The following is a 72,089-nucleotide window of genomic DNA, read 5'->3' as shown; positions in this document are numbered from 1 at the left end:
ATCTTGTTGCACTCTCAACAAGCATTTCTTGTTGCACACTTTTCAACACAATTGAGCAGTATATATGCACAATCTTAGCATAAGGGTGCAAATAGACACAAACCAACCATTTGGGAATGGGAGAGGATGAATATATAGGTTGGGAAAGGGAGTTAGGATCTCTCCAAATATAGGAGTAGGCCCTCATCTCAAGGAGGTAGCTCACAGGGATAAGACAAGGTGCCAAGTTGGGAGTACTCGACCTCATCTACGCCGAACAACCTCCATCTCGCCACTTTGGAAGCTTCCAGATCACGAAGCTTCTCACCCTTTTTGGGAAAATTTCCTTTTTGGGATCATTATGGGTATACAAGCAAACAGAGTGATGCCATTGCAGGTCGAGTATAGCGCAACAGGAAATCATCGTTGTTTTTAGTCTCATAAGGGTGATGATTCTCAAATTAGGGTTTTAGAGATATTTCCTGCAAGGGAGGCTCAAGGTATTTTCTAATCAATATCTTAGGGAGGATTTGAGTTGTATATATGAATGAGTACACTGCATGATGGTCATGTTTCAGGCACTTCGGGGTATGTCACAGGGAAGTGCAGGAGGTTTGACAAAAGACTGTGTAACAGATGGCCCTTAAAGTATGAAGACAGAACAGGGATTGATGGCTGAGATTCTTTACAAGCTTTTGCAAGGATGAGGACAAACACTGTCAGGAGACCTGCAAATCAAGGACCCATATACATATACATATCTAATATCAAAACATGAATCGACAGTATGGACGTAGCCATCCAGATGATAAGGACTATACTAAAGGAACCATGGCATGGGCACAACCATCCAAGTGAGAAGGATCATCTGTAAATATAAGATCCAAAGTATGGACACAACCATCCAATATAGAAGGATCGCTATAAATGTAAAGTCCCACTGTATGGTCACAACCACCCGTATAACAGAAACATGTGTAAAATCATGAATAACACATAACTCCACGCATCTTGAGTCATATCAGACAAGACTCAGGGTCTTGCGCTCCATCTCAACCTGATCAAAGTATGAATTCTAACATGCAAATGAATGTGTCGAATTTGAACATGCTATAAAACTTCATGATTACCGGCCAATGATGTGGACCGTTAACAAGCACGAAAGAAACCACCAATAATGACAATGGCTCTCAAGGTATGACAATATAATCCATGAATGTGATAATGAAGTTGAAGTCAAACACTCGTGGAATCATCCAATCGAAGGCCAATGATGGAAACTTGTCGTCGGATGCGAAGAACTTTCCATTAAGGCATGCAAGCTCTAAGGTACTGAAAGGGAGTTTCTAAAACATCTTCCTAGATAATGAGTTGAAGTCGACAGGAAGTGACCCATCGAAGGAGGGCCATGATGAATCGACCACCATCGACACGAAACGAGGAATAAAGTGGAACGAAATGAATAAGATACAAGACTGTAACGAAGGGTTGGATAATGTATAGGTAATAGACTACGGATAGGACTTCTCTTGAACATATTGACAACACGACTCCGGAGTGTGGTAGAATTTGACTCAACATAGGACCAAGAGTCATAACTATGGAGTGGAATAGTCAGATGAGAGAAAAAATGGATAACCCAAACTGGGAAGGACAAGTGACTGAGTGAGGATATCCCAAACCTGACACAAGAAATAGATGAGTGTCATGTTCAAGAGCAACATGCTGCCTATACAAAGGATCTTTCACTTTCATTTTTCCCCACTATTTCTAGTGAGTACCTCTATTTTTGCAAAATATTGAAGAGGATACCATATGTTTGTCATATAAGTTCACCCTTCTAATGAATCCATCCTAGTAAGTTTTACGAGTCCTAGGAAGGATAAACTCGGCCTCATCATGGTGACGAGTCTTTCGTCGTAAAAAAATTTAACGAGTCTAATGGAAGAATAACTCGGTATCTTTTTCATATTTAGAGAGTTTGAAAAAGAGATGAAAAAGAAAACTCCATTAGGTCCCTTTTCATAATTTGTCTCTCGAATCTAAAAAGGTAGAAAACAATATTCGAGAGAACCTCTTGACCATGTCAACCAAGGTGTACCTTTTTCGTAAATATATACTAAAATTATGTCAATTCATTTAATTTAATGAGTTTGAAAAGACAAGTACTCGGGGATCTTTTCATGTTTTGAGAGTCAGAAAAGAGCTGAAAGATGACTCTTCCTAGAGGAACAAGTTGTATAAAAGGATAGCAACTGGTTCCGGTCATGATGGAACTACTCAAAACACGTAAGGGTCAAGAGGTTGGCTAATAAGACCACTCACCATAGAATTTCCTCGGGCAAGGGTTAAACAACCAAGTGAAAGCATATGATCGGCCAAAGAGATGGTGACGATGGAATGAAAAAACCAAGGCTCATCTAGCAAAAATCGACTGATAAAAATGGAAATCACAAGATGTAAGGTGGAAATGGTTTCATTTTTACACAAGCTTGAAACATGAAAAACTATTCTTGAGTATACTTGAGGATGGTTTCATTTTTCACAAGCTTGAAACGTGAGAAAAACTATGCTTGGATTTGGTTTCTTTTTTACACAAGCTTGAAACAAAGAGAAACTATGCTTGAATTTGGTTTCATTTTTACGCAAGCTTGAAACAAGATAAACTATGATTTAGATAATTTTGCATGCCCCCAACATAATGACTCAATTTGAGGTACATGCCCCCAAGCTTCATTTTGTGCACCTAAGTAGACGACTGGTTACTAACAGGTGAATGGAATGAAGGTTCACTTACGAGATCAAGTGAAAGACTCGACTAGGATTTTATAAGATCTAATCAAAGAATCAAATTGGATGGGGATTTGTTTCATTTTTCAAGAGCTTGACACAGGAGAAGAACCATGCTCATGACATCTTAGTTCATTTTTTTTAACGAGGTTGACGTAGTAAAAGAACTATCCTCATGGGAACCCATTTCATTTTTTAACGAGGTTGACATAGTAAGAGAAATAACTTCATGGACCTTGTTTCGTTTTTTAACGAGCTTGACACAAGACAAGGAACTCTGCTCCATGGTCCTTGTTTCATTTTTTAACGAGCTTGACACAAGACAAGGAACTCTACTCCATCCCTTGTTTCAATTTTTAAGGAGATTGACACAAGACAAGGAACTCTGCTCCAAAGACCTAGTCACAGACCAAAAGAGACCATGGCTTCCAAGAGGTTCTCATTAGATTGGAGAACAACACTCTCGAAGGGATACATGTCCAGGGATCCAAATGAAAAATCGGGCTCCAATGCCCCCAGTACATGGTGTACTACATCACCTACTAGATCATTAGTAGGTGTGGGCATGGAACAGGTGGCCACATAATTAACCTATGGCAGGGATGATATTGCTGACATATGAGAACCATTTATGGATGATGGTTGAGTGGGAGTTGATTCAGGACCAATGAATGTAAGTTGATTAATGATCATAATGTTTCCTTCATGCAGGAAACACAACACTCGACAGAGAGAAGAAACAAGAGCTCCCATGACATAAACATAGTCACGACCAAGGAATAGATTAAAATCCAACAGGCCTTGGACAACCATCATGTCTATATAGATAGTCTTTCCTCCCAATGTAATAGGTAACTTAGGAAGGATCCCTAATAGTTGATTGGTTCCTCTATTAAAAGCTAACAGATTCTGGGTGACGGGGACAAGCTAAGGAGAACCTAAACTTGCCAAGCAGTTGAGGATAGAATAATAATAGATGCGGCCTCATCTATGACTGTGCTAGGCACAACCATATGGTAAGCTTGCACTGTAATCTGGAAAGGCACATAAGACAGAAGGCAATATCCTGCCAGTCGACTCTAATCAAAAGAACTGACTAAACTACTCGGAGGGGGTGTCGTAAGAACGTGAGAGTTGCTCTCTTCCTCTATGGGAATATAAGAGAACTACTCTCATGCACCTCAGGGATGGGAGAATTTCCCTCCAATTCATTCAAAACTAAAGAAACCAGAAGAACTTGAGCAGTATGGGGTTCACTCTCTACCGGAAAGGTACTACTAACTGAAGATGGAGCCAAGTCTACTGTTTTCTCAACCAATGATTGGTCGAGAACAGACTCATGAGACTCACTTTCAGAGAGATTGGGATTGACCAAAGATTACTTTTGATCAATCACTAGATCAACTAGTGAAGGATCAGGGGAAAGCTTTCGATACCCAGTCGGAAGATGAGGTTGAGAAACTGTAAGGTTTTCCAACACTTTGCAAGATTCATCCATTAAATGACAAAGGTGAATGGGATGATTACCTCCACACAACTTACAGGGAAATTTGAATTTTCCCTTTTTCCCATGAGCTTTACTAGTTGAAGGTTTATTTCCAGCATGATCGCTAGAGGATGATGACAAAGGTTGATGTGAGCCTGTGGACCACACTTCTAAGACCTTGGGAATACCAGGACAATTCCGAAGAAGGTGGTCACCCTTACATAAAATGCAAGGGAATTTTACTTTCCGAGTCTCGTTAGAATATTTTTCTTCATTAGTTGCATCCATAACAATGGCTGCTTGGTTACCCCCTTACTTATTTTGCTTCTTCTTCTTCATCCTCTTCTTCTTCTTCTTAGCTTCCTCATCACTAGAATCCATAATTTCACCAGGTGAAGAGGAAGAACGAGGTGAAGAGGCGAATAAGGCAAGGGGTCAACTTTAGGATCAACATGATGTTGATGTTGTTTAGGTGGAGGAGAAATCAGTTGAAAAGAAGCTTGGACACTCGGAATCACCGAAGTAGAAATAACCAAACTAGAAGACCAATGGCTTCATGTTGTGCACGTGATCTTCTAGAACCAATATAGATTTCTCTTTCCTATTCCTATTGAGAATTAATAATTCCTTGAGATTGTTGTTGTTCAACAATGCGTCTTTACTCTTGTTCATTTGACATAGTTTGAGGCCAAATAAATGGAGTCTTCAAAAGTGTATATTCATTTCCTGGTATTGAAATGATATCACTTTGATCATTGAGAAAAGATTACCATCAAATTGAATCAGCAACATCAAAGTACTCATATGTATCTCTAATAATTCTTTTTATTTCTTCTGGGCATTCAGAATAATTTACCTCTCTTTTATGCCTCCGTGCATTATGGAGTTTAGCAACTAATTGTAATAATATTATCTTTGATGAAAATATTGGATCATATGGAATGAACTTCAAAAATGCTAAACCTGATGACGGCCCCCATTCTGCAACAGTTGAATACTTCTTGCCCCATATAAGTGTTTTGCCATCAATTATTTTTATACAAAATTGATGCTGGAAGCTAATGTCATTAAGTTGTTCAATGAATTTTTCCTCACCATGTGATCCCAGAATAAACCTTTGCATGTCAATAGTTTCTTCCAGCACATGAAAAGCAGGCTCTGGAATGTATGATTTCTTAATACATTCAATTAATGATGGTAGGATCCCAACATTTTTCCTCCTCAATGTTACTGAAAAACGACTAAATATTTGATCAATAAGGTCATGAGTGTGCCCAACAAGAAGAAAACCAACCTTTAACTTTTTTAAAATTCCCAATTGAACAAGCATGTTTAGATCTCCAAAAAGAACTTGTTTTTTGTTTTCACGACTTGTGTTGTCCAATTGCAGATAAAACTTCAAGAAGAGTACTAGACCAATGAGAAAGCACATCATGGATTATAGTTATGGTAATATTTTCATTATTTTGAATATTTGGAGCTGTGAAGTAAACCCTTGGCAACATCTTCCCATTAAAGACCTTACGGCCAAGCAAGTGAAACTGAATAAAATTTTCTTCATGCAAATTTTTTGGTGTGCAGACAAAATGTGGCAGAACTATTTTCTTTTGGTCCATACCATCAATTATCAAACCCAAATATTTATTTGGATTATCATAACACTTTTTTTGATGCTTATACAATTTTTTCCTTTCACTTGTTTGCTGATTGCAATGCTCTTGAAGTGCTTTGACAATGGAATCTGCACATAAAATAAAAGAAATCTATTAATAAATTTATTTTCATAATTGATAACTATCCAATTTTTAAAAACAATGTTATGAATGCATACCTCTTTCTACCCCTTGACATTTATCCCTCTTTTGTTAGCCTCTCTCATAAAACAATAATAAATCCAAAAATAAATTAATTAATTAAATATTCCAAGTTAGGAATTTGTGCCTAACTCTTGGGTTGTTCCTCTAAGATAGGAGTTAGTTTAGGTAACTCCTATATTGGTGTGTGTCTGGTGAGAAATTATCTCAACCAAAGGAGAAATTATCTCAACCAAAAGTGTCTAAGATAGCACGCACTATCTTGAGAACACTATCTCTCATCTATTTATTTGTAACACTATATTCAATTATTTTAATGAATGAGAATGAGAGAGAAGCATGAGGCTGAACCTTTTTCCGCCAATATTTTGTCTGATTTTTATGTTTGTTTTTCTGTAAATCTGTTTGAGTTAATTTATTTTTCAATATGTGGTATCAGAGCTCGGATTGGAAAGTACCCGCTGAGGTCGAAAATTGAAATCGCTGGGTTTTTCATTTTTTTCAGTGATATGATTTATAATCGACATGAATAAGAGCAAGAAAGTTGTGGCGGCTTTGGGAATTAGTGGTGCATGAAGATTTGTGATTGAGATTGCATCATCGTAAGCTCCAGGATTCCACGTGCTTAAGATGGAGTATTGATATCTCTTTCCTTGTCGAGACTTTCAGTCACTTTTTATTGAGGTTAAGTTTATAAGTTCTTCCATCCGTGTCAACGTGTGGGGTTGTTGTAGAAATCAGTTTTTTCTTAGAGCCACGCCTGAAGGATACATAAGACCAGAAGTAAACAGTTTTAGACTTCGATCGACCACCATACGAGGCTGGACTGTGACATCTTCTGCTCCAGATTACCAGGAAAAAGTTTGGATTTCGATCTTTGACGATTACCTGCACCAGCATTATGTGTATGAGCACAAGCTCTGCGCATAAATGCAATAATAGCTGGAGCAAGAGGAGGCTTTGATAACTTCCCACAGGAAGGAAATTAAAGACACGCGAAGAAATGAAGCTGGCATTGGCAGTCTGGAGATCTGCGCGTGGAGAACTGCGTTGAAGATCTAGTTGATGGTGTTGCATTGAGGAAGCAGTTTGCAGTGGATGCATGGTGCATACGTTGTTGTATCTCTGGAGAGAGCTAAAATAAATTCCAAATTCCGAGTTGTAGCATCCGTTATGTGAGGACCTGCATTGGAGCATCAGCTGTGTGAGGAACTGTATTTTATCTGTAGTCGATATTAGAAGAACTGTGTGTAGAGCGCAACGGTGGCCATGGTGAAGAGATTTTCGTGCATAAGGACGTTGAATTTGGAGACTGAATCATGGATCAAACATAAATGTATTTTTGTTGGAACTTGTGACACTTGTTGTTGGGTGAAAATAAATCGGAGCTAACGTGAAACTGATAAAGTGGACACACTCCCTTTTGATGTAAATGTAAGTGCCTTTCGATGCTGCAACGTATGAAAGATATTCCTTTCCAGTTCAAAAAAAATATTTGAATTCGGTTTGTGTTTGTTGCACATTCCATCCATGCAATTCTATGAGGACTGGATTATTCTTAAAGAGGAAAATTTTATCATCTACAAACCTGGATTATTCTCGCAAGTTTAAAGACAGAAATTGTTAATTCTGGACCAGCAATTGATTATTTTGGTGGTTGAATATTACACCTGTTGGTTAACGGTTGAGATCTTCATCTTTGGAGGACCGAATTCCTTTTCTGAAGAAGGAAAGTTTATCATTTATACGCCTGATTCTTCTCTTTATAACTGAAGGTTGAGCTTGACATATTTATGGGTAAGTTTCTTGGCCGAGTTCTGCTCTTGGTGTGGCTACTGTAGTGTCCTGAGCGTTTGTTTGTGCACTGAGCCAGCTTGGAATATGGTTAAGTGATATTTCAACATGTGATAAATTATTTTTTATGTTTGGGAGTAATAAGGTGATAAAGTGTGATTTTTAGGAGAGATAAGGAGTGAATAAAATCATTTATTTGTAATGGAGAGATAAGGTAAATTTTATTTTGTAATTTTGGAGCAATAAGTGTGCATTTTTTTTTTTAAGTGTGGAGTGACAAGTGAGATTCTTTTATAAAGTAAGGGATTATTTCCCTGTAATGGAGTGATAAGGATTGAGTTTTCTTTCTCTGTAAGTTTGAAGTGATCGGTTTTTCAAAAGAAAGCTCATTGTTGTAGGAGGTTGAGTCAGTTTTTTGAACGCATTTGCTTCCAAAATTTGCGAGCGTCAGATTCTCACTATTTGAGAAAGCTTCAATGGCAATGTTGTAAAAGATGAAAGATTGATGACCTTATTACTTAATAAAGACATATTTTTTTGTGGTGATTGTGTCCTAGATCCGCCCGAAATTTAATAAGGGGATCTTAGGTACACGAAGAGTGTGTTGATGATGGTGCATACTTCATGTTGTTGCTTTTTTATTTGTGTCTAGTTTTGACACATAAATGATCTCATTTAACACACATAAAGTTCAATGCAAGCAAGCACAACACCTGTAACAAAATAGCTGCAAGGAAGGATAATTAAGCTCAACACATGCATTTGCATCACTACAACAAATAATCAAAGTTTTCAACATCGACATTCTACCTCAACAAACAAATTCACTCAATACAATCAAGTTCATGAATCTGCAGACTCCAGCATTTCAAAGAAAATTCTACATCACTACATTCAAGTTAATGAATCTGTCAACTTCAACGTTTCAGCGCACATTCTACATCAACATTATTGAACTTGTAATCAAACTCAAATTACATTGAATTGTAAGGGTGCATTGAGTCAAATTGAATTCACTGTAGTGAATCATTGAAATCATTGTAAGCTTTTTTGGGTGCATTTTCAACAGTGTTCGACACCCTTCCTTTAAAGCACAATCAAGTGAGTCCATGAGTTTTAACTCCAAATGAAACAAACAACAAGTTCACATCTCCTGCAAGCGAGCATGAGTATTCATTCAAGCAATTTGTGTCAAAACTGTACAAATTTCAAACCTTCAAGCGAGCCAGAGTGAAGATCATTGCAACAACCATCAAAGCAACCAAACAAGTTCAACTCTAACACCAATCAAGCAAGTTGAGATCGACATCAAGCGAGCGTAGCTATTCCTTCAAGTGAGCGTGAAGTCATCAAGTAAGGCAAGTGAGCATTCACACAAACACAATCGTCATCAAGCGAGCATGAATTCCAGAGTTTAAGCAAGAAAGTTCTACAACTCTAGAAAGTGTTCTCAGCAAGTACAATAAGCAACAAATCAAGTGAGCGTGCCATTCAAGTCCCATAGCAAGCGAGCCTGTCATTCACGTAACAAAATCAAGTGAAACAGTTCAAAGCATGACATCTACGACAAGAGAGCCTGACTTCAAGTGAGCAAGTTCAGATGGCGCAACATATTCAGTGGTTAAACATTCTTCATAGTTTGATCATCTCCAGTGATGAAGACATGGTGCACATCAGCAAAGAAACTCTTGCTGATCTTTCACGGCATCTACAACAAACACATGAAACCATTGAATTTCTTCAACTAGAGTCGCAACTACAAAGAGATGAGCTGCAACAAAAGAGTGCTTCTTCCAGGTCATTCAACCATACAGATGAAGACAAAGATGTTGATTCCAAATCACTCATCCAAACAACTTCAAGTGTCGAAGTTGTTCATGATCAAATTCAAATTTCTTCCAAACCCATCATCAAGCCCTGGGAAGAAATTCAAAATAACAAGAATCGATGAGGCTTAGGATATGTCACTGATGAAATCAACTTACATATCCCATATTATTCCAAGCCAATTAAGTTTGTGAGTGCAGGATTTCTTGAACAACACACCTCAGTAGGTTCTGAGAAAGTTGCAGACAAACATAATTGCACGCAACCTGAAGTTAATGTCCAACCGAAATGTTCTCATTGTCAAAGAACTGGTCATATGGAAGATCAGTGTTTTGATCTCCATCCTTGTTGCCATTGTGGGAAGCCCAATCAGTCATCAGAAAAATGTCGCAACCAACAAAAATCAGCCATATTGAAGATACATTATGAATGGATCGATCCTTGGGAATGGTCATCCACAGTCAAACGCTTGTCTCAGTTCTACAACCGACTACAATCACACATAGTGCAGCCAACAATGAACAGATGATGGTACTCTCATGCAGTTGAATGAGGGAGTACAGCAGTGAAACTCTCCTACACCTGAAGGGGTGGAGTTCAAATATATTTTGGAGAAGATTGTCTCTCCTTTGAGCTGCCAAAGGGGGGAAAATGTCAATGAAATTGACAAGTGGTTGTCAGACTGAAAGTCTCGAAAATATCAGCGAAGCAGCCAGAGGGCATCTTCATCAGCTAGTGGGCATCTTCATCAGCAAGTGGGCATTTGTCATCAGCAGTGAGCATCAGCAAATTCGCCAGTGGGCGATCGACAGCCAAAGCAACAGTGAGCAGCTTTCATAATAGCAACAACAACATTGAGTTGTTTTTAGACATCTTCAGCCAGTGGGCAATCATCATCAGCAAACACGACAGCCAAAGCAGCAGTGAGCAGCTTTCATAATAGCAAAAACAACATTGAGTTGTTTTTCGACATCTTCAGCCAGTGGGAAATCATCATCAGCAAACACGCCAGTGGGCGTTCATCAAATTGTGTCAGTGGACACCGGATGCTGTTTTCAAACAAAGGACAGTTGGATCCTTTTGCGGCTTGGCACATGATGGAGTTTTCAAGCAACATTCAGAGATGAATCAGGCATGCAGCTGATTCATGTTCTCTTCAGATTTGAGTTTTTTCCAACATCCAGTTTTGGCAGTTTTTTCAGGCAATGTTTTTGAGGATCAACATGAGAACTTGGAAGATGGTTCCTCGTTCTTATTTTGGATTTATCATTGAAGGGGGGAATTTTAGCCTCTCTCATAAAATAATAATAAATCCAAAAATAAATTAATTAATTAAATATTCCAAGTTAGGAATTTGTGCCTAACTCTTGGGTTGTTCCTCTAAGATAGGAGTTAGTTTAGGTAAATCCTATATTGGTGTGTGTCTGGTGAGAAATTATCTCAACCAAAGGAGAAATTATCTCAACCAAAAGTGTCTAAGATAGCACACACTATCTTGAGAACACTATCTCTCATCTATTTATTTGTAACACTATATTCAATTATTTTAATGAATGAGAATGAGAGAGAAGCATGAGGCTGAACCTTTTTCCGCCAATATTTTGTCTGATTTTTATGTTTGTTTTTCTGTAAATCTGTTTGAGTTAATTTCTTTTTCAATATATTTTATTTAAGAGAAGCACATGTATTGCAAACCCCCAACCTTGTCTTCTTAGGAATACAAACATTGTTGAATTCGTTCTTCCATATCCTTGTAAAATATGAATATGTAATAAAATTACCATCTCCTTCAGAACCTTCTGCATATTCTCTGTATAAGATGTAGATTTATCATCTTGAGAAATTATCTGGAATATGTATTGCGTATTTATTTGGCATACACTCTCCATGCTTTGAAAAGAAGTGTTTCATCCATGACATTGTAGTAATTGTTGATGGTCCAATCTTTCTTTTATAACATACTTCTGAATAATTTGTAGGATCTTTTTCCAGTCATTCTTGAATTCTTGACAAACGAAAATTACCAATTGAATGCAACATTTTGAAAGCCTTTCTACAAATCAATACATTCCCAATATGATAATCATAACCTGCTAGTGTAGATTGCATGCAACCCACTAAAAATGAATTTTGCATGTTTTTATTCATTGACAAATATTTCTTCCTTTGCTCCAAAGAAAACTTGAAATCCATATGTTTCAAGCAATCCTTTCGACAACATTCACTTGAAATCAAATCACTGATAGAACTTCTACTTGTGAGATATTCTATCCTAACCCTTGTATAACTGGAATATTTTGGATTGATATGAAAAGGTCTACTCCTACTCCTAGATACAATATTTGCTTGCAACGTCTCCCTCATTTCATTATTCTCTGTAGAAGCATTTTCATCATCATTAGGAGGAATATTATACTAACTATGATCATTCTGAACATAGTTAGAAAATTCATCACCATCATTGCTTGGAAAATATTCATTATCGTCCTCGCTTGAAGGAAATTGTTCACTACCAACATCTGTGCTTTTGAAATCCTGACTCAGGCGAAATTCTTCACTATATCCATCCTTGCTTTTGAAAACATCCCTTGGAGGATTCAATTCGTCATCACCATGATTACCTTTGAAACACTCACTTAGAGAAAATGCATTATTCACATCTATGCCTCTAAAATTATCATTTGCAAGAAACTCTTCATCCTCCCCTTCATCACGGGTGCTCGCATAATCCTTAGGATTATGAATAAGTGGAAAATATGACTCTCTATTCATAATCAAATTATCATTTGCAGGAAATTCTTCATCCTCCCCTTCATCAGTGGTGCTTGTGATTAGGAGTAAGTGGAAACTTTGAATTTCTATTTAATGGAAATTCTTCATCCTCCCCTTCGTCAGTGGTGCTCTCATAATCCTTAGGATTAGGACTAAGTGGAAACTTTGAATCTCTATTTATTGGAAATTGTTCATCCTCACCCTCCCCTTCTTCAGTGGTGCTCTCATAATCCTTAGGATTAGGACTATTTTGAAAATTTGACTCTTGAATTCTTCATCCCCCCTTTCATCAGTGGTGCTCTCATAATCCTTAGGATTAAGACTATGTGGAAAATTTGACTCTGGAAATTCTTCATCCCCCCCTTCATTAGTGGTGCTCTCATAATCCTTAAGATTAGGAATATGTGGAAACTTTGACTCTACAAATTCTTCATCGCCCCCTTCATCAGTGGTTCTCTCATGATCCTTAGGATTAGGAATATGTGGAAACTTTTACTCTAAAAATTCTTCATACCCCCTTTCACCAGTGGTGTTCTCATAATCCTTAGGATTCAGATTATGTGGAAACTCTGACTCTGGAAATTCTTCATCCCCCCTTCATCGGTCGTTCTCTCATAATCCTTGTGATTATGACTATGTGGAAACTTTGACTCTAGAAATTCTTCATCCCCCCCTTCATGAGTGGTGCTCTCATAATCCTTAGGATTAGGAGGAAGTGGAAAAAATGACTCTCTATTCACAAGAAATTTTTTTTGCTACCCTTCATCAATGTTTCTCTCATCATAACTTAGAGCTGACTCTGGGAGAGATCGAGTGACCTGAGTGAGGATTTCGATCTACATTATGATTACTGTGACAAACTCTGGCAGAGGGCAGAGCCCTGTTTGCAGAGCTTCGGAGGCGTGGGCTTGCCCTGGCCCAATAGATGAGGCGAGCGGGGACCAATGGGGCCCCTTCATACAAGCAAGTAATGATGGATAAAGGAAAGGCCCCACTGGAAGGGGTGCAGATCTCTGGATCTGAAAATGCAGGAAAAGATGAGCTAAGCAAGAAGAAAAAGGCTGGTGGGCAAACCAAGGAAACCCAAAGTAAAAAATGGACCAATGAAATCAAGATTCTAGAAGGAAAAGACAACGGGAACCCCAGTCCCGAGCAGGAACCACAAGAAGCAGAAGGAAGAAACAAAAAAACTGTGGGAACCGAGGCCCTGCCCTAGCAAGGCACAAATCTAGAGGGATCTGCCACAGCGACAAGAAAACAGGAGGACCTGGGGTGCTGCAAGCCCAAAACGACAGAAAGTCTGTGGGTTGTTATCACCAACCCTGAAATGCAAGCTTACAGGGACCATATGTCAATACATGCGATGATCTGTAAGTTCATGGGCTTCTGGCCTACGGAAAAATCCCTCTGCTTCTGGATCAAGCAACAATGGAAGCCTAAGGGAGATGTCAGGTTACACCTGGGGGCCAAAGGGTTCTTCACTGTAGTCTTTGCGAACCTGGAAGACAGGGATCACATTTTTGATGGAGGACCGTATTTCTATGCCTCAGCAGGCCTCTATATGAGACCCTGGAAACCCAACTTTGCACCAGAACAAGAAACATTCATGCATGTACCGGTTTGGATTCACCTATTCTCTCTCCCCATTGATTACTAGAGACCTACAGCGCTAGAACAAATAGGCAACAAACTGGGAACCTTCATCCAAGCCTTGGAGGCTACCCTGCAAAAAAGGTATACCTCTTGTGCAAGAATATGTGTTGAAATGGATGTTTCAGGTGCACTACATGAAGGTCTATGGCTAGAATTTAGAGATGAAGTCTTCTTTCAAGCCATAGACTATGAACAAATCCCCTTTCGATGTCGGAAATGCCACGAGCATGGACACCTATTTAGGGAATTCCCAATGAATAAGCCAACCGAGAAAGCCAAAGAAAGAACAGGCAAGGATCAAGAAGGTTTTTATCATCCAAATGGGAGATAACAAGCCAATCGGAAAAACCAACCCAAAACAGGCACCTCCATCAAAGGTACTGTCAATGCCTTTGAAGTTCTTGGGTCTGGAACAGTCTCAGCCGAAATCCCCCAAGCACCAGACCTAACGCAGGAAATCCAGGATGCTCCTTCACAGGAAGCCCAAGATCCCAATCCAGATCTGATGAATGAGATCCTACAAGGTCATGAGTTGGCAAAAGACTTAGAAGGTGATGCAGAAATGACCACCAGTTAAATAGGAACAAAGGATATGGAACTCAGTGACATACTAGAGAGGGAGGGCATGGATCTCAATACCATGGTAGAGAAATGGAAGCAAAAAGGAATGGAACATATCCTAGAGGAAGAAGTAGCCAGAGTCAATTCTCTCTTCCTAGCAAGGCAAGTCGCAGAACTAAAAGGGAAGAAAAGAGGCTTTGGCACCACAAAGGTTATGGGCGTCAGGGCCCAAGGATTACATAAAACAAACAACAATGCCAAACACAGGAAAAAGATAGGTCGGCGAATAAACAACGAAGCACTACAAGAGCTAGGTCAGATGCTCCTAAACTCAGGTAAGATGAAAGCCCTTGAGGCTTTCACGTTCTCCTCTTAAACCTTGTTAATTATGAAGATTCTTTCATGGAATGCTAGAGGGCTAAACAGCCAAAGGAAACAAAGAATTCTGAGAAAGAAAGTCAAAAATGAAAATCCTGACATGATTTTTTTACAAGAAACCAAATGCTCCAGCCAGAGAATGAAAGGAATAAGCAGAAATTTAGGAAAAAGAATGGAATACACAGAAGTGGAAGGGAATGGAATGGAGGGAGGCCTGGCCACTTTCTGGAATCCCCACTCCCTCCATCTCATAAATGCAGAGGCTTCCAGATCATATATCTCCCTCGAAATGCAAATCATAGGGGAATCCAATACATACCTGTGTACTAATATCTACAGCCCCCAAAGACTAGAGGATAAACTGTTGATGCTAGATCACCTCTCCAAGATGCAACGCAGACATTCCATTGCTAAAGCTATCTATGGAGGAGATTTCAACATGATTACCTCGCTGACAGAAAAGAAAGGAGGGGTAAGAACTCTGAATAGAGATGCAGAGGCATTCAATAGCTTCATCAGAACAGCAAATCTTGTTGATATCCTCCCCAAAAACGGGTTACACACCTAGAATAACAAAAGAGGAGGAGAAAGGCAGATTGCCTCCAGACTTGACCGTTTTCTTATAACAGAAGCCATCCTCCTTGAGGGGGTCACTGTGGAATCAGACATTATTCCTTGTGGAGGCTCTGATCATTGGTCCATCACCCTAGACGCAGCCATCCTCGGCACTCCGAAAAACAGACCTTTCAGGTTTGAGAAATTTTGGTTGGGCCATCCGGAATTCATTTCTAAAATCAAACATTGGTGGCACGAGCCACTGGACACCAGAGGCACCAAAATGTACCGGTTCCAAGCCAGATTAAAGCACCTCAAAGCTTGGCTTAGGTCCTGGAACCAAGAGGTCTTCGGGAATATCTTCAAAGACAAACAGGCCCTGGAGGAACAGATGGCATAGATCCACACAAAATGGCTCAAAGGGGACATCACCCAGGATTCCATTAGCACAGAGCAAGTCCTCATGCAGAAATGGAATGAAAGATGCCAGCAGGAGGAAATATTATGGAGACAAAAGTCTCGCATACAATGGCTCAAAGAAGGGGAGAAAAACACCAAGTTCTTCCATCGTTCGGCTATAGATTACATGTGCACCAACAAAATCACTCGGTTGAAGGATGAGCAAGGCACTCCCCTCCACTCTCATCAGGACATTTCCTCCATCCTCACTGATCACTTTAGCCATATAGCAACGGAACCAGACACTAATAGGGAAGAGGCTATTAGGGAAGTCATGTCTTCCATACCAAGGTTAATAACTGAAGATCAGAATAAATCCTTAGACCACCCTGTCACCATGGAGGAGGTGGAAGAAGCAGTGAAAGAGATGCCTAATGGAAAGGCACCAGGGCCGGATGGCTTCACCATTGATTTTTTCAAAGCTTGCTGGGAAATTGTGTGGCTGGAAGTGTGGGAGGTGGTGGAAGATTCCTGAAAATCTTCCTCCATCCTCAAATCCTCAATTCCATCTTCATCGCCCTTATTCGCAAAGAGGAGGCAACTTGTACCCCTACGAAATTTAGGCCAATTGCTCTATGCAATGTTCTTTATAAGATTATCTCCAAAGTAATGGCCAACAGGCTGAAGCCAATTATTCCTTTGATAATCTCATAGGAGCAATCTGGCTACGTGGAAGGCAGACAAATCATGGATAATGTCCTGCTAGCACAGGAAATGGTTCACATTATTGAATCCCAGAAAAAAGTAGGCATGATCATTCAGTTGGATCTCTCGAAAGATTATGATAAGGTCAATTGGAAGTATCTCGAAGCCATTCTAGAAGCCTTTGGGTTTGCACAATGGGGGATTCTAGCCTTAGTCAAATCCCCCAGCTTTTCTATTCTGGTCAATGGAGCTCCCACCCTCCCCTTTGCCCCCTCTAGAGGCATTCGCCTGAGTCGCATCATTAAAATTGCAAAGGAAAGGAACTTTATCCAGGGCCTCCAACCCCTGCTACCTTGCCCAACCACTACTCATCAACAATTTGTGGACGATACCATGCTCCATGGAACTCCAATGATTCAGGAAGCCCAAGGTTTCAAAGCTATCCTTAATCTCTTCAGTCAAGCAACAGGTATGGACCTTAATTTGGATAAGTCCTACATTTTCTTTTTCAATACTTACTTAGCGATCCAAAAAAATATTACTGCTATCCTTGGGTTCAAAAGGCAAAGCCTTCCCTCTAAGTATCTCGGGATCCCTCTCACTGATAAACCCTGGCAAAAGCTCCACTGGGAGAAACTGCTTTCCAACCTAGAAGAACGAAGTAATCACTAGACTAATAGGGTCCTTAACTTTGCTAGTTGGCTTGTCCTGACTAAGGCTGTCCTACAAGCCATTCCTCAGTATATGCTCTCCATCCTTCTGGCTCCCAAAGGTGTTCTCCAAAAAATAAGAAACATTCAAAGAACCTTCCTATGGTCTGGAAAATCTGACAAACAGAAATGGGCTCTAGTAGCTTGGGAAAAACTCTGTAAACCCAAGATCCTGGGTGGTTTGGGACTTCAAGACCCAGACATAGTAAACAAAGCCTGTGGGGCCAAGCTCTGGTGGAGATGGGTCAAAGAACCATAGACACCCTAGGCCAGGCTATGGAAAGCCAGGTATGCTAAAAACTGGCACCCTCGGGATCTCATTAGAATGACTGACCCTCCAGCTGGATCCCCCATTTGGAACATGGCAAGGGCCAATCAGAACATCATACAAAATCACTACTTTTGGGAAATCCGCAATGGTAACACAGCTCTCTTTTGGGAAGATGCTTGGTAACAACTTCCCAAGCTTGAAAGTCTTGATTATCTTCCCCTGCAGCACAGGTACCAGGAACAAGGAAAACTCAGGGTGAACCAATACTGGACAGACAGTATCGCGGACCAGCAATGGAGACATTGGCATCCTAATACTACCCCACAGGCAGATGGAATGGGCAACCTTCTCTTATCCCTACACTCTTGTCTGGATAAGAGGAAGATTTGTTACTCTCAGGATGAAGATCAACTAAGATGGGGCAAACTTGATGGAGGAACCTTCAACCTAAAGGAAGCCAAACTTTATTTAGAACATAGGGATCAGGAAGAGAAAGTGAATTGGCACAATAATGTTTGGGAAACCACCATCTGGCCGAAGATAAAAACTTTCTTATGGCTCCTAATGCATCGTAAGATCCTCACTTGGGAGAACCTGTGCAAAAAAGGCTTCATTGGTCCATCCCGATGTCCCCTCTGTGAAAAGGAAGAGGAGTCGATGAATCATCTCCTCAACAATTGCGAATGGACCAATAAACTATGGGTATGGATGGAGGAAATCTTCAGACAAACAAACAGGAATAGAGAGTCCATACAAGATAGCATAGCCAACTGGTGAACCAAATATTCAAGCTGCAACACTGTAAACATCCTATGGAGGCTAAGCCCTGGTTTTATAGTCTGGTCCACATGGAAAGAAAGAAATAGAAAAAAATTTCAGAGGGATTCTAGGCAACTAGATACCATCAAAACAAACATCATGCAAAATATGCGTGAAACTGCCCTTACCAGGAGTAAAGCAGAATAAGCAAATAGGAATTCTGCAAATGACAGTCGAATTCTACAAATATTTGGCATGAGTGCTGCAACTGACCTCAATTCTCTGGCACAGAGACCTCAACCCGCTCCTTCTCTGCTGTCCTGGCAACCTCCTTTCCCGGGGTTTCACAAATTAAACTTTGATGGAGCCTCTCGGGGCAACCCTGGCCCGGCCAGCCTTGGAGGTGTAATACGCAATGATAAAGGGGAAATTCTTCACATCTATAGCAATTCTCTGGGGGAAGCCACTAACAATGAGGCAGAATTTGCAGCTCTGGAGCAGGGTTTGCAAATCCTAATCTACTTGGGGAGTGGGGCAGCAATAGTGGAAGGCGACTCGCTCTTAGCCATTAATGTTGCGAGGAAAATGAAAAATGGCTTGCGTTCTGAGAAGGTAACAAAGCACTGGTGCCTAGCCATGGTCACCGCGCTCATCGCCAAACATCTCTCCGCTCTCACTGGAGTCGTTCTCTAGGCAATCAAGTGCACTGCGAATGAAATGGCAGATAGCCTAGCCAACCACACGGTCGACCACCAGAATGATGACATTGACACCTGTTGGCAGAGCGTCACATGTGCCAATCTTCGGGACAAATGCCTACAAATCTCAAGGCAAGACCTCACAGGCGTGTCAGGAGAGGAGGATGGCTTACAAGGTACCGATCATCAATGAATTATGTGGTTTGCTCTAAATATTTATTCCCTAATCCTTAATGCTTGGAGGTGGCACCGCTGGAGGTTGTCCTATGGCTCGCATTGGAAAAGGTGGAAGATCTACCACAAGGATAGAGGTCAGCATACCTATCATGAATTGGAGTACACGTGGCCTCTTCTCTTCAGTGACAAGCGTGGCAGTCCGAATGTACTCAACCGTAATAATAAGAAGGTCGTCAGTCACCTGCTGGGGATTCAGGCTGTTAGAAACATGGAAAAGATAGAGGTTTCAGTTAAGATCGCGGCCCCTCGCACTGCGTCTTTCACTATTAATACACAGACAACCGGGAAATATTTCACCTGCTTACGATATTCCTCAGAGCTCAGCCCTGTGTTTACTGTTTCGTGTATAGGAGTTCGATTTTCAATAGCCTGCACCTGCAATTGTGATATGGCCGAGTGCAACATCCATAGCTCCAGAGCTACCAAAGATTTAAAGAGGGCCCGGGAGAATTACGAGGCCTCAGTCTCCAAGAAAGGTAAACAATTCATTGAAGAGCTCCAAGTTGAGGTGAACAAAGCCAGTGAAGGGATGGACATGAAAACCATCAGCGAGGAGGTAGATTGGCTCTCGGACCCGGGCACCCCAGCAACCAGAGCTACCAAGTTCCTAAGAATGCAGATTGAGGCTTGGAAGATGAAAACGATGCTCGCTAAAGCCATGAGCATGCAAGGGGCAGCTCTCAAGGATGCCTACCAGGCGAACTCCCTCGCCTCTGCCAAGAATTCGGCGCGATTGGACAAGCTAGAGATAACCCTCAACTCCTTCTCAGAGCCTGGCAGGGTTTATTCGGCTCTTCAAGCTGTCTATACGCCATGGGCTTAATGTCTCTATTGATATCCCTGAAGAGAATTCCAAGACAACCATCATCAGACGCCATAGGTCTCGCAGTGTTCCCAAGGGAGATGATGGCGCTGGTCCGAGTGCTGCTGGTTCTCCAGGAGTCACCAAAATCGACCAGTAGGATTCCTGGGGGGCAGTCTTCTTCTGTTGGTTCCTGTCTGTCCTCTGCTTGTGGTTTTTTTTGTGTTTGTTGAATGTAAGCTTCGGCGGGCCTTTAAGCGGCCTTCTCTGATTGTAGTTGCTCTAGTACTATCTGGCAGCCCTGTGTGGTTGGTCGTTATCTATTTCTGGCAGCCCTGTGTGGTTGGTCGTTATCTGTTTCGATTTATGTTTGACTCAGGTTCAGTTTATGGTATTCTTTAAGCAGAACGTTTCCTGTCCTACAAGGCCTATATAAGTGGTCTTTTGTCTTGACAGGCCTGCATTTTCTCTTTTCTCTCTACAAATGGCAAGCCTTTTTTGTAACCATATGTAATATTTTTGTGATCTAATATATCAGTGGATTTACAAAAAAAATGTTGCTCTCATCATCCTTACGATTAAGACCAAGTGAAAAATTTGTCTCTCTATTCATAGTGAAAGAATTCATGTTACATTCATCAAAATGAATAGAGTTGTTGCATGACAAAGATGTCGATGCTAAAGAAAGAAAAACTTCACTATGAGAAGAATCCATGACCTTCAACCAGAAAATGTCGAATGATGCAAATGCACTCTCTCCCAATGAAAATTTATAGCTTAGAGATTGAAAATTTCCCTCTAAAGTTTCCCCCCCAAAATTTTTCACTGAAAATTTTCCCTCCAAAGTTTCCCCCCAAAAACTTTCGCTAAAAATTTTCCCTCCAAAAATTTTGTTTTGAAATATTTCCCTTCAAAATTTACATCTATAGTTTACTTGAAAACATATTACTAAAATTTTAGTCTTGAAAAATTTCACCCTAGTTTCTATTCAAAATATTGACAGAATTTTTCATTTAATGACAGAAAACTCTCTCTTTTTTATAGCAAAAAAATAAATAAATAAATTTGTAGGATTTTTAGGAGAAAAATTAAGAATTTTTTAATTTTTAGACTTTTGAAATGCAAAATGGGTGTAACTTTTTTTTCTATTTTTTTATTTTTATTTTTTATTTCATTTGGGGAGCATTAAAATTCTTGAGAAAAAAACGGTTCAATTTAAAAAAAAAAAAAATATTGGTTTTTGTTATATATTTGTTATTTTTAAATATTTTTTTATTTAAAATTTTATTTGTTACACTTTATTAATAAAGTTTAATATATATGTATATATATATTTTGTTTTTTTAGATAGATTTTTTTTAAATTAAAATATGTTTTTTGAAAATATTAATATTTTTTTATTTTTCTTAATTATTAAAAAACATTGTTTTCTAAATATAAATATTAGTTTTTTTATTTCTATTTAAATTAATTTGTTTTTTTAATTAAATATTAAAAAAAACAAACAAACAAATAAACAAATTTTTGTATTGCCCCATAACTTTGGTTGCTCGTTGGGGACCTGGGCGGGCGGGGGCACTGCGTGTAGTGCCCCCCACCTGCTGGGGGCCTGGGCAAGCAGGGAGGTGTTGCATGCAATATTGCCTCGCCCGCCCGAGCCCCCAGCCAACGGCTAAATGGCCGCAGGCCAATTCCTGGAATCGCCCTGCAGCCCTTTGGCCAAGTCCCCAGCCTGTCGGCCCTTTGGCCAGCTCCACCACCCCCGCTCACCCGAGCCCCTGACCTGCAGCCCTTTGGCCATTGGCTAGGGGCGTGGGGGGCGCTGCACGTAGCCCTCCGCCTACCCAGGCCCTTGGCCAACGGCCAAAGAACCAGTGGGGGAAAAACAATTTAATTTTTTATAATAAAATAAAATTTTAAATTTAAATATAAAAAATACAAATAAAAAAACAAAATCAATTTAATTTAATATATTTATTATATGTTATATTAAAATTTAAATATAATTTGAAAATTGTAATTTAAATTTTATTGTTAAAACTAAATATAATTTTTTTTATATAATAATTTTCATTATATATATATATATATATATATATATATATATATATATATATATATATATTTATCAGTAAAATTTATATATATATAATTTAAAATTTTAATAATTTAAATTTTATATATAATAATATTTTTATAAAAGTGTGGATATAAATTATTTTTTAAAAAATAACTTTATATTTAATAAAAAAAAATAATAATAATAATTTTAAAATTATATATATAATAATTTGTTTATAAATTTGTATATATAAATTTTTTAACAATTTTTAAAAATTACATATAATTTAACTTAGTTTTATATTTAAATAACAATTATAGTGTTAATTTTTTTATTAATATATATGGTTTTTTAATTAACTTATATATATATATATATATCAGGAAAATGGCATCAAGGAAGGTCTCTATGAATATGTTTGTAACAAGGACAACAATTCCATCATCTAAAGTTGAAGGTGGATATGAGGTGATACGCAGAATATAAGACATATGTTTGGTGCCAAATTCAAACATTGTTTATGTTCTTGCAAAATTGTCCAAGTCACATGAAAAGGTTAGATATCGTCTCTCAAAGGTCGAGTATGACACAGATGAAAAATCTACACCATTGTGTGAATAAATTTCATCCAACATTTCAAATAACATTGTAAGTATGCTTATTTATATTTATTTGTTATGTATTATTGTAAGGATCATTAAATTTTTTATAAATGATTGATCATTGACATATTGTATTTTTTTTATAGGATTTTGCTGAGAGTCTTTCAATGATACTAGAGGGTATTTATTATGTAGAGCTAAATATTATGAATGTGATCAACAACTTCCATTTAGAGTCTGAACAGGGAAAGAGAATGAAGCAAAGATCAACAATCCATGACATTGCAATGGTACATATAGGGGATCAACAAAGAATCCATACGGTGGGTCAATCTAACAAAGACAAACATGTTTCTTTTGAAGATGTCGCAGTTGTAGCTGAAGCTTAAAAATATGTTACCATTAGTGAGGAAGAGGTTAGAACTGTTGTTGAAAATGAGAAAAGAAATAAAACACCAAAAAGAAAAATGTACATGGATGTCTCTCTTCCACTTGATGATGACGGGATTGTTTATGGAGAAGAAGATATGTTAACTAGGAAGAAGAAGAAATAAAAAATTGGTGAATCTGTTAAAATCATAAGAAACAGTGAAGAACAAAGTGAAAGTTCTAAAAGCAGCAATGAAATCATAACACGAGGTGTTGATTTAGAAGATGGCATTATGAAAACAAAACAAAATGCCATTTGAAATCACTTAAGGAAGAATAAATTAATTAATTGTGGCAAAACATTTCAGTTTAATGTCACCCAGTTCTATACGTTATATGAAGGACAATCTCAATATCAAATTAGAAAGGCACATCACCTACATGTCCATAATTTGAAAACATTGTTAAGGTACAATCCATATGCACATGTGGTGGATTATGTCGTTCCTGTTGATCCAAATCAAGTTCTCAACAAGGAGGCATTTGATAGGATGCATTATTTTGACTACAGATATTATGTAATTGGAGGGAACCATTCAGCAGAGGCCAAAATACAATTGATTAAGGAACATCCCGGAAACTATCTTTTTGAAACAATGAAATGCATCATTTATGCTAGTTTAATAAAAACAGAGGCAAAGTTATTGGCATGGGATCATAATGCAGATAATGAGTATAGAATGTCTATGACTTTCATCCAAAGGGTCAAATTTATTCATAATGAATTTGTCGAAAAATGTGGTGGGGATAAGACAAAAGTTAGTTTAATATTTCAGAAGGAATGTTATATGGAAACATGTAGTTAGTTTAATATTTTAGAAGGAATGTTATATGGAAACAGGTTACCTAATTGAGGATAAAATCAAATCAAAATGTGGCAAAATAACTTCAGAAATATTCAGAGGCACGGATAACATTTTCGAGTTGCCATTTAAAATGGGGAAGATATGGAAATTGATTGATGACATTTTCGTCATGTGTGAGAATATTTCCATAAAAAATCAGAAGGTTAAAAGGTCTAAACCCATAATATGTACCAACAGTAAAACAGGTCCTTAAATGAAGCAACTTCTAGATTATATGACTATCGTACCTTGGAGAACATTGCGAGTGAAGGATGACAAATGAGTCAAATCAATATTATGTCGTGTGAAGGCAGGTGAATTTTTATTGGAGGAAATGTGCTCAAAATTTCAAAAGTAAGTTTGTTGAATTATTTTTACTTTTTTCTTGGATTATAATTTTCTTTTAAATATAACATATTGTTGTTGGTATTATTTGTTATACATATCAAGATTAACAATTTTTACTTTATCTATTCAGTCATAAGATTTATATGAAAATACAAGAATATATGGTTAGAATGTTGAATGAAAAGAGTTGGAATGATGTTGTACTCAACTACTCAAAATCAAGTTTTACAGCAACAATTAAAGATTGTTATCTTGCATTCAAAAAGGTATGTTGATTTTTACATTCATTTTAGTCATATGTAATTTTTTTTTTATTACTTATACTTATATTTGTTTATTTTCATTAAATATGTCGAAGAAGGATGCGAATGGACTACCAAATACTTTCAAAAGCCTCATTGAAAAAATTAAGTTGCAAAGGCTAAGAAATCAGCATCTTAGGAATGTTGAACTTGATCCTACTCTTACTCATTTCATTTGGAATGGGCTGGACACTATCCAATATCAAATAATACAATGTGATTGTGAAGACATTGCAAAACTCATAACTAAAAGGGAGTATGCCCTCGTTATTGCAGAAATTCCTCATGGTTTCAATTTCCCAGACATTGGATATGATAGTGAGCCTTACACTTATCAAGATTTTAATAAAGTGGGTACAGGCTTTCAAGAAGTCACAACATCACCACTTTGGAGATTTGTGACATTCCATTCAGACACAATTTGCAATGTTATTAACAAACTTCAAGGGAAAATCAAACTCAAGGATGCAGCTCACATGGTAATATATTGAAATCGTATGCTTTATTAATATTAAATTTTTTTGATGTACAAGTTAATTGAACTTTTACTATGTCATGTTACAGGCAAAATTCAAATCTTATTTTTTCTGGAGATCAACCAATTACAAGTGATTGTGAGTTCATCCATGTTGAATGTTGGACAAAATATTATAGCTATAAGTATATTCTTCTAAACCAAGTAGATGGAAAGAGTCATAGCCAAATACTAGTTCATGATGTAGTTGTAAAAAAGTTAACATATGAGGATAAAGATGCAAAATGAGAGATAGTTAACATTTATAAAAAACCACAAACATTGATTAACTATCTTATAGATTTATGTTCAAATGAAGGAGATTGGGTTTTGGATTTATTTTCAGGTTCAGGTAAGTTTTGTTATATAAAATTAAATTTTAAAATTTTCTTTTTTTTGTTTTTATGTGTTTATACTAATTTACTTAGTTATTGTTTTTGTGCTTGATGATCAGGTACAACACTAGCATGTTGCCTACAAGAAGGAAGAATTTGCATTGTGATTGAAAGAGACCCACTATAATGCAATTTTATTAAACAAAGAATTAATGCTCTTCATTTTCTTCCAGATGCAATGCAAGAAGTTGGTTTGAGGAAAGGAGATTTTAATGAATCACATGTAGAAAAAAGGGCAAAGGAACCTCAACCACCATTATATGGAATGATTGGAAAATGACACTTTGGGAGATTTGCACACATGAAAGATCCACCAATAGAAGAGGAAAATGAGGAAACTCAAGCAGAAAATATTGTGGAAGAAGAAAATAATGAAGACGAACAAGATGATGAACATGGATTATATGATATTGTTGATGACATTTAAGTTATGATTGCAAATTAAGCTCAATTTTGAATATCTTCATTAGTTTTACTTGTAATGTTTTGAATTTGAGATTTTATGAGAAGAATGGGCATTTGATTATTGTTGTTATATGTTCAATATTTTTATTATCTGATTTTCACTTTAATTTTTATGTGAATCATTTTTCTTTTGTAAAAAAACCGCGATTATTATTATTTTTTAACCTAAAATTCATAAAAAAAAATGCTATATTTTAAAGTTTTTTGTTGGGATTTTCCCATAAAAATCGTTTATTTGACATGTCATTTTTTACAAAAAGTTTGAAAATGTATATTTTTTTCATTATATTTATATTGAAAACGTATTTTTTTGTCAAATGTTTAAAATTGTTGTTTTTTAGTGACAATTATTTGATGTCCATTGAAATATTAATTAACATTACATAAACATATAGAAAATAGTAACTTTAAAATATTGACATTTTTTTAACTATGCGAAAAAATTAAGTTTTCATTACAAAAAAAATTGAAAAGAAAAATAAAAATGCACAAATACATAAATACACTTAAAAAAATTCTTAGGGAAGAAGAAGACATTAGAGAATTTAAGGTGCCAAAAATCAACCCTCTAAAAAAAAGAGTTGGCGTTGCATCAACACTATTCAAAATCAGCATGAAAATCACTAACATCTAAAAATAATGTTCATACTTGATACATAAGAAAATTTAAAGTGCCAAAAGTATGCTTAAAAAATGGTATATTCTCAATCACCACTTTTCAAAATTGGGTGATTTTTTTCTACCTCAAAAAAATGGGTACTAGGTAATTTGACTATTTGATTGGTAACTATGTTCATGTTGATCTTGTTGTTTTCCTCCTTATTATAGAATTAAATTGTTTTTATTTACTATCAGCATGTTGCCCTGTTTTTCCATGAGGTCCAAACACTGCAATAACCACTTTACCACCATGCTGTTTTCGCTTCATTTCGTGTTGCTCTAATTTTCTCTAGTTCTTCCCTTCTCTCTTATTGTTGTTTGTTGGTTAAATTTTCATTTATGAATAAATGTGACTCTTTCAAGTGTTTCTTTTTACCTAAGAGATGATGTTTTTCTTGCACACTTGCCATGATGATTTTTATGGGTCGAGGCCTCTCCTCACATATCTTTCCCACCCTCTTCACTTGGAAAATTTTCCCTTTCCAATGTAATGATGAGCTTGTAAACCATAATAGGTAAACCATCAAATCACTAACTCAAATTTATATATATTTATTATTTTTTAATTTCAATATCATTTCAAATAATTTGACGAGTTGACATAACATTACACAATGTTTGTAGATAAATGTTGTGTAAATGTAATGTTGATATAAGTTTCTAGTGATCTCACCACCCATCATCAGAGACTAGACTAGAGTAAAGTATGTGTTACTTGATGATCAATGGTTCTTTAGGAGATCAAAGTATGTGTTACTTGATGATCAATAGTGCTTTAGGAGATCAGTAAACTCACACACAACATTTATCCATAAACTTATATCAACATTACATAACCTTTTACAACATTGATACCATACTGGGTTGTAGAGCATCTCTCAACTCAATTAGTAATTTTATTACATCTATTCCTAAAATAAATATAAATTATGATATAAATAAAAAAATCTTATATTTTTTTATCAATTTAATTATTATTTATTTTTTTCTTTTGGTGAGTAATCAACAAAATGGGTAATTGGGAAAATATGTGTGTTTTCAATTAAGACAATTTTGTATAATTAGTAGATTTATTACATCTATTCCTAATTAAAATATAAATTGAGATCCAATTCAAAAAATAAAAACAAAAACAAACAAACAAGCTTTGAAATTTTAGATATTTTACCAAATAATTTATAAAAAATCTTAAATTTTAACTATTAAAATATATGTCAATCAACATTGTTAAAACATAAACATTATAATGTAAAATCTCCCCACATAAAAAAGCACAAAATTACTTTAAAAATTACAGAAATGACGAAATATCAAATAATTATATTATTATTATAATTAATTTAGATTTATTAAATAATTAAATATTAAAAACCAAATTTTGAGAAATATATATTTTTAAAGAAAAATTAAAAGAAATTTCAGTACCTCAAATAAAAATGATGAAAACCATTATAAGGATATGATCATTATGAAATGTGCTCATAATGAAACCATTATAAGGATATGATCATTATGAAATATGCTCATAATGAGGTGGACATCTCACGTGCAAGAATTGGATTTGGTTGTGCAAGGGAAGAATTATTCTCCAACTACCTGAGCTATCTCCATTTTCTACTTTCAATTATTATAAATAAAAAACCAATAAAAATAAATGAGATCTTGATTTTTATTCTTATTTTTAAATTTACTCCATCTCAAATCCCACAACTATTATAAATAATTTTAAAGTAATGGGAAGAATTCTAAAATTTTCATCCTTTTCTTTCGTATCTCTAATTGTTCACAACGGAAGCACTACCCTAAGAATGAATCTCCTACTCCATAATGCATAAATTTTCATAGAGTTAATGTATGTATAATAAAATTAAGAAAAGTAATTGAATAAATAAGATTACAGAGTTGAGAGGCTCATTCTATAGTCTAGTATGAGAGAGATGTGTAAGTACGTCCATGTTCAATTTGGGGTTGACACATGTCCCTTTTAAGAGTTAAAAATAATAATTATTATTATTTCAATAAAAAAACGTCAAATATAATATATGTGTCTGTGTGTTTAATTAAAAGTATTATAAAACATCAATAATAAGGAGAAGTGGTAAAAAATATTTCACTCACTCTCAACCATAAATAAAATATATAATTAAAAAACAAAAATGAATATACATGTTTGGTTTCTTTAATTAAGAGTATGATAAAAACATCAATAATCTCACTCTCAATATCCATATGAAACAACATAATATTACCTTATTTTACTTTCTTCGATAAAAATTTTAACTAACCAATTTAGGGGTTTGACCGGGTCAAAATTAGCCGTTAGGATTTAGCTGTTGGAATCTCTGCACACTCTATTTATTCTCGCTACGCCAGATCAGTTCTTCATCTTGTCCTGACGATGAACCACACTGGTTGGTTCGAAACGCGTCGACGAAATATTGGTTATGTGATTTTGCCGAAGATTTCTATACAATGTTATGGATCACAGAAGTCTAAATTCCTTAAAAATAAAGTAATTTAAAAAAATATTTTAAATGAACTCACTATTTTATGCCCGAGTAAATTTTGATACATTTAATACATTAAAAAATGCAACATAAAACATGAATATATATATATATATATATATATATATATATATATATATATATATATATATATATATCAGAGCATCAAATTTTCCTAAGTGTAAACATTTTATTCAAATTTTACACTTAAAAAAAAAAATATTCACCTCAAAAAAATTGATCCCTTTAGGCTCTTGCTAGATCTCTCAAAAAAATTGATCTCTTTAGACTCTTATTAGATCTCTATTTAAGATAGATCTATATTGGTTTAACCACTTTTTTAATTGTAGAAAAAAGAACAATTCATAACTTAGAAAGAAAAATGGTATAATTTAGATATAATATACAATGTAGTTAAATATGGAAAAATCTTCTCATATCATTATACTCTACCAAATAAATTAAATTAATATGTACATATAAATTAAGCTATATACAAAATTAATGTCTTCATTATTAATTAATAAATAATAATAATAATAATTAAATTTTATAAAATAATTATATTAGGGAAAAAAATAATAAACTTATCAAAAACTTGAATTCTTTGTAAATTCATGAAAATAAAATTTAGAGAAAAAGAGTCAACCGGAGTAAGACTTTATTTTTATAAAAATATATTTTAAATCTTTTATAAATATGTAACTATAAGTATATAAAATTATCGTGATTAATGTTAATTATATTAAATATTTTTAAAAATTAATAATAATTTTCTCAATTATTTAAGTTAAATTTAATACATAAAGTAATATTAATATTTTTTTAATTATATTTAATAATATTAATTATAATTATTAAAATATTTGAATATATAAATAAAATATAAAATTAAAATTAAATAAATACTGGAAAATAATAACATTACTATAAAACAAAAATATATTATTTTACACTATTTAATTTTATAGTAAAAATAATAATAATACAACCATGACCAAATTAAACACATGGATATATATAAGACCACCGCATAGATATATAAGACCACCTTTATTTTACACTTTCATATAAATCCAATTAGAACTTCCATTACCCAAGTGCTACTTTGAAGTTCCTCTTGCCAAAAAATGGTTTGCTCTCCATTTAGCTAAATACAAATATATAATGGTTTGCTCTCCATTTAGCTAAATACAAATATATAAGGGATGGATTCAAGGAGTAATAAAAAGTTAATCATAAATTGGGCCTAATCTATATGTGCATAATCTACCCATGATACTTTGGTAGTGTTAGTTCTTCTATGAACTTGACCAATTCATACCAAGTAATATCTATTTTTTTCCAACCTCTATATCTATGCAACAAATCTTTAATGTTGTTTAGTAATGATTTTTTGTCTTTGCTCTAACAAAGTGGTTTTTTCATACAAATATACAAATCTACCATCTTTAGTGCTTTAACCAATTAATTATCAGTTTTGTTTAAAAGTATCTGAGGTCTTTCAAGGTGTCCCTAAGGTCATAATACTTGTGCTTAATGCTGGAATAAACCAAATTTATCTTCACTGGACTCTATATATATATGTTGGATAGGATAGGCTTTATTGTTACTTCTTATTCATGATTTCATTTGTGTTATTTCTTGTTCTTTATGTTAGTCATTTCAAATCAAATTATTTCCTTGTCCATGTGTTATTAATGGCCAATCTTTGGTAAGTGTGAACATGTCGATAAAACTATTTGATGAGTGACACAACTTGTTCTTTTGACACATAAGTGAATGCAATGAAGTTTACCAAAATTGTATTTTGAATTTTTATATTAGGTCACTTTATTCTTGACAAAGGCTATGTGTTCTTTTTAATATTTCTTGACTTCTTTATAAGCTTAAATATGGATACCTTAGAGGCTTGTGTCATTATTCCCATAATGGCTATTGTTGCAAGAGTAGTTTCATTAGTGGAAACCACCACTAATTCTTTAGCCTTGATCTCAACCTGTTCATTAATAGTTCTCTTTAATTTGTGAGTCCATTTCATGTTGAATTTTATTTTCTTGTTAAAGGAAAAATCTTAGAAGGCTTTTTTTCTTCATGAGAAATATCTTTATATTCTATATGAGGAATACAGATATTTTGGTTCTCAAGATATTTCTCACACTTAACAACAAGGTTCCAAACCACTACAACAAATTCATCATATCACTTGCTATAATTGAACCTAGTTGGGAAGGATAACATCATTTCTCCAAACCACTAAAGATAAGCCTAATTGAGAAAAAAATTGTTGACACCTAATCCTCAACGGATGGGTGAACTGGAACGTGAACAGTCATCAAGAAGATGAACTGTTCCGTCTCCTTTTTGTATATAAACAATAGTTCTCTAATGAAATAATGTATCAGTCTTTTCTGCCTAATCTGGAGTTACCCTGGCCTGACATGGTATCAGATCCAGCCCCTTGTTTTAGCTATTATGCTGCTTGTAACTCCTCTGTCCTGACCTCTGCCATATTCACTTTCAGCGCTGCCTCATAACGCATATGTCCATGAAGCATTGTACGTTAATTTTTAGCGCTGCCATACTGCCATACTGACATTTTTTCATAATACTCTGCGCTGCTCACCTTCTGAAATATCCCAACATCTGGTAATACCTTCTGGACGTTGCCAGAGGCGTTGGAGGATTTGTCAGTAGGCGTTGGAGGCAGAAAGAAGCTTCCTTCAGAAATCGATGGAACGATTCTCCTAATCTCTGTTTGCTGTTGAGAATGTGCATTCTTTTGAACGCAGATAGAATCTATCCGATTGCTGGCGATTTCAATACTGGAAGCTGAGCCACACTGCAAGGCTTATTCCTGCAACTGATGAAGAAACGCTGATGAGAAAACTCGGCGCCATGGAGCATGCCGTGATAAAGATCTGGAGTTCGGAGACCCCAATGGCTTCGCCCGGCGTTTTGTGATTCGTGAGACATCCGAAGACCCTCTCGCTATCTCTTTTTCAGAGTTCGAAGAATATGTTCGCAGGGTGTTTCATTTGGAAATGCCAGCGGAGATACGCATCAAATACATGAAAGATGGAGACGAAGTGGTGGTAGAGGAAGATATGGAGTGAGAGGAAACGTGCTACAGTCTATTCAATCGGGAAGTGCTGCCGATTGCGTTGTTCACCGGCTATCTTCACATGTCCGAGTTGTTGTACGCTGAAGACGTGCGTATGGTGTGACTGTTTAATCTGTTTGAAGTCTGTGCATTAACACTACTTGATTCGTGCAGTGGTTAGAGAGAATCCAACTTGAATGTGGTGCTGAACGCTGGTCAAAACTCTAATGCCTCTGCATTGAATGAAATTGTTGAACCCTGCATTGAAATACGTCGTATGGACGATATGACAACATATGCATTGCAGTGAGCGTTGTATTGAAACAGGTAGGTACATTGAACAGTATGTGCACATGTGTGCATACATTATTGTAATGTGCAGCGATTGACATGGTTTATCTATGAAACGTTGAAAACTCCTGTAATGTGTGCAGCATTTATATATGTACATTGTTTAAGGGGGTCGAGCCTGTCTACACATCATTTGTTTCAGAGGATTATAGTTTTTAAGACTTGGAGATGCTGATGAAAGGATTTAAAATCATCAGCCTTTGATTTGTTGCACAGTTTTGTTCATTCAAAGCAGTTGTAATATTGCACAGTTTTTTTTTTATCATTTGAATGATAATATTGCTTTGAAAAGTTAAAGCATTAAAGTGATATTGAAGTGAGGAAGTTTTTTTTTTTTTTTTTATCAGCAGAAGTATTTTTTTACAGAATGCATTCAATCATCTCTATGGTCGGAATAGTTCTCAGTGGCAAGGAGAACTATTCTGAATGGTCTCGGATGGTGAAACACACCCTCATCTACAATGAGTTGTGGAAAGGAGTGTGTGTCGGAGAAGAAGACAAAGACCCTGTGCAGCCTACATCAGATAAAGAACTTGTCATTTGGGAAAACAAGAATAGAAAAGCCTATGCATTGATCGCAGCATCTGTAAATGAAGAAGTAAGTCGTCATATTTCATCCTATTCCACTGCCTTTAAAGCTTTACAAAAGCTGAAAGAACTCTATGATACACATTCTGCACTTGAAGTTGTTCAGCTCATGATTAAACTCTTCACTCTTGAACTGAAAAATAATGATCCTCTTGCTCTTGCATCTGAAATAAAGTCTATAATGCATGACATTAAATCCACTAAGGTTGAGCTGGATATCTCTCTTATTGCCTTTCTCAAAGCACTCTATCCTACCTACTCCAATTATCTTGAGTCATTACAAGCAAATGGAAATCTTAAAGATATAACCTTTGACTCTCTTGTGAAAAAGTTTGCTGAAAGAGAGAAAGCCTTTGGAAAGAAGATAGTCCCTGAATCTTCTGAAGAGATTGTTTGCCTTGCTCATAAAGAAAAACATCCTGCTCAAGATTCTACAAGAGGAAGAGGTGGACGAAGAGGAAGAGGAAGATACTTCAGAGGCAGGGGGGGCAGACATTCTCAAGCAGAAAAAGCAGATCTGCATTGCATTCGCTGCAAACGAAATGGATCACATGATGCTTCTACATGCAAGCTACCATGGGACAAAATTGAGCAGAGAAGAAATCAGCAGAAAGGTAAAACTGATGACACAGACAAAGGTAAAGCACCTGAATCCGCTCACTATATTGAGGCACAATGTAACATTGGAGTAAATGAAGATTTGTTTAATGCTTCACTTACTTCTTCGAAAAATGACTGGTTGCTTGGTTTAGGAGCAACCTGTCATATGACTCATAGGAAAGATTTTTTTGAAGATTTCACTGACAATGTTGATGGAACAGTATACTTTGCAGATCAATCAAAAATCAAGCCATCAGGGCTTGGCACAATCAGGCTTAAACTGCCTGGTCTTCCAGACTTTCTTCTGGACCATGTTCTATATCTCCCACAGCTCAAGAGAAACTTTCTGTCCCTAGTCCACATCCGCCAGCAAGGTCACTCCATTCATATGTTTGATGGCAAGCTTGAGGTAAGAAAGGCATCTGACCACTCACTTGTCATGAGGGGTATAGAAGAAGAAAGACTTCTTAAACTGCAAGGAACTTCTGCTCATGCACAACATTTCTCATATATTTCTCATCATGAAGAAGGTACACTTCCGTCAAGTTTATTATGGCATGCTAGATTTGGACATTTAAACTATGATAGTCTCCGCTTGTTGAAGAAAAATGGTGTTGCTGGTTTGCCTACCATTCCTAGAAAACATAAGCAATGTGATGCTTGCATTCTAGGAAAGCATAGCAAACAGTCTTTTCATGATTCACATTCAAGAGCACATAGGAAGTTTGAACTCATTCATTCAGATTTATGTGGTCCAATGCCTGTTCCTTCTGCAAATGGAAATAAATATATCATGACATTTATTGATGATTACACCAGAATGTGTTGGGTTTATTTATTGAAGAACAAATCTGATGCTTTTCAAACATTCAAGAATTTTCATAAGTGGATTGAAAATGATGCACAATCTCATATTGGGTCTATTCGCACTGATAATGGAAAAGAATATACATCAAATGAATTTTAAAACTATCTTCGCCAACATGGGATCAAACATCAAACAACTGTGCCTTATAATCCCCAACAGAATGGTGTAGCAGAAAGAATGAATAGAACAATTTTGAATATGGTACGATCCATGCTTTTCTTCAAAAATGTAAAGATAATGTTTTGGGCTGATGTTGTTCTATGTGCTGCATATATAAAGAATAGATGTCCATCTAGTGCTATAAGAAACAAGACTCCTTATGAATTGTGGTATGGACATGTTCCTTCGGTAAAACATCTCAGGATCTTTGGTTCCACCTGTTATGCTTTGATACCAAAGGTACATAGAAACAAACTTGGTGCTAGAAGTCGTAAGTGTATCTTCCTGGGGTATTCAAATACATCTAAAGCATACCGCCTCTATGATGAAGTAAATAAAAAGTTTGTTTTATCTAGAGATGTCATTTTTCTCGAATCATCCAAATCTGACAATGTTGTTGAGCGGCAACTTGATCGCTTGGATAGATTCACAAAACCGAAATCATTTCAAGAGTTTGAGAATCAGATTCCACATCTTGAAGGGGGGATTCCTATACTAGATCAACATGTGGAATCTTCTTCTGAAGAACAATCTCCCCTGCATGACACTCCAACAACGGATGATGCTTTAAGTGATGTAATTGATAGAATTGGGAGACTCAATCTTGATTCAGACCTAACTCAATCAACAGAGCAGCCTGGACCATCTCAGAAAGGTCCCCCAAAGTGGCTGACAAAGACACTTGAAAGTGTTCATCCTGATGAAATTGGAAAAACAGGAACCAGAAATACAAACCGACAAGATGGAGGTGATGTAGATAACTATAATTCACCTGTTGATATGGATGTTACTTATGATTGTGAATTGAACTTGTCTACAGATTTTGAACCAACTTCCTTCAAAGAAGCTTCTTCTCATGATGAATGGAAAGAAGCGATATAGAAGGAGTATGATGCCCTCATAAAGAATGACACTTGGAAGCTGGTTGATCCTCCATTTGGAACCAAACCAATTGGCTGCAAGTGGGTCTACAAGAACAAGTACAAAGCTGATGGCTCACTTGACAAGCACAAAGCTAGGCTTGTGGCAAAAGGTTTTGCACAGAAGGAAGCGGTCGATTATGAGGAAACTTTTGCCCCCACAGCAAAATGGGCCACCATCCGGACACTCTTTGCACTAGCTGCTCAGAACGGTTGGAAAGTCCATCAAATGGATGTAAAAACTGCATTCTTGAATGGAGATCTAAAAGAGAATGTTTTTATGTCCCAGCCTGAAGGATTTGCTGTGAAAGGACATGAACACAAAGTATGCAAACTTGTGAAGTCCTTGTATGGCCTCAAACAAGCACCACCAGCCTGGTATGAAAAACTAACTGAGCATCTTCTGAAACTCAACTTCAAACATTTTGATCTTGATGATGCAACTTTATTTGTCAAGAAAGTGGGCAAAACAGTTGTATATCTTGTGGTATATGTAGATGATCTTTTACTGACAGGGAACAATGAAAGCTATATTGCATCCATAAAGAAAGAATTAGGAAAAAGTTTTGAAATGACTGATTTGGGCTATGTTCATTACTATCTTGGCATTGAAGTAACCCAACATCCAAAATCCATATTTCTTTCTCAAAAGAAATACATTGGAGATTTGTTAAACAGATTTGGCATGACAGAGTGCAATCCTCTTTCTACTCCAATGGAACAAAACTTGAAGCTCACATCTATTGAAGGAAAGGAATTTGAGGATGCAACAAAGTATAGACAGCTTGTAGGAAGTCTCATCTACCTCACTACTACCAGACCAGACATTTCATTTGCTGTTGGAATCCTCTCCAGGTTTATGCAAAAGCCTTGTGAGGGACACTGGTCTGCTGCAAAAAGAGTTCTAAGGTACTTGAAGGGAACTCAAGACCTTGGAATCAAGTATACACAGGTGGACGACTTCAACTTGATTGGATACTCTGATTCAGACTTCGATGGAGACAAAGAAACTGGGGTATCTACTTCAGGATATGCTATGAGTCTTGGATCAGGAGCTGTCTCCTGGAGATCACGCAAACAATCAGTACCAGCAGATTCCACAATAGAAGCAGAATACGTGGCAACAGCTGAAGCAACGAAAGAAATTGTGTGGCTCAGGAAAATTCTTGAAGATTTGCAGGTAAAACAAATACAATCAACTCCACTCATGATTGATAACACCTCTGCAATAAAGTTGGCCAAGAACCTAAAGTTCCATGATCGTACTAAGCACATCAATACTAAATATCATCTGGTCCGACATCGTGTTGAGGCCAAAACAATCCATCTCCGTCATTGTTCCACAAACGAGAAAATTGCAGACATCTTCACCAAAGCGCTTGGAAGAGAAAAGCTTGAAAGATTCAAAACGATGCTTGGCCTCACCAACATCCCTTCAGATTAAGGGGGGGAATGTTGACACCTAATCCTCAATGGATGGGTGAACTGGAACGTGAACAGTCATCAAGAAGATGAACTGTTCCGTCCCCTTTTTGTATATAAACAATAGTTCTCTAATGAAATAATGTATCAGTCTTTTCTGCCTAATCTGGAGTTACCCTGGCCTGACAAAAATAAAAGTTTGTAGAAGGATCATTTTCATTAATGCTAGTGGGAAAATTCTTAAATAAATCTTCCATCTATTATGTTGTCATTGCGTTTCTTTTGTTGCTTTTGTGAAAGTCAACTAATGGTTGATTATTTTTCATAGTCTTCATAATTAAGTTTTAATGTCCCTCCTATTCATTTCTCAGTGTCAAACCCTCTATGGATTCAAGTTATTTAATTTGTTGAGTTAATGGTTCTGTTTCTATTATATTTTATATTCTTTGAACTTCAACTCATCTTTATTTCCCTTTTCATTTGACCAAATTAGAGAGGTGGAAGAGGGTCCATGGTCTAAGGTTCCCATTATTTAGAAATTTATCTCAGTAGGTTCTATGTCATCTTCTACCTTTCCATAACTTACTGATTCTATATCTATACAATGTGAAACTCAAGGGCCCACTTACAAAATTCTTCTTGTAGACAACTTTTGTGGCAATAAGGTTCAACCAGACTTCATTGCTTGAAATGATTTGATATTTTATCCAATGGACCATGGAATTTGAAGGCTCCAAGTTATAATTTGTAATTTTCCATGTCATCTACATGTTATGAACATAATTCCTTGAAGCTGATAAACAGTGATCTGGATTGGATGATTGTATTGTGTGTTATCAATATCAATGTTTCTAGAGTGGATAAAGTGGAAGAATAAACTCACAGGACCACTCTTTTTCCGGTAGGACCCAATTTGGAAAAATGGGGCCGAAAACTTTTTGGGAGCATTTGAGGCATCAAATGTCAATTTCTGGGGTAAGAAATCTTTTAGTTTAGTGCCACTCCTTGTTTTTCATATTATACACATAGAGACCTTTCCAACTATGTAATAATCACCTCAAACAGATTCCTTGTGCAAAATTTATGCCACTCGGAAGTTGTCCTCCCTATTTTGGCCACCATAATTCGAGAGGATGCCATGTAAACCCTCATTATTTATGGGAAAGGGGCTAGCCACATGATTATGATGAAGAAAACTCTAGAATATTCCATATTGTAACTCTGGTGAAGAGATGAGGGAGTCAAATATAACCAGTAATAGGCTATTGGGCTATGTTATAACCGAGCCATTAGGAGGAAAAGGGGTTTCCATTATTTTTGAGTGCATCTTGTTCCATAGACAATCAGAGTAACCGAGAGAGATAGGGAGAGAGAAAATAGACAAGATTTGTGCATTATAGTAGCCCATGGGCCAGAGGCCACACTTCCTTGTATTTGCAACCATTTTGTATTCAGAGAAAGAGAGCAAAGTGGCCTCACCTTCTAGCTGGTTTTTCTCCCAAAAGGGTTTCCCAAGATATATCTTGTGTCAATCATGGTTTGTGATTTTTTATTTTGTTGTTGTCTATTTTATGCATAATTATAATTTACATGCATACACAATAATTTACAAATCCATAAATCTAAATAGAAATAAACCCTAATAGTTTATATTTCAAAATTTTAAGTATAATTTTATCAGAACTATTGTGATGAACTACCCATTAGAATACCCAAAGTATTTTATGTAGCATATTGGTATCAAAGCAAGCTTTGTTGGGTATATTTTGGAGATTTGCAGGGGATCTAGATCGATGAAACCAAAAGTCATAAAATCCTAGTCATGGGCGATGAACCTGTGAATAACCCTCATGATCTTGTAGAGGAGAGGTTTTTGTAGCTAAAAACACAATTTGTAGATATAAATCATACTGTCAATCTCCTCATATCAGCCCTGGGCAATAACCTCGGGCTATTTGGAGAAGATGGGGATTCTACGCAGAGGACCGATTAGTGGGGAGACCAAGAGATCAGAAAGAAATGGAGAATGAGCCAAAGCAAGGACACGAAAAAGATCAACCCAGTTTGAGTGTCATGAACCATTCGTGGTCCATCTTAAAAATGTAAGTGAAGTTCAATATCAATCCATATCAAGGTGATATTGATACTCTAAAGCTAAATAATTGGTTGCAACGATTAGAAGTTTATTTCAATGTTCATCGTATCAATGAAGAACAAAATATTTCATTTTCACATCTGAAATTAGAGGGTCGTGCCCTGGATACCGTGAGGTTAGAGGAGTATCCTCTAGTGACTAAGTGGGATGACATTAAAATCCTCATAAAATCACATTTTTACCCTATCGGGCATGTAGAGGACAAGTAGATCTGGTGGTAGTACTCCCGGCAGAAGCAAGGGCAAAGTGTATAAGAGTACACCATAGAATTTATAAATATGTCAATGATGCTAGATATCTCCCTAAAGAACCCAAATTTACTCCTCAAGTATTTGGGGAGTCCACACAGCCAACTGCAGAAACAAGTGATGTTATTTAAGCCTAAATCAATGGATGATGCTTGTGAACAAGAAAAATAATTGAACAACATAAGCCATAATAAAGGGAAATCAAGTGGATTGAAGGATAAGGAATACCAAGATGCTTCTAATGAGGGGAAGAAGAAGTGGAAAGGAGAAAATGATAAAAACGCAGCAGCCAAAACACAATAGTGCAAGGATCCTAGCAACCATTGTAATATTGACAGTCATACAGAGGAGAAGAGTTGGAAGTTGCATCTAGAGCTTAAACAAAAACAAAAAAAGATAATAAGAACAAGAATCTCATGGCCACTGATCAAGCAACCAAATTGAAAGAAGCTTAGATGTGGATGAGAAGATCATATGTACGTCATTGTAGAAGGAGGTGAATCTGAGTAGCCTTCAGCAATAAGAAGAGAAAGAAATAACCAAACTCTTCCACATAAATATATAGGTCAAGAAGACAAAGATTGATGCTCTGTTTGACTTCGGATCGTAGGATAATCTCATTGTAGTAGATTTTGTAAAAAAATGGGATTGGAAGTTCATGATCATGAAATATCTTATCCATTGGAATGGGTAAATAAGGATGTAGATTTATAGGTAACAAAATAGTTGAATTTTATATTTTATATGAGTGTTTATTTTATTGATGAAGTAGAACTAGATCTAGTTCCCATTTATGTATGTGGAGTGGTGTTTTGAAGTCCCTACATGTACATGCGTGATGTAGTATTCATGCAGAGAGCTAACTAGTGTCATCTCGTCAAGGATGGAAAATCATTCTGAATCAATGTGCACAAAGACAAGTCAAAAATTTCACTAGTAAGGGCCAACTAAGCCAAGAAAATGATAAGTTCTACCAAGAAGTTTGTTTTATTGTTTTTAAGAGAGAATCAACCTTTAGAAGAGTCAATAAGGTGTACTAAGAAACAAAAAAAACAAAAAAAAAAAACTAGAAGAGTTGTTACATGCATACAATGATGTTTTCTAGGAGCCTAAAGGGTTACCATCCAAGAGGGAAGTGCAGCATAAGATCCAGTTATTTCCAGACTCCTCATTTCCAAAATTTGTGTTATATGGGTAGTCTATTATAGAAGCATGTGAGGTGAAGAAATAGTTGTAGTAGTTACTGGAAAAAGGTGTCATTCGATTGAGTACATCACCATGTGAACCACCCATCATCATTGTACCAAACAAGGATGGGACTTGGCGAATGTGTATAGATTACAGGACGTTGAAAAAAAATACGCTTAAGAATAGGTACCCCCTACCTAGAATAGATGATATGTTGGATCAAATGCAGTGAGAAAAATATTTCACCAAGTTGGACTTAAAGTTCGGATATCACTAGGTTTGAGTCATAGAAGAAGATACTTTGAAGGCTTCCTTCAAAACTAGGAAAGGTTTGTATGAGTGGATATTCATTCCATTTTGTCTATGCAATGCACCAACTACATTTATGAGTTTAATGAATGATATATTACATCCTTTCATAGATTCATTTGTTCTTGTCTATTTGGATGAAATACTAGTATATAATGCTACCTAGGAGGAGCACATGATCTCACATTTGACGCAGGTGTTGATGACATTAAACAAGCACCAACTACTAGAAAATATCAAGAAGTGTGAATTTGCATAACATTATTTGGTGTATCTAGGGTATGTGTGTTACAGGGAAAAGTGTCTATATAGAACTCCTCTATCCCACTAAGGTGTGACAGCTGCCTTAGAAACAAACAGAGAAAAGCTACTTATGTTTTTCCTTTATGAATTATAGATAGAGAGAAACAGAAAGACCAACCTCTGTCTTGCGCTAATCCCTTGATTTGATCCCTCTCTTCTTTGATAGTCCTCAGCTACCTCCTCCCTTGCACGCCCAGCTTCACAAAGTACCTGTAAGATCACAGAAGCATAGCACTATACAAAGACATGGATCTATAATCATAAACAATCTAGGATCAGATGTAAATTGACCATACAAATGTAACAAGCATCAATGATACAAAAGCATGGAGGAAAACTCAAATAGCTTTTATTGATAAACAAGAAAATATCCAGAAGGAGTTACAACCGTTGTTCCGACTGAGCATCAACCTCCCAGCAAAGAAGCCCCTCTTCACCCCAAACAAAGCTTAGATCACCCAACAATCTGATGTTTGTCTCTAGAAACCAACAGCAATTCCTTACAATATGCAAAATTCCAGCCTCTGGATCTCTGGGATGAGGGATCCATATATAGATATCTGTAAGGGGGACGAGTCAGCTTGTGATTTGATTAGTGTCTTCCCTCTGATATTTCTTGCTTCCACTTGGAGACTGAGGGCCTCTTAATCATCCTTGGTCGAATTCAGTGAGGCAAGTGTCACAGGAGAATATTCTGGAAGCTTCCATTGCCTCTCCACCTCGCGGAATGACACTGCCATTTATCATTTCTCGCCCATCGCACCCCACAAAAGGGACTTTGAAATGCAACGCACCCTCACAGTGTATTTAGGTGAGATGCAACGCACTTAGCTAGTGGAGCAGCTGCAATGATCTCTATCCCACTAAGGTGTGACAGCTGCCTTAGAAACAAACAAATAAAATCTACTTATGTTTTTCCTTTATGAATTATAGATAGAGAGAAATAGAAAGACCAACCTCTGTCTTGCGCTAATCCCTTGATTCGATCCCTCTCTTCTTTGATAGTCCTCAGCTACCTGCTCCCTTGCACGCCCAGCTTCACAAAGTACTTGTAAGATCACAAAATCATAGCACTATACAAAGACATGGATCTATAATCATAAACAATCTAGGATCAGATGTAAATTGACCATACAAATGTAACAAGCATCAATGATACAAAAGCATGGAGGAAAACTCAAATAGCTTTTATTGATAAACAAGAAAAGATCCAAGAGGAGTTACAACCAGTTGTTCCGACCCAGCATCAACCTCCCAGCAAAGAAGCCCCTCTTCACCTCAAACAAAGCTTAGATCACCCAACAATTTGATGTTTGTCTCTAGAAACCAACAGCAATTCCTTACAATATGCAAAATTCCAGCCTCTAGATCTCTGGGATGAGGGATCCATATATAGATATATGTAAGGGGGATGAGTCAGCTTGTGATTTGATTAGTGTCTTCCCTCTGATAGTTCTTGCTTCCACTTGGAGACTAAGGGCCTCTTACTCATCCTTGGTCGAATTCAGTGAGGCAAGTGTCACAGGAGAAGATTCTGGAAGCTTCCATTGCCTCTCCACCTCGCAGAATGACACTACCATTTGTCATTTCTCGCCCATCGCACCCCAAAGAAGGGACTTTTGAAATGCAACGCACCCTCATAGTGTATTTAGGTGAGATGCAACGCACTTAGCCAGTGGAGCAGCTGCAATGATCCTGTTTTGACCAATTCTGAGTAGTTTTTCATGGAGAACTTCTGGGAGAAGCTGTAATCTGTTGACCTTGTTCCTTTAGGGGTTAGAACAACACTTTTAGGGACTTAGGAGCCCTTGGTTTATGGACGTTTCATGCTTGGGGTTGTAGGGCACAAAAATGTCTATAACAGTTGCCCCCTAAAGTATGAGGCCGTTAACCTTTTGGTGTCGGGTGAAATGCTTTATTATGAGGACCCGAAGTTCTTTCAATGCTGGGAGGAGACCTGTAATAAGATACAATACAATACATCATCTTCATAATATTTTCATGATCTAGCTGAGGCGGGCAATCCCATGCTCAGCTTTATAAATTCATTTTCATGTACATGGGACAGACAATCGTCTGAGTGTAGACTGATGATTCTGATAGAGCCATCATCCTTTCGAGTGGATGATTATCTGTGCAGCAATGATGTACATTTAATGTCTTTATTTCCCCTGAATATATATCGCAGCCCGGATGGATGAAACTAGATCCGGGGTCTTCAATCTTGTCCGATTTTCACTCAAAGTACAAGTCGATCCATGTGAGAAATGTTCTGAAGTCGAACACGGAAAGACATCGCTTGATTACCAGTCAATGATGTAAACTGTTAACAAGCGTGAGAGGAATCACCGATAATGATAATGATCCTCAAGGTACTGCATTACAATTCACTTGGTGTGAATAAAGGACTTGGCGTCGAACACCACGCAAAATCTTTTGGTCGAAGGCCATTGATGTAAACCTGTCGCCGGAAGTGAGAAACTTGCCATTGAGGCATGCAAGCTTCAAAGTACTGAATGGGGTGTTCCTAGATCAAACTTCTTGGATAATGAGCTAATGTCGACAAGAAGTGATCCGTCACAGGAGGGCCTTAATGAATCCCACATCAATGACACGGAACGGAGCAAATGATTTTAATGGAGGTGAAAACGATCTGGTGATATAAGGTTCAAGGTGGCGGTCATGAAAGAATGGAGTATAATGTATGGTAGTGGGTGAGACACAGGTGAATTCTCTGAATGACTTCTCTTGAACATATCGGTGACACTGATGTGATGGATTGGTAGCATTAACCCCAAATGTGGATGGTATGGCGTGACCATGGTGATGTGACCGGTGAATGAAACAACCCAACCTGACTCAGACACGGAGTGGAAGTGTCATGTTCAAGAGCGACTTGCTACCAACAAAGTTTCTTTGAGTTTTCTTCCCAATTTTTCCCCAGTCATTGCTGACCAGTACCTCTTTATTTTTGTCAAGCTTGAGGAGGATAACATATGCTTGTTCTATAATTTGCCCTTCGGGAAAACCCATCGCTATGTTTTAACGAGCCTAGCGATAGTGAAACTTGTTCTCGTCTATAGACAAGTTTGTCGCTATTAATCTTTTTAACGAGTTTAATGACAAAGATAACTCGGTCCTTTTCAATTTTAGAGAGTCTAAAAAGGAACGTAAAGGTATCTCCAAAATTCCTTTTTCGTCATCTAATCCCTTAAGTCCGAAAAAGTATAAAACAATACAGAAGGGATGGATTTTCGATACTTTTAACGAGCCGAACAAAACAAGCGCTCGATCTTTTTGTGTAATAATCCCTCATGTCCAAAAAGATTAAAATCTAGAGGAGGGATAGCACTTCCTGTCCCTTTAACGAGCTGGAGAGGCCAATGGCTCGGCAATCTTTTCATATTTTACAAGTCAGTTGAAAAGAGCTTAAAGGAGACTCGTCTTTTCAGGAACGAGTGATAAAACGGGTAGCAGCTGATTCCAGGTAAGGTTTGGAATTTTCCAATCACGGCAGTGTCACAAGGATGGCTAGTGAAATCACTCTTCACAGCTGTTCCTCAAAATGGGTAAACAATCAAATGGAGGTGAATGATCGGCCAATGAAAAAGTGGAGGTGACGGTGCAAACACGACCAAGGCTTTAATGGCTGAAGTACTACATTCACGATGGTTATTTACCGGGGAATAGTTCATTTTTTAACGAGCTTAAACGCGGGTGGAAACATTTGCTCATGTCTTATGTTTATTTTTTAACGAGCTTGAACTATGTGCTAAAACTGCTCGATTGAATGGTCTCTTTTTTATTTTACCATAAATAGCTCTGTTCTTTCAAAGATTGTACTGTATCTTTAACTGCTTCATCAAACCAGTCAGAAATGAACAATATATGCTTGAAAATGAGTTAGAACACTAATATTTTACTTTGAATTACGTAAAAAGTAATTAAAAGTGTTTTTACCTCTCATTTTACCATTTCATTTGAACTTTGGTTTGTTGGCGCTTTGGAGGTGCTTTTCCCCCTTGATTTTCATCAGCTGATTTCGGGAGATTCTGTGGACGATTCTCGGCGCCGTCTGGACCAGGTAGGAGCTAAACCTGAGCTCTTTCATTTCATGGTTTCCATTTTGCATTTTGAGCTTGATTCCTAGCTTTTCTGAGCCCCTGGGGTTTGAAGAACTCGTTCTGCCTTCAGCGCACCCTCTGTGTATCGAAAGGTGCATTGAATGTTGACCTGTATAAAGGCTATATGACATTTAACGCACCTAGAACACTGCTGCAGGTGCGTTGGGCGCAGAAAAGGAATTTAATGCACAATTTTTGATGGAAAATTTTGCCTGTTTCTTACCAAAATCAGGATCTAACTCTTCTCTTGTTTGTTTTTCAGAGATCTTTGCAGTAAGATGACCATTACATGGCGAGAACGTGAGCATGAAGAAGAGGACATGCTTTCCCTACATGATCCAGTTACAGTAAACGCACTGCGGAACTGTGGCTTGCTGAAGTTCTTCCGCATTTCTAGCATGAGACAGCAAATCAACTTACTGCAGTATTTACTCGATGCTTGGGATCCTACCAATCAGGTTTTCCAGATCAGGGGAAAATCTATCCCCTTGACTGTAGTAGACATCTATTTCTTGACTGGCTTGTCGAGGCGGGGTACCCCCATCTCTTTATCAGGTTCGGCCCGAGGAGGCGACTCTGTGAGAGATTATGTCCGCCGGTACTGCAGAGAATGATCTCAGCCGAGTAAAGACGGCAAGATCATCATCCGTGATGTCACTGACAAGTCCCTCAGGACTATTCTGTTTACTTTTGGTAGGATGGACGGTGGTGCGGCTCTTCATGTAGCCAACCGATCTTACATCCAGTATGCCTTGGAATGCCTCCAACCGAAGGTGTTCAACTGGTGCGACGCAGTGCTTCTTGTGATGAAAGAAAAGTTGACCAAGATAAAGAGCGGGAGGTTGAAGAACTTTGGGTACGGTTCTATTTTGACCGCCTTTTCCTTGGAGAAGATACCACTGATGCAACCGCAGTATATTGCACTCGATTTACCTTCTCCTACTGAACCACGTATGCAGAGATGGGTTGACCATATGTCTAGGCATGCTGGCCAGTCTCAGATTTCATTTTCTGATACCTTCTTCAGGTGGTTTGATTGTCAGGAGATGGTTTATTCCGAGTATCCATACACTGGCATGGACTTCTAGGGTGATCCGGATTTAGTACTGCCGGATGGCGAGCAGTGGGGCGCCATTGGTAAAATCTTTGACCATATCCCTGTTTATCGTTTTTGTTTATAATGTCCTTGTTCTTTATTCTATCAAGACTTTAATCAAACTCATGTGTACATGCAGATGTTGGTCCTGTTCGTCCAGTAGTTCGCCTGAGAGTACCAGCTGCTGCCCCAGCAGGCCTCGTTCGCCTGAGAGTACCAGCTGCTGCCCCAGCAGGAGAGGCCGTCGGAAGGGCTATCCTTCGTGACCTTGATGTGGCCGAGACTCTCGCAACATTACAGGAGCAGATTGAGGGCCTCACTCTTGGTATTCCAGATGTGAGGACTGACGAGCTACCTTTGCAGTTATAGCGACATACTACTGGTGTGCCAAGACGATGGACTCGTCTCTTACGCATGATCGCACAGGCTGTGACTTGCTATCACGAGCATCATTAGACTAGGGTGCCCCCTAGAATTTTGAGTTTTTAGGTCATTTGGCTGATTTTGTCTTGGTTACAGAACATTATGTGTAAACCATAAACAGTTATATATAGTTTTTATTTTCGGAGTTTTACTTTGGTTAAGTTACATGATCCAAATGCAAACATTGATGGTATGTTTCTTTTTATAAATGTTGCAAATGTCTATCTAACACATAATTTGCTAATGAGTCAGTTAATGTGTTTAAGTTTCTGGAAATGTGTTGATATTGAATAAAATCAAATTGTCTTTCCAAAATCTTAACCCTTAGGAACATGCGATAAATAGCAGGGTTTCGGACGGAATATATACCATTGAGTTGTAGTATTACGAGCTGTGAGTCTAGCCTGACAATTAGTCGGCGTATACCATGTGTGATGGAATCAGAGAGAAGTTCTATTAACGCGCTATATTCAGCGATGTTATTTGTTGATCGACCAATACATACCCCTCTGAAACTTACTAGCTCGCCGCTTGGATCAAAAATAGCCCAGGCTGCGGAAGATAGGTTCCTCGAACTACGACTCGCTCCATCGGCATATCCAACACATGACTCCAATATGTTTGACATCTGCAATAAATGTAAAAATTGGATTACTTGACCAAAATAAACACTTTAGCGAAAACAAAAACATAACAAAAGCATACAGGTTACTATTACGCATAGTAACGCTTGAGGTACAACCCATTATGAGGTTGCGCCAGTGGAATTCCGTCATAATCCATTAACTCGTAGGCTCCTTTTACTAACACTCGTTTAACAATATAGGGGCCCATCCATAAAAACTTAAATTTACCTGCTCCCAATTTATCGGATTCTTGGTCGTAAAGCAAGACCAAGTCACCTTCTGAGAAGACACGGGGTTTGACATTTTTGTCGAACTGCGCCTTGAATCATTTCTTATGGGCTTCATTAGCCAAAGCGGCATCACGACGGGTTTCATCAAATTGGATTAATTCCAAGAAACGAGCTTCTTCTTCTGAAGTTCCGGGGAGGAGATCAATTGCGAGTTTGAGGGACGAGATTTCACACTGGATTGGTAAGACTGCTTCCAGGCCATATACCAGTTGGAAAGGTGTAAACCCGGTTGCATTCTTTACCGATGTTCGGTAAGCCCACAAAGCTGAGTACAGGATTAGGTTCCATTTTCTCTTGTGAACTCCAATCATCCTTTGCAACATGCGTTTTAGGACCTTGTTGATTGCTTCAACTTGTCCGTTGGCTTGCGGATAATATGGAGTGGAGCTGTCGTGAGACAACCCTAGTTTGGCAGCTAATTCGACCATCATGTGATTGCGAAAATGTGATCCATGATCTGTGACTATAGCCTGTGGTACGCCGAATCTGGCGACTACATGATTGAAAAAGAAGAGGGCAGCTGTTTCACCAGTATTATCTAATGTAGGCATCGCTTCGGCCCATTTGGTAAAATAGTCAACTGCGACTATGATATACCAATGCCCCCCGGTCGAGGTGGGGTTACATGTCATGAAATCGATGCCCCATTTGGAAAATGGCCCAACAGCAACTATTGGCTGCAGAGGTGCGGGTGGTCTTCTGGTTTTGCTATAGAAAATTTGACAAGCATGGCAACTTCTGACTGCGGTTATGCAATCTTTGAACATTGTTGGCCAGAAGTATCCTGCTCGTAAGATTTTTTGCGTTGTATCATATCCAGATTGATGCCCCCCACACGCGCCTGAATGACAATCATTCAGGACTTTTTCGGCCTCCTCATGGGTGAGGCACCTTCCCAGAACTGTATCAATACCACGACGGTAAAGCGTGTCACCGACGATCATGTAGTCTTTTGCTTGGTATCGAATACGTTTTTGTTTGGAGTGTGAGGTGTTTAGCCTGTATTTTTGGGTTTGGAGATAAATTATTATATCCCCATACCACTCATTGCTTGAAGATATCAGAAACAAACTTTCGTCCACGATTGTTTCTATGGATGTTTCATCGTTGGACGAGGATGGGAGATCGCACAATAATTCTGCGAAGACTAGAGCTTTCTTCGATTTGGATTTTACAAATTCCATATCGAACTCTTATAGGATTGCTATCCATTTTGAATATTTTCCCCCCCAGCAACTGTCGCGACAATATATAAGTCATGGGGTTGCAATCTGACAGAATGGTAGTTTTCCGAAAGAGGACATAGTGTCGAAATCTCTGTATCGCTTGAACAGCTGTGAGTGCTAGCTTTTCAACGTAAGAATATTTGCTTTCTGTATCATTTAAGTTTTTACTTAAATAATATATGGGATGTTCAATTCCATTGACTTCTTGAACTAAAACCATTGTGATGGTCGTATCCGCTGCTGCCAGATACAGGTTAAAATCTTTTTGATAATCAGGAGCGTACATTAATGATGCTTTCATTAGTGATTCTTTTAAAGCATCAAAGGAAGCTTGCGCAACCTGATCCCAAACAAAGGGCACTTCTTTTTTCAAAAGACGTGTATAACCTTTAGCAAGTTCGGCGTAATTTGGAATGAACCTCCTCAAAAAGTTCGCTTTCCCTTGGAGTTTCTGAATCTGAAGCAAATTCGAAGGTGGAGGAAAATTTATGATTGCCTGGACCTTACATGGGTCGAGACGAATCCCATCCTTCGAGACTACAAAGCCAAGCAAACGACCAGAATTGACGCAAAATACACACTTGTGTGGATTGAGTCGTATCTTGTAGTGTCGGCAACGTAGAAATATCGCTCTTAAATGTTGCGGGTGATCAGTCCGCTTTCGCGAATGAGCCGGAAGGTCGTCGAGGTATGGTTGAACGATGTTTTTGATGTCATGGAAGGCATAATTCATTTCCCTCTGAAACGTCGCCCCTGCGTTCTTTAAACCAAAGGGTAATTTTCGATATGCGAATGTGCCCCACGGACAAATAAATGCAGTCTTTGACTGGTCCTGTGGGCGAATATTTATTTGATTATACCCGGGGAATCCATCCATGAAGGAAAAGATTTCGCATCTGGCACATTCATCAATTATCTGGTCAATGAAGGGTGTAGGGTAGTTGTCTTTTGGACAAGCCTGATTTACATCCCTATAATCGACGCACACTCTAATTGTTCCTTGTTTTTTCATAACAGGGACAATATTCGATACCCAATCGGTTAGAGGAACCGGGTAGATGAAACCAGCATGGAGAAGTTTTTCAACTTCTGCCTTAATGGAAGCGACTTTCTTGGGGTGCACCTGCCTTAGCCATTGTCGTACTGGTTTGACATCTGGATACATCTTAATTTCGTTTTCAACGATACTCGAGTCAATGCCTGGCATCTCATTGTATGACCAAGCAAAGACATCTCTGAATTCGAGAAAAAGAGCGTTATATATCTCCAGTTCTGAAGGAGAACAACATTTGCCAACATAAATATTCTCTACAACATCTGTTTTGGTCGAGATATTTATGGCGATAGTCTCTTCAATGTTGGACAAGTTTCGCTCGGAATCCACCGTGTTTACAGTATTTGATAGGAAATCAAAGACTGAAGGATGATAAAGGTCATCTTTAGTATCTTCTCCACAATCCGGAAGAAGGGAACGATGGTGGGAATCATTCCATGGTGCTCCTTCAATTACCATTGATTGGACAATTCCTTCGTCAGTGACATGCACTTGCGACCAAGGATCTGAAGGGGTACCATATTCTTTAGACCTATCTATCCAAACGCTTGATGAGCGTTGATTTGGGTTTGCCTCCCATGCTAGGAACATTGATTGCTACAATACTTCCGTTGGGCTTGGGGGCAAAACCATTGCATGATCCATGTCGATATCGTTTTCTGAGATCTTCTTAGAAGATATCATATTGCAGGTTCCTATCAACGCCACTTCCGCCAGGTTGATTGGAGGTGGAAAGGCGAAAGTTCCCATTAGTATAGGATCTTTTAGTAGGCCTACTCCGATATTTTGAAGCGAATGGGGGCTTCCATGGATCATGGGAATGCTTCCTGTAACTTGAGAACCATTGGGGAGGAAGTTTTGTTGATCAACGATTGTAATCCCTCCTTGAAAGGGAAATGCAATCTTCCTAAAATAGGTCGACACAACAGCTGCCATAGCATATATCCATGGTCTTCCTAGTAGGATGTTGTAATCAAGATTCCCATCGATGACTTCAACATCTATTTCTACCGTTTTCCCTCCTAGTTCAACTTTCAAGTTACTTAGGATACCATATGGGGTATATGTCCTTCCGTCGAATGCTTTTAATGTCGTCGAAGATTTCGACAAGGTTGGAGATCCTAAAGTTTTACAGCAACTCATCGACATAATGCATGTAGATGCTCCCTCATCAATAATTGTTCGATGAACAGTTTTGTTGAGGGCTTTCACTTGAACAAGGAAAGCTAGTTGAGCTGGTAATTGAGGATCGTATCCTTTATGGTCGAAGGATACAAGATAGGAATCCTTTGGGTCTATCCCACCAATGGTTGATAATAAAGCCTGCCTTTGGGATGGGCAATTCTGTAGTACTTCAAGAGTCGACATAGTGGATGGAGATTGGGCCAAATCTTCCACTATATTATAATGCTGTGCCACTCTAGCGCGGGGATTAAACGTCGACTTGTGTACTACTCCCTTTGGCAGTTTTATTGTCAATTCAGGGATGATGGGTGGCGCAACTTCTGTCGAAGTTGTTGTCGAACTACTAGGTTGATCTTTATCCTTGTTGTTCGATAGTTGTGGATTCCCATAATCTTTGTTCCTTGTCGATATCAAAGCATCATTTTGCTGTTTTGAAACCGACAACATTAGCACTTGGGACGGGGAAGCATTTTCATTTTCAACCAGATTTGTTCCTGGATTTGGAAATGGATCAGTTAACACTGCAGAGGTTTTCGAATTCTTGAAGAATTTTTTAACCTCAGCTCTGTGTGGACAATTTGCGGTCCAATGATCCTCATCGCATATGAGGCATGGATTTTTTGGTTTCCTATCTCCAGGAGGGTTTGAAGAAGATTTTTCAGGTGATGATTCCTCCTATTTCTTCTTCTTCCCTTTGCCTTTCTTCTTGCTCCCTGGTTGTTTGGTTTCTTTGCCTTTATCTGTTGATACGGCATTACTTTCGAAGCAAGAAATTCATCTTTTGCATTTTGACTTGAAATATTACGGGCCTTTTTGGATGTAGCCTTTGTCGATTTCGTGTCTGTTGTGCCAATCACGCCATCGCCGGCATGAGAGTCATTGTTCGATTTAGGAGGAGGAGGAATTGAGAATTCCGGTCTAGGGGCGCCAGGTATTTTATCATAGAGTGTGCCGGACTGAGTGTAAATCAAGTCCAAATATTGCGCACGAGCGATAACTTGCTCTTCTGTTACGACTCCCCCCTTTGCCACATCTTCCGTGATGGAAGGTAGTAATGACTTGATAAACCATTCAGCTAAGAGCTGATCGGGGACATACGTTTTTACCATCCTACGACGACGTCGCCATTCATGTATATGATCAGATATGTGAGTGGCCGTCGTCTGTTTGAAATTGGTAAGAAGTTCTGTTCCTGTTTCATACCTTATTGGTAACTGAAAATGGGTTAAAAAGGTTGTGGCTAAGGTACTGAAGTTTTCGAACGAAGCTCTAGGCAATTCGATGTACCATTTTTCCGCCGGACCCATTAACGTCCTCTGAAAGAGGCGAAGTCTTATCGAATCATCATTTAAGGTGTTTGATGAACACCATAGATGAAAGGTCATCACGTGATTCGATGGATCTTCACCCGGATTTCCATTAAATTTAGGAATATCTGATGGAAGTTTATGCGGAATCGCTGGCCACCAAGGGGCGTAAGCGATTGGATCGTTTGTTAACCGGTTTAAATCGGGTAACTCCAAAGTTGCCACAAAGGGTAACTGTTGATTCAGGTTAGGTGAAGCATACCCGGGATAAGATGGGATTGCCTGAGCAGTTGGTCTTTTCATAACGACATAATGCATTTGATGCTGGTATGTTTGGTAAGGTTGGTGGGCATTACCATTGTAAAATGGTTGATTTTGACCGTTTTGAATGTACGGCTGTCCACTGTTAGCAAAGATTTGTTGCTCAAAACCTTGGTATACTTGTTGGAATTGCGGTTGTTGGTATTGCACCAGCCATGGTTGTGAAGCCATGTGCTGTTGCCCGATACTAACAGTTTGACCAAGATGAGGGGTAACTGTACCCATCTGAACCTGTGTCGTTCCACCGGCCGGCGATTGTGGTTGAGTCGCAGGGTCAAGGGGCTGTTGAATTACAACCTGAGAAACTTGAGGTTGGCATACAACAGGCAGCGCTTGAACTTGCGACACTGTCACAATAGCTGGTGTAGTTGGGATATTTGACATAGGTAAGCATTGTTGCATCAAATATAAAACTCTTGGTTGTTGAGGTAGCATTGGTACCCAACCGCTTGAGGTAATTCCAGTATAACCTGAATGTTGTTGTGAACTCCCGTATGGATATCCTCCCGGAGGGGATAATGAAAGGGTATACTGCCCCCCATACGGTGGTAATCCAGAACTCAAGGGAATTGTTTGCCCTTGGGGATCGGGCTGCCCAAATTGACCTCCAAATGGATCAATTTGTTGAGACTCAACATAAGAGTTTCCGGATATTATTCCGGATGAACAAACAGGAACAGACCATACTGTCGAAATAGCCCCTGAGTGGGCTCCTCCTAGCGGCTGAGAGCTAGTCGGGACAGATGGTATACCGGCGAACATTGTCGGAGTGATAACAGGGAGTTCTGTCGTCGCTGTGTCAAACGACACAGTCCTAGATTTTGACGGTTGTTCAGACATTTGTAGTCTATCCAAAAGATTACCTAGCGATTCTACAGGAGCTTCCGCTGGTGGTAGACTAACTTCTGACGAAGAAGGATATAGAGTGATCCCGACTCCAAATTGTGATGGAGTACTTGTTGGAGGATCTTCTACAATTTCTTCTATGGCAATCAGACCAGGTGGAAGGGGAAGACCGTCAGGTCCATAAAATATTTCTGGTGCTGAAGAAGGTATGGAATCGGCAGATACAGATGTCTGAAGAGAAGGACTCTCCGACCCGGTTGTAGATGGAACTGGTTCGGTAACACAAGTGTTTAATCTCAGGCTAAGATCAGTATCACTGTCCTTCTGTAGCTGCTGAACTTCTTCTGTAGAGGCAGGGATTCTGATGTCGTTGGAACACTTGTTCTAACTTTAATAGGAGATTTGGAACCGGTTAAACGAGTTCGCTTTGTCTGTACTGGCTTCGATTCCGGAGACAAAGATGGTTGACTCGTAAGCCTCCATGAACGATGAGGTTTCAATTGACTTTCTTCCATGATTGCAGATTACTCGATCAACTAAAATAAAGGGGAAGTATGTTTCCAAATTAAATGAATTTTAGACGCTTTGACACAACTTGTTTTTTCAATTTTTAAGAGTCGAGAAAAAACAAAAGATGACTCTAGTCACCTTCGATTTTTAATGAGCCTGAAGTGACAAGTGCTCAGATGGACCTTTTCCGTTAAGGAGTCTGAAAAGGAATGAAAGGGACTGCTCTGGAAATCTAGGTAGAGGGAGTACCAAACCAATTGCAAAACTGCAGAATACTTTTTAAGGTACGGCAGTCAATCTTCCCGAATGCTGTGTTCAGTGCATTGCGATCGATAGGGCGGCAGACACGGCTTCCTATGGATAAAGGATTTAAGCCTATTGGGGTCTCCCAAAATATACTCGACGGTACGTGGGAGCACAAGTCCATACTGGCACTTATCATCTCAAAGTGGAGGAATCACCCAACCATCAGTGAGAACAACAGTTACCAGGCTTTACGACGCTGGAATACGTCTCTAGCCTAGACTTTTAAATGTTGTGCGTTAAGTTCCAAAGCGTTGTTAGATTCATTGAATTTATTTTAAGTTGATCTTGTTTATGAAGTTTTCCTTTCGGGTTCACCACGAGATGTAGATGCAATTCCTAAAATGCAATCTAAGATGATAAACAAACTTTTTATCTCTTTTATGCAATGAAAATCCTAGCTACTAGGGAAAAGAAAGACAGAATCTTTTCACAAAGAGCAAAGAGCACACTCTAAATGCACTTTCCTAAATCAAGCCAATCAGACTGTCTATATGCAAATGCACATGCATGTATTTGTTTTCGACTTTCTTAGTATATGAATGCTAAAAAGAAAGTTGATGCACAAATCTGAATTTCTTTTCAAGCGACAAATATAAACAAGTTCCTTTTCGAAATCAAAAAATGGAGACGATCACAACACTTTACAATTTTGAAACGAATACTCGTTCTTGACACTAGAAAATTACAAATTCAGACCAAAAACAACAGTAACGGGATAATCGACTATCAACAGCAATCAAACTCTTCCCTAGGACTGAAATCAACACTTGCGACAGTTTCAAATCAAAGGGCGACAGTATGATTATGCTACTTTTGCAAAGGAGAACTATAGACAACTCAACAAACACACAAAAACATCTACAGTTCTTTTGTACAAAGGAGGCGGAATAACAATAAGGAAAAGAGGTTTCAAACAGACATATATTGATCACAGGCAGCAAAATTCAGGAATAGAACTGGAAAGAATGATCCACAGAAACCACAACTGCACAGAGCTAGTCTGATCAGCGCACCTATAACACAGAGAATCTGAAATGCAACGCAGGTTGTCCACTCGGGAAGTGTGCTGAAATTCAGAATCTCTGAACAGTACCTGCGCTAGGCCAGAAACGAGACTTTGTTCGGTCTCTGGGTCACAGTTTGCAGTTCAGTTCTTGGTTTTTGGCCGAGTAAAAAGCAATCAGTAAGGCAACAATCAAGGGTATATCTAAGGAGGATCTAAGAGCTATCACAAGGGCAATCAGATAGTTCGTGAATCAGTTGTTTAAATCATAAACAGATCCAGTAGATGGATTGAATTAGCAGCTATCTACTTTGCATTTGTTATGGCAAATGCAGTTCGAATGCTACTTGTAAGTTTATGAAATAGACAACAAAGAATGATAAACAAACAAACTATTTATTTCCCCAGTGGAGTCGCCATTTTGTTACAGGGAAAAGTGTCTATATAGAACTGCTCTATCCCACTAAGGTGTGACAGCTGCCTTAGAAACAAACAGAGAAAAGCTACTTATGTTTTTCCTTTATGAATTATAGATAGAGAGAAACAGAAAGACCAACCTCTATCTTGCGCTAATCCCTTGATTCGATCCCTCTCTTCTTTGATAGTCCTCGGCTACCTGCTCCCTTGCACGCCCAACTTCACAAAGTACCTGTAAGATCACAGAATCATAGCACTATACAAAGACATGGATCTATAATCATAAACAATCTAGGATCAGATGTAAATTGACCATACAAATGTAACAAGCATCAATGATACAAAAGCATGGAGGAAAACTCAAATAGCTTTTATTGATAAACAAGAAAAGATCCAGTAGGAGTTACAACCAGTTGTTCCGACCTAGCATCAACCTCCCAGCAAAGAAGCCCCTCTTCACCTCAAACAAAGCTTAGATCACCCAACAATCTGATGTTTGTCTCTAGAAACCAACAGCAATTCCTTACAATATGCAAAATTCCAGCCTCTAGATCTCTGGGATGAGGGATCCATATATAGATATCTGTAAGGGGGATGAGTCAGCTTGTGATTTGATTAGTGTCTTCCCTCTGATAGTTCTTGCTTCCACTTGGAGACTGAGGGCCTCTTACTCATCCTTGGTCGATTTCAGTGAGGCAAGTGTCACAGGAGAAGATTCTAGAAGCTTCCATTGCCTCTCCACCTCGCGGAATGACACTGCCATTTGTCATTTCTCGCCCATCGCACCCCACAGAAGGGAATTTTGAAATGCAACGCACCCTCATAGTGTATTTAGGTGAGATGCAACGCACTTAGCCAGTGGAGCAGCTGCAATGATCCTGTTTTGACCAATTCTGAGTAGTTTTTCATGGAGAACTTCTGGGAGAAGCTGTAATCTGTTGACCTTGTTCCTTTAGGGGTTAGAACAACACTTTTAGGGACTTAGGAGCCCTTGGTTTATGGATATTTCATGCATGGGGTTGTAGGGCACAAAAATGTCTATAACAATGTGAGAGGTGGAGGAGAGATGAAGATAGATCCTACCAAGAAGGAGGCCATCATGAAATGTTCGATACCCACTAATATTTTTGATGTTAGGAGTTTCATTAGGGCGGCACAGTACTTAAGGAAATTCATGACCTAATTTTTAGTGGTATAAACACCACTCCATGCCATAACAACAAGTGGCAAGAATTTTTAGTGGGGAAAGGGTCGGAAAAGGGCCTTTCATGAGTTAAAGAAGAAGCTAAGTCCAGCACCAATTTTGGCATTACTAAACTTGCAGTAGCCCTTTGAAGTGGAGACAGATGTGAGTGAGTATGTTATGGGAGCAGTTGTGATGCAGGGAGGAAGTCTTATATGCTACCATTCTGAAGTATTTCATGGGGAGCTATCCTACCTACGATAAGGAGCTATATGCCTTCATGTGAGATGTGAAGAAGTGGAAGAATTATTTGATGGGAAAGGAGACAGAAATCCACACAGACCACCAACCACTACAATACCTGCAAGCCCAAATTAAGCTACAACAAACTAGGCATTACAAGTGGATGGGGTTTCTATAGTAGTTTCATTTAGTGATCAAGTATAAGAAGGGAAGCACAAATAAGTTGGAAAACATGATTTCAATACCACCCACATTAAAGATCATAGTTTTTGGAACTCTGATGCACATGGAACCATCCACCCTTAATGCATACATAAAATAATATTCATAGGATGGGGATTTCAAAGAGGTGTTTCAGCGGTTGCACAGCCAAATTCATGTGAATGATGGTCACAACATCATTGACTACCATCTCGAAGACAATTTAATATGCACGTTGGATAAGTTATGTGTTCCTACAAGTGAGTGATTGCAGATGATAAGAGAAGCTCACACCTCCAAGGTTTCAGGGCACTTTGGTGTAGGGAAGACAATGGCCAACTTATAGAGGTATGTGTATTGGGCCAAGATGCAAGAACATATGGCTAGGTTCATTAGAGGATTCATGCCTTGTTATACCAGCAAGCCTGGTAATACAAAAAAGGATTTATATCATCCCTTACCTATACCCACGCATCCCTAGGAAAGAATTTCCATAGACTTTGTGGGAGGTTTACCAACAACTAGGAAGCGACATCACTACCTATTCATGGTAGTTGAAAGGTTCAGCAAGATGTGTATTCTGATTCCCTGTAAAAAGACCATTAGTGGGAAAGAAGCAATGAACTTGTTCTTTGGACAGGTTTGGGAGCACTTTGGGATACCAAGGAGCATAGTTTTAGACAAGGAAAAAAAATTTATTAGTGAATGTTGGACTACATTATGGGAGAATATGGACATGAAGTTGAAGAGGTCTACAATAGCCCATCCTCATACATATGGGAAAATAGAAGTAGTCAACAAGACATTGGTGCAACTTTTGAGGGGTTACAATTTGAATCATTTGAAGACCTAACATGAAAATATGTTAAATATACAACACTCTTATAATAAAAAAGTACACACTTTTACTGGTAAGTCCCCAGTTGAAACTTGCTTTGGATTTTTGTGACCTTCACCTTTGGATATTGTATATGGGCAAAAAGGAGGAGTAAGAGAGGATCTTACAAGGGATGCCTTGAGGGTTGAAATTTTTGTTGAGAAGATCAATAAAATTCATATACAGGTATAGGAGACACTACATAAGTCATAGGAAAAATATAAGTCCAGGCATGATCAACAAAAAATAAAGAATTCATTCAAGGTGGAAGACAGATTATGGTTACAGTTGAACAAGGAGAGGTTATAATGTCCCGGTAAGAAAATCAAGGCTCTACAATATTGTCCCTTTAAGATACTAGAAAAAGTGGGAGATAATTCCTATAGACTCAATCCACCCCCATACATGAATATTTACTCAACTGTGAATGTAGATAATCGAAAACTCTATTAGCTTTTCGTGCTAGATCATGAAGAGAAATAGGTCATATCTTCTCTAGATGATTTGGCACCAAATGATTAGGCAAAGTTGACAGAAAATATAGTTTTTTAGAAGAGGTCCAAAACTACATGATAGAGGCAACATTACCTTTGGTGGAATGGGTTGAAAGGACAACTTCTAAGCAAAGCTAAATGGTATGCCCAAGAGAAGTTGGAGGAAAACATTCCTCCCCTCATTTAGTAGAAGCATTTGAGGACCAAAATCCTCCCAAAATGGGGAGGTGTTATATGGATTTTATCATTATATTTTTTTTCATCAATATAAATTCTTTCAAAGTGGAAAAAGTGAAGGAATCAACTCACAAGACCATTTTTACCGGCGGGGCCCAGTTTGGCAAATTAGGGTTTGAAACTTTCGAGAAGCATTTCTGAATAATCAAACAAAATTTTTGGGGGTAAAATATTTCCACTTTATAATCACACATTGTTTCCTATTATACACACATAGATCTTTCCAACGGCACAAGAATTTCCTCATTCGAAGTCTGTATGCAAAAGTTATGCCACTCTAAAGTTGACCTTCCTGTTTTGGCCACCATAATTTGAGAGGATACCATGTCAGCCCTCATTGTTTATGGAAAAGGGGATAGCCATGTTATTATGATGAATAAGACTCTAGAAATTCTATATTGTAACTCTAGTGAAGATTTGAGGGATTCAAAACTAACCACTAGTAGGCTATCAGGGTGTGTTATAACCGGACCACTGGGAGGAAAGGGTTTTACATTCTTTTCGAGTGCATCTTGTTCCATAGACAGGAAGAGTAACTAATAGGGATATTTATATGAAAAACATAAAGGAAATTTTGTGCATTCTAGTATCCGACAGGCTATATGCCATACTTCTATAATCGCAACCATTTTCTATTGATAGAAAGAGAGCAGAGCAACCTCACCTTCAAGCTGGATTTTCTCCCGAAAGGGTTTCCAAGGATATACCTTGTGCCAATCATGGTTTGCGAGTTCTTATTTCACTTTTCTTTATTTTTTTCATAATTATGATTTACATGCATACACAATACACAATAATATACAGATTCATATATTTAAAGAGAAATAAAACATATTATTGTAAATTTCATATTTGTAAGTATAAATTTATCATATATGTTGTGATGAACTATCTAGTGGAATATCATTGAAATTTTATAGATCAAAGATTCATTGGATACAATATAGTTTGAACAGGAACCCCTTTTATAATGAATCCACTGTAGTAGACAAGATATGATAGTGGATATGATTCCTATACAAATGAATCTCCTTTATTATAAATAGGATATAAAGTGACATTGTATAACCTACCACTAGGGAAACATAAGAATAACTAATAAAATAATATTGAATATTTATTATGGCCTTAAAATAGGGGCCCTAGGTTCTTAAAATATCCACCATATTTAAAAAATATGTTCTCTCAAAGCTTGTAATTGAGGGTGATTTTTACAAACTGCTCATTTTCCCATGTAGCTTTTTCTAGAGGCATATTATTTCATTTGAATAAGTGTTCCACAATGGTTCTATTATAAAAATATATAATGTTTAATTTATTTATTTATTTATTTAGTTCAAGAACTAACTTCCCTTCTTCATCTAATTCTGGAAGTTTTGTTTGCATTGGTATATTTTTTCGCAAAACATCTTTTAGGAAAAATACATAAAAGACCTTATGAATGTGAGAAGAGGGAAAATCTAAATCATATGCAACTTTTCCATCCTTGCAAATAATTTTATAGGTACCATAAAATTTTGGAGCCAACTTCTTTTCTTTTTTTTTGCTTGAGTGTAAATTGATTATAACGTTATAGTTTGAAAAATACCCAATCACCCTCCTCAAATTTTCTTTCACTTCAATGTTGATATACTAGTTATTTCATCTTGTTTTTTTTCCATTTGAAGGTTTTCCTTAAGAATTGTTAAAGTTTATTTAGTATTCTAAATGTGTCTCTATTTCTTGTACTTTGGACTTATCTTGTAGAAAGTATGAGATACTAGGAGCTTGATATAAAGGGCCTGAAATAGGGACATTTTAGTAGATGTGCAAAAAGATATATCATACCACCATTCTACTAAAGAATCCACTTCATCAATTGGTATTTATTGTCTAAATAATAACATCATAAAAAACCCTCTAAATAGTTGGTAACTACTTCTATTTGACCATTTATTTGTGCATGATATGTTGAACTCTAACTAGTGTTGTTGCACTCATCTTCCATAATTCTTTCAAAATATTTCCCATGAATTTTGGATCTATGTCACTTACTATTACTTTAAGAAAACCATGAAATTTGTTAGAATTTTCTTCATGAACACTTCTACCACTTTTCATTTTGTATATACCCTTTTAATTCCACAAAAATGTGACTTATAAATTATGAGGTTATCGATGACCACAAAAATGGCATCCTTACTTCCAATTTTGGTAACCCAATAAAAAAATTGAATGATATCTCTTCTCATCTTCGATCAATTAGATATAATCATTGAATTAATTTGTGAATCATGTTCCTCTTCCTCCATAGAATCATATTTCTGGTCCAATCTCATCTATAAATTATTCAAGCTCTATAAAATTTTGAGTGTTAGTTTGTTGATGTTATCGTATCAGCCTTTCATTATCATATTTATAGTTGAGCATATCCATTTTGAGACTACTCGTGGTTAGTATCTTTCCTCTAACTTCTCCCTTCCATGCCCATTTTGAATCTATCTCTACATTAACCATGCTAATTTCCATGCCTCTAACATCTTGTACAAGGCTATAAGACCCCTAAGCATCTACCTACTGGACATGTTAGCTTCATGGTGTTTCCCCTTATGTCAACCTAGGTTGTTTGGCTAAGTAAACTATGGAGACAATTGTTGTTGGAATTCTACCTAGGATGTCTACCTGATGAGTTAGTTGTGGAGACAATTATTGTTGGAATTCAACCTACGATGTCAACCTAGGATGCATACCTAAGGAGTCATTTGTGGAGTCGATTGTGTTGGTATTGATTTCAACTAGATTGGAGGATTTTTCATGATGATAAGAGGTTGATTTCATGTTACTGAGGTGTTGTTTATGTTCGTAGAGTCTCTACAGGTTTAAGATATGCATACAGAGAAATATGGACAAGTTCTAGAAGATTTGGAGCACTTTAATTGAGGTTTGTGCTTAAAAACTAGGTAACACCAGTCACAAGAGGACAACATGTGTTATAAATCGCTCTAGTAGGCTTGTCACATGCATTATAACACACTTCTCAAGTGTATAGTGTGTGATATTTCCTATGAGTGGAATTTCCCACATTCTATGCACACTGCAATCCATTCTAGGGGAATTTACAAAGGTTTTTGCACATGGTATTTGGTGGTTAGAGTCGACTTGAATATGTCTTCATTCTAGAAGGTGATAAAGACAAAAATAATGAGGCTTAGTGCTTTGTAATGATTGCATCCTTCAACATTGAGAAAAAGGTTAAAGTGTGCAATACAAGGGGTTATAGAATATTAGATAGTATGAGAGAGTAAGTTCTAGTATTGCAAAGAAAAAGTGAGTAAGCTACAGTGTTTCAGAGATAGATTGCAGATCAAGGATATATCAGAGAAAGATGGAGCTATTATGTTTCTATGTGCTTAACACGTTTGTGTTGCATATTGTATTGCTCCTAGTATTATGTTGTTTATATGGAGAGGAGAGATATTGTTGTCCCTGTTGCAATAGAGACATTGGATCAGAGTTCAGATTACTAATATGTTTGTGTTGCAAGGGTTCAATTGGAGAGTTTATTGTTGTAGTATAATTAGATGTGTCTTGTATGGCTGCTAAGGTATGTTAGTGATGGTTGAGTGTTATGTTCATATTGTTATTGTATGTTGTTATAGGGTTTGAGTTTGATGAGAGGATTGATTGTGTGAGTTGATGTATTAATTGAGTTTGTATTGTAGATATTTTGTTTGAGGGCATGTATTCAATGTTTGATGTATGAGAAGATTGTTTATTGTGAGTCCAGTATGAAAATGGATTAAATGAGGTTCACAAGTGTCTTATTACAGAGAGAAATGGATCCAGTATGAAACATTATAAAACATGGACCACAAGGAGAGCTTGAAGGTTGCAGCCTTCAATGATAAAGTGGTGCCTTTCTTATTCTAGGGATAGCAACATTCTTCAGGTAGTGGCCTGAGAACTTGGGAGTGGTGGCCTCCATCCAGTGGTGGTTGGAGAGTCCAGTGGTCGATGGGAAAAACTTACTGGGAGTGGTGGCTTCCTACAGATGGTGGCCTGCAAAGTTCATATAAGTTGATTCCTAGAGCAAGTAGTAGCTCACATGATTGGTAAGTTGTGGCTTGCACACTAGTGTTGATTAGTGATCATATGTAAAATAATATTTGAAGAATAATAAGAAAGAAGGAGACGAAGACTATCAGCCAACAATGATTTTTACCCTTTGGGTTCCACCTTATACCTTATGTCTTTATACGTGATGGTGTTATAGTTTGTTTTGTTTCTCATGGTTATCTTCTATGATATAGTTTCTCATTTGATTTACTTATTTATGCATATATATATATATATACTCATGTATTATGATGTTAATGAATGAATCAATCAAGTTTTGTGAATAAAAAAGGAAAGAATTGGTAAAAAATAATCATAGGTCACAATACTAATTCAGCCACACCCCACCCCCGTCTCTTAGTATTTTTCAAGGTTTCCAACAAGTGGCATCAGAGTAGGGACTCTTGGTTGTAGCTTAATCATTGGAGACTAGATCCGGGGAGTGTTAGTAAAAAATAGAAATTATTATTTTTTAAATTTTTTTTTGTCAGAATGAATCCTTTAGGAGTGTATCCACTCACAACAACAAAGTTCAAGGTATGGAAATATAAGGTCAAATATCTAATATTATATCATGGATCTGACATTTGGCAGCTTGTTTGTGAAGGATGTTTAGAGAACTCCAGTGCGGAAAAGGTGATGCAAAAGGATGCTTTAGCAAGATGTATAATTTATGAAAATATCCACAATATAGATCTGAAGAAAATAGAAAATTTGAAATATGCTAAAGATATGTGGGACAAACTAGATATCTTGGTTGGAGGTGATAGTGGCAACAATGGAGAGGTCGAGAAGAAGAGTAACAAGAAGAAAAAGAAGGCTTCTCAAAAGCAAGAATCTCAACCTGAGAAGATCAGTTCCCCTAGTATGAGTGATGCAGCTAACAAATTAGGAAATAAAGCTTCAGTAGATTCTAGTGTGCTTCCATGTAGTAGGCCTAAAGGTATAGATACTAATGAGTTGATTTTGAGTTATATTTTGGATGGTTCCGATTCTAGTCATGTTGAGTTTCCTAGTGAAAATGGTGATGATGATCGTGATAAACTATGCTACTTAATCAAAATCTGAGTCTGTCATGGTCATTATTGAAATTTTTTATATTGAAGTTAATGAAATAATGGTTGTATGCAAAGATCAAGAAAATTTATTGCATATTTGTAATGAAAAAGAAAAGGAGCTCAAGGAGGAGATTGTCAATTTGAGGACACAGTTGGTAGAATCAGAAAGAGTTGAACAGGTTATTTTCATCCAACAAAAATAGCAAGAGGGATGAATTGAATAGCTTTAAGGTGAAGTTATCAAGTTGAGGAATTAATTGGAAGAAAAAGATAAGTAGTTGAAGCAAGAAAAGAGTGTGAAGGCCTTGGAAAATTTGCTTGAGAACCAAAGATCTCCATTGAATATATTTTGGTCTTGGTTTTCAAAAGGGAGAGTCCAACCCACATGTAGGTAAGAACAACAATTCATAACTAAAAACGCTTGGAGCAAACAATAGCAGCAACAAGAGTGGTAACCAAGGAAACAAGCAGCAGAGAAAAAAACCTCAAGGAGCACCTACATTTAGAAGATCATTTTCTCCTACGGTTATTAACTATGAGTGTGATCATGCAGGGGAGAGAAGTAATGCTTTAGCCATATATCAACTATTTGGATGCATTGTACAACCATGATATATCATTCATATTTCCATGTATTAGGTCTATTAAGCTGAGCAATCATTGTATATCATTGGGTCAAAGTTGGTTGAGTATTGGTCTATGAGGAGTAAGCCTCTTGTTTATGACAAGGAAGCATTGGAAGCAGCAAATAACAGGTATAGAAATATGAAGAATATTGTTGCAACCCCATTACGTGTTCAGGAGGAGTTTGTTCAACCTAGCAATAGAAGGAGGCACATGGTATTGACATAGAAGCATGGTTTTGGTGTTGGCATAAAGGTATAGTTTGTTGGCATGGTGTCGGCATGAGGAGATTAACATTTTTCATCTGCATATTAGTTGATATCAGCAATGTTCAACATATGGATCAGCCATACTTTTCCTCCCTTTTCCATTCATGTTAAACGAGCAAAGTGATACCATCACTTGAGTGAGATTCAGACCAGTCAATTGGAGATGTATGGAGATCACATTGGTGTTTTGGCTGTAGGTTGACATCAACACCAAAGGGGGAGTATGTCTGACATGTTGGCTCATGGTGTTGGCATTGATGTCAGCCTAGGATTTTTTCCTAAGGAGTTAGTTGTGGAGATAATTGTTGTTGGCATTCAACCTAGGATGTCTATGCGATGAGTTAGTTGTGGAGACATTTGTTGTTGGAATTCAACCTAAGATGTCAACCTAGGCTTCCTACCTAAGGAGCCATATGTGGAGTTGATTTCGTTGGTGTTGATGTAAACTAGCTTGGATGATTTGTCATGATTATTAAAGGTTGATGTCATGTTACTGAGGTGTTGTTGATTTTTGCAGAGGCTCTGTTATCTCAAAATCAGGCCCTGGAAGGCTGCAGACCAGGAAGGTCTCAAGTAACTATTTCAAACCTACTTTAGGTTGAGGCTTAGCCTCCCCAACCTAAGAGGGCTCTCTCAAAGGTTTAACGTTTTTTATTATGATCAAGATGGCTAACTCTTGTGAAACAAATAAAAATGAGAATAGTGGAAACACAACTAGCAAGTATCCTTTGGGCTTATGGAGTCAGATATGATTCAGTATTAACAGTAGGGTTGGCTTTGCATAGAAGTCAAGGCATTCAGATTTCAACATATGTAGAGCACACCAAACACATAGAAGGCCAGTACAATTTACGAGTATATGAAGGAAATTAGAGCGCTGTTAGCGATTTCTAAGTAATCACATACTCATAACACTGTAGATAACATGAAAAGACAACAAAAGAAATTCATCACATTGAATTATTTATGATTCTTGAGAAGCATAAGCCAGTACTGTATTACCAAAAAAAAACAGTCTTTTACATAAGCCAAATATCAGAGCTTTTTTTTCATAAATTTCCAACCCTTGGTACATTGCCCTCTCTCCTATATATAGAATTCTTTTACAACACTGATATTCCTCCTCAAACATGAGGGGAACTCAAATTCTACTTCTTATGACACCTATTCAAACTTTAACTACTTATTAAATGTAACAAACTGCTAACTAGACTTTTTAGAAACCTAAGGCAATTAGGAGTCTAACTCCATATCATGCTAATAATAGAATTAATTACAATCAATTCTCGTTCTTTGACAAGTGGTCTCTTTTAATTTAGCTGTCGTGGATGTTTGTGGCTGCTTGCTGGCCCTTAATGTCACCTCTCTCAATTGCTCCTAAAAGGTAGGAAACTGCCCATGTTTATCTGCTTTTCGTTTTCCTCAAAGATATTTGAAACCAATGAACCATGTCCTTCTTCTTTGATTATACAAAAATATATTAGAGTGCCACGTCCTTTATGTGTTGTCGACCTTTCCCATGTGTGAAGACAAGATCTCCTCCAAGCTGTCTGACATATCATGAACTGTAGTAACTATGATCACTTTATAACAAAAAGTTTAGAGTTCGAATATATGTTTCTTCCGCCTGTTTTTTCCCTTGTTGAATGTTGACACCTGTTACATGATCCTTTGAAGAGATTCCTTTTCAAAAATTTCCCCTCGGTCCCCCAAAATTGGTTGACTAAGTTTTAATTATGTAGCTACAGCAGTTTCGTAGCGCGCTACGAAACTGCTGTGCATTAGGCATCATCTTCAGCAGTTTCGTAGCACGCTACAAAACTGCTGTGTAATCACCAAAACACAGCTTAATACCAAAAATTTTCTATCTTGAGCTTCCTTATATTTAAACATTCTTTTCAACTACTCCAAAGCCTTTCAAAACTGAGTGGATGTGTATGATTCTTCAAGAAAATATTGTAACAAGGAAAACCATCAAAATTTGGAACATAACCTTACTTGATGTGTGACTACCTTAAGGAGATCTTTCCCACTGGCTTAGCTGCAGCTTCAACTCTTCAATTTGCTTCTTCATGACTCTGATCCCAGCTCTCAGCTTTATATTGACCTTTCTGATGAATTGTGCTTCCTTTATTGTAGGGACAGTCCAGCTACGGAATTGAACATTACAGTTGACCACCTCAGGTATTTGAAATGTTTTGTCCTCCCATCGAGCTTGCATTTGGTTAAAATAATCTTCCTTGATTGCATGTTTCCTAGAGGCTTTCTTCAGTCTAGCAATTTCAAAGTTTTCCGAATCCAACTTCCTTTTCAACTCTTCAACACTATCTTCTTCTTGAAGGGTAACTGCTTTACCTTTATCTTTTCCTTCATGAGACTGTGTTATCTCCTCTGTTTCATCTGCTCCTGGCACTATATCCTATATGTGTTTGAAATTCCTCGTTATGGGTCTTCTTGGCTTAAAGACAAATTGAGTAACCTGATCATCAAACTTGAGTATTTTCGAGGTTTTGATTCTCTTAGCCTTGTCTTTTCCTGACTCTATCAAATCTGCTTGAACCAGGGGAGATTCTTCAATATCAATGGCTTGCAGTAAATCATTCAAGTCTCCCTTTGAAACAGGGCTTTCCTCAATAATCACTGACTTTCCTTTTTCTTTAGCTACCTGGCTCCTAGTCCTTCTTCTTTGGACTCCTTCACCTGTGTTTGATTCATGTGCACCTTCTTTGATCTGAGTTTTCTCTTTAAGGGACTGTTGAGGTGTATCTTGGATAATCAGTGGCTTGGTGGGTTCCCTTACTTGTTTCCTAGTCTTCAACTTTGCAAACCTCCTGGATCTTGTTTCTGCCCAATGACCAGTTGTTGTTGGAAGATCTTTTGCAGCTTGAGGACTGAGACCAGTCTCATTCTTGAAACCAGACATAAACATGAATGTGGGCCAGTCCCTACCTACTTTCTGGAGTTCATGCAGCACGATCAACTTAACTAAGCCGTGGTGAAACAATGAGGTCTCACAGGCTTCTTTCCTTAGCTGCACCTTGTCACACATTTTACTTAAGCTACGAAATAAGTAGAAAGGTAAATCAAGAGATATCTTTCCTGTGAAATGTAGAAGAAGCTTAAAATGATATGAATACACCTTATTGTATCTCCCTTCACAAGTAAGGTACCTCTATATGCAGCTAAGCAAATTGGCATATGAGTCCTTGACATAATTTCTAGGCACAAACTTGTTTAAATTTGAGTCAATGAACTCAGGCTTCAGAAATTCTTTGCAGGGGGTCATATCAAATTTGAAATTCTTAAACCAAGTTTCTTGTCTCCTTGGAATCTCAGTAACTGTGGATATTACCTCTGGTGAGACTTGCAATTCGAGCATCCCAACCTTTGAATTCAGTCCTGTGAAATTCAAAGAAAATTCCTTGGTGATTTGTGCATGACCTCCCTAGAGTTTCTCACAAAAGTTCCAACATCCAACCTGCTTGAACGCGTGCTCAACTTCTCTATTCTTCAAGATAAGGTCTAGACCTTTAGGTTCGTTCCTCAAACATCTCCCTGACCTGTGCTCTTTTCTTTCTGTAGATCCTTCCATGAGACTTCAACGTAACGAAGGTTAGATATACTAGCACTGCTCAATCTTCACTCCCTGTCTCGCTTGATAACTGCCTCGCTTGAATACTTCCTCGCTTGGTGTTCAATGAATTCAAATTGAAAACTTGCAGACTTGTTCCTCATGCAATGAATACAATCACAATTAAGACTGTGAATACCTAGATTTTCTTGGAACTTGCAATCTGAGCATACCAAGGTACCTAACGACTATAATAATGGAAATAAGCGGTTGGACGTGATATGTGGAGTGTATAAGCTGACAGTGAATAATGCAAGCATAACTGAACTTCACAGATTTGACAGTTAGGAAAGATTTGCTATGTTTTGCACGAATCTCCGATTTCGTAGCGCAGCCAGTGTAAAATCTTGATTATGCGCTACGTAATCACCTAAAGCATGTTGCGCTGTGAAAACACATAAAAAGGATTTATGCGTTGTGGAAACACCTAAAAATGATTTATGCACTACGAAATCACCTAAAGAGCTTTGTAGTACATAATAACCTTTGAACAAAGCTGACACATGGAAATTGTGTGAGTTATGAGACCAGTGATGAATGAGGATGAATGATTGACCTTTATTTAAGCATACCATCAAGACTTCTAAGATTCAGACTCTAAGACAAACAAACAAAAAAATCAAACCTAGACTAGCACCGAACCTTTACCATCAAACTAATGTGAGCAATTTGGGAATCAGAATTCTTAAGTGATAATAGGCTCCATAGGTTTAGGAGATACTTACAGAGAAATATGGACAACTTTTGGAAGAGATGGAGCAGTTTGACTAAGGTTTGAGCCGAAAAACAGGGTAAAACATGTCACAAGAGGAAAACCTGTGTTATAACTCACCCTAGCATGCTTTTCATATGTGTTATAATGCTCTTCCTAAGTGTATAGGGTGCATTACTACTTGTGACTAGAATTTTCCACATTCATTGTGCACTCCAATCCATTCCATGGGCATTTTCTAAGGTTTTTGCACATGGTATTTAGTGGTTAGAGTCAACTTGAATTTTTCTCCATTCTAGAAGGTGATCACATAAAAAATAATGAGGTTTAGTGCTTTGTAATGATTGCATTCTTCATCATTGATAAAAAGGCCATATTGTGCAATAGAAGGGGTTAGAAAGTATTAGAGAGCATGAGAGAGTAAGCTACAATTTTAAAGACTCTAGTGTGAGTAAGCTATAGTGTTGCAGAGATAGAGTGCAGAATAAAGCTCATATTTGGAGCATATATGAGAGGATGATGGAGTTATTGTGTTTCTATGTTCTTAACATGTTTTTGTTGCATATTATATTGCTCCTAGTATTATGTTGCTGATACGGAGAGGAGAGATATTGTTCTAGTTGATACAATAGAGACTTTGGATCAAAGTTCATATTACTGATATGTTTGTGTTGCAGGGGTTCCATTGGAGAGTTTATTGTTGTAGCATCATTGGATGTGTCTTGAATGGCTTCTAGAGTGTGTTAGTGATGGTTGAGTGTGATGTTTTGTTTGTTATTGTATGTTGCTGCAAGGTTTGAGTTTGATGAGTAGATTGATTGTGTGAGCTAATGTATTGATTGAGTTTGTATTACAGAGATTGTGTTAGAGGAAATGTATTCAATGTTTGATATATGAGCATATTGTTTATTGTGAGACTAGTATGAAAATGGATGAAATGAGGCTTGCAAGTGTTTGATTGCAAGAGAGAAGTGGATCGAGTATGAAACGTGGTCCACCAGGAGAGATTGAAGGTTGTGGCCTTCAGTGAGAAAGTGGTGGCTTGCATATGCTGGAAATAATACTGAGAGGGGGGCTGAATCAGTGTTACTCAAGTCAATAATCTTTTTCTTTTCATACTCAAATTTATATACGCTACTTCAATGAAGGTAACCCACGTGTACACGCAACTGTGTTTAAGGAAACCAGTGTATATCCAGCAAACTTATGATACAGTTAATTCATCATATGTTGATCTTTAATATGTGCATCAGTACTTTATTAAACATTAAACATTAACCATGTGCAGTTAATAATAGAATGAACCATCACACATAAGAAACACACATGAACACCAAGATTTAAGGTGGAAACCCAATGTGGGTGAAAACCACCTGTTGTTGTCGTCTCTGTCTTCTTTTATTAATAAGAAAATCTATTTACAACATCGTACTGGTGCAGACTCATACCAGTATGCAAGCTTCTACCTACAGAAGGTTACTACCTTCTCTCGTTCTCCAGCTTCTACTGGAAGGGAGCTACAACCCCCTATCTCTTGTACTAGCCGACATGTTTACTAGTACGTAGGCGCCAACCTACAGAAGGATACAACCTTCTCTCTTCCTCCAGGGACCTAGTTTCATAAATTTTCAGACTGGATGCTCCTAGTACACAACAATACACATGAAGGCCTCATTTAATCCAATTTTCATATTGGACCCATTATCAACATTGAAGCTCAAAATCAATCACCACTGCACTACAACCATCAAATACATCTGCACTAACCAATTATTGAAACTCAATCATAAATATCTGAATCACCCACAACTAAATCACTGAAAGCCCATCGCCACTGAAGTAAATCACAATCAATCAATCTGAACATTCAGTATACTGTCATCAAACTACAGTCACCAGAACACAGAGCAAAACCCAGAATTCTGCAACAACAGCCAGATCCAACTGTAACTTCAAATATCATATTACATAATGTATACACTACTTAGATGTGTTGAACTAGCATGTATATGCACTTTTATCAAAGCCAACCAGTGTATATGTCTGTAAATATTAATTCATAATTTTGCAGGTATTCCAAACTTCAGTCACACCCAGATCATAACATTTACAGGACAACACTTGCATCAGTATTCAAATCTAGATTATACATGATAAAACCATATAATGATAATTCATTTCAAGCCTTAGATCATGAT

Source organism: Pinus tabuliformis, chromosome 6, assembly GCF_031772625.1.
Source record: "Pinus tabuliformis cultivar Carrire ecotype Pingquan chromosome 6, CPIR1, whole genome shotgun sequence".
Classification (NCBI taxonomy): domain Eukaryota; kingdom Viridiplantae; phylum Streptophyta; class Pinopsida; order Pinales; family Pinaceae; genus Pinus; species Pinus tabuliformis.
This window is presented reverse-complemented; position numbering follows the sequence as displayed.